Genomic DNA, 63864 nt, shown 5'->3' on the forward strand with positions numbered 1-63864 from the left:
CAAGTCAATGCCCACTAATATAAATTCAAAACAGTTCATTTTTTGTTCACAGATTCCTCAGAAACATACTATAGATGCCATGGAAATAAAATATATTTGCATGTTAGTGAACTTATACTAGTGCTTCCATTTGGTGCTCAAAAATAAATCAGCAAATTCATTTTGATGAACATGTTTTTAGGTATTTAGTTTGGAGAGTGTGTTTCAAACAGCACAAATTGTATTGAAATAACTGTTTGTATCATTTTTCCAGATGTTTGAGTTACAGCCAGCATCTTGGTCCACCCATAGAGTAAGATTTAACATTTGCTTTTGAGCCACTTTTGGCTGAATTGTTCACAAATGCTTGGTGCTGGAGACAAAGTTTACATTTTTATTTGTAGCATGATTGTGTAGTTTGATTTTAAAACAAATATTAAACTTGCTTAAATAACTGAAAAAATATTTAGCTAAAAACAAAGTGTGTTGTGCTTCACTGTACTCACTGTTTTAAAAACAGGCTGCAGCACATCCTATTAGCTGTTATAGATTTTTGCATATGTCTTTTGCAATTTTAGTAAGAATGTCAGCACAACTTTCAAATGTGATAATTGCCACATCGGTTTGGTGGATGAATCTTTACCATTAATAGCTTCTGGTTACATACCCACATATAAAAGGGGCTAGTTACATGTTGCAGTTTGTTGCTTTAGCCCCCAGAGCTGTCTTTTATTTGCACACATGGATTCAGAGTCTACTGTCCAGTGAACTTCCGGTGGGATTAGCTCTTAGAGAACTTGGTTCTGTCTTAAAGTTGTTACTCACATGGAATTTTCTGTTGACCATTTCCGCAGTAATAAGCAGCCTTCTATGAACTGATACATCTTTGGCCACTAGACATCACATTGGTATCAAAAGTGGGACGGCTTACCTCCCCATAACCCATTGAAGGGGAAGAGGAGACTGGTTTGTGAACTTAACAAGCTGCTGCGTGCATGTCTTAAGTTCCTTTCCTCCATGAAAACTTGAGGTACATCTACAGGTGTCAGTTCAACAGCTGGTTGGACAACATGACTGAGATCCAGTTGAGGCTGCCATAAGCAGGAACGATGCTGGAGACATTCTTCAAGGTGTAGCTAGAGGCATGGGGGTAGCTTTTAGCACTGAAGACAGCACTATGGTGTTCAGCCAGGAATGTCCAGCAGTATATCAGCATCTGACCCTTCTACACCACTGCCTGAGGCCTTTCCACCGCCGTAGGTATTTCTTCCTCTTCTCTCCTCAGAAGCTTCATCAAAGATTCAAGAGTTTATTGCCATATGAACAGAGAAACAGACACTACACACACTACAGTGAAATTCCTACTCTGCACTACCTCTTGGAAAGATCGATTCCTGGAGCCAGTCATAAGACATAAAGTTGCTTACTCAGTGAGGGGAATGCTGCCCTCAGACCCTACCTGAGAAAGTCCAGAAGTGAGCCTCCCAGTGGGCCGCCTGGGCCAACTTTGCCAGGGTCAAGGCTAGAAATCCTGGGCACCTTGAGAAGAGCTCACACTGAAGTTTATGCAAGGTGACTCCTGTCTCATGTGAGATTTCACTGCAGTTTGAAACAGGCAGGAACCATGGCCTGAGAAGATCAATGGATCACCAGAAGGAGTGAATTTCCAGAAAGAGCACAGGTTTCATTGGTGGAGAGCAAGAAGGAAAGTCACAGTTCTCAAGTAACAAAGCATGCCTATTAGATCTTGGCCTTCATTTCAGTCTGTGACTCTCTAAACATGGTCAAAAACAGGGAAAAAAACATATCAGTGATGAGGCTTGGATTCTGTCCCTTTGTGATTATACTAGTACAATAACACTAAGTTAAGAGCAAATCACTTTAACATATTCTGGATGTTCTAGACCTCTGAAGCTTTCTAAGCCACTAATACTCAGATTCACAGACATTGATATATCTTGGACTTCCTGAAAGCTTCTCATAAAATTGGTCTCACCCATTGGAAATCTGAACGAAATTGTTTGATTCCACTGTCACTTACTAATTATATAGGTCAATCATTAGGCCTTCTCTTCAGCTCCAGAAGTCCTTACCAATGGGTGAGCTAGCTTGGCTGCACCTATCTTAAAAAAAAAAATCCTGATTGTAAAATTTTCTGTTGGGAATTTCCAACACATAACAATTACATAAGAGCATTACTACAAAACCTGGAAAGTTTAAATATGACATGCATGAAGATTATATATTTAATAAAAATGAACAAAAAATGATATGATTGCATTTTTTTTCATTTCACAGAAGTTATTTGGCCTTCTCTGAAGACCTGCACTGTACTTTTTAACATTTTCCTTGTTTCCAACGTACTCGACTCAACTCATCTCCTCTAAGCAACAGCCCATCATGAGTTTTCCATGCATGTGTTAGAGCAGGGGATGAGAGAAAAAGTGCAGTGTAGACTCCATGGCCAGCACTAGAGAACACTATGCTAGATGCAGTGGTAGTATGAGCTTTTCTCAGTGATCATAACATCCCCAACTCATGTGCCCACCATGCAAGAAGTCCACGTGAGTCATCATGTGCTTGTGTTATGCAATCAAGACTGCTGGATTCTGGGAGTTGTGGTTCCTTCATACATACCATCTACTCCTAGTACCATACTATTTAAGGTAAAAACACAACTGAATTATTGAAAAGTCTGGAATGTGAGCAGGAACTGTGCACACATCATTACCCTGAGTGTTGTAGTATTGTTACACTGAAAAACAGATAAAGCACAGCAGAATGTAAAGACGGACTATGTGGTTTTGACCTAATTTACTGTATAAGAATGTTACACATTGCATCATCCCACATATCTCTATGCAAACAATGCTTTGCCTCCAGTCTACACTCACATCTATGTATGTGTGCTGGATTAGGAAAGCTTAGGACAGATTAGTTAATTATAGACACCTGTCTGCTAAGCGTGGCGGCTTGAGTCAGGTGGATGTGCGCGAGGAGTGTCCGCTGGAAAGGGAACAGCTTGGTGCAAGATGGGGGGTGGGGGGCGCAGACGTGAATCCATGTGTCCTAGCATTGCAGCATGCACCTACTCTCATCCCACCAAAGAGCTCTTTCAGAAACTTAACGCTTAGTGGTGTGCAGGGGTGCCTACTCAGTGGCTTCAATAAAGATAGGCCTATGGAGTTCATGACTACCTGGGTATGCAGGTGTTTGAAGGACGGCTCAACATTCGTTCATGTCAAACTCTTTATGAGCAACAGCCACTGTGTTAAATGCCTTCATTAGAAATGCAATACATAGGGCATGCTATTCACTCTGTATTGATGTAGTGTTATGGAATGGTGACCCTGTGTTGTGTGGGTAAAACAAAGTCAGCCTGAATGAATCAGAAGCCAACAAAGTCCTCTGGACTCAGAAATGATCAATGAGTGGTCAAGTGCATTGAGACCCTGCTGGCCTCTGCAGGCATTTGTTTATCAATGCAGAAGAAATGTCAGTAAGGAAATAAAAAAATGCCTGAAACGCATGCAAGGCACTTGGGACTCGGCTTTGAACAGTGCAGCATGATACGCCTTAATGCGACGGTGGAGATTACTGAGGCTGGAAGATAATTATAATCTTCAATGTTATCCAGAGATAACCAAATGTCAAATGGACAGAAGAGGTTAGAGAATTTGATGCGCTGTTTATGCCATAATACTTTGTACCAACTTGTCTTGCGTGCATTTTTGGACCTGTGTAAAACTCAGAGACCATTCTGAGTTTTACATGTTTACACTTTACCTTTATTACAGCTTCCCTCCTTTTAGTGAGGAGGATTTCAGTTTTCAAAGAAATCTGCTCATTTTTCTACACCTCTGAAGTTCAGTCTTAGAAGTTGGGGTAGGGTGCTGTTCATAAGGCTACATGACACCTACATGAGCTTGTCATGACAACTGACATAACTCTATAGAAATGTTTATAAATCCTTATTCCATGAGGCAGTATCTGTCATAAAAGCTACTTCAGCTGGTTAAAATGGGTAAATGTAACCTTAATTGCAAATGACGCCAATTGGAATAAGCATTTGTAAACATTTATGTAGAGTTATGTCAGTCATCATGACAAGCTTATGTAGGTGTCATGTAACCTTATGAATAGTGCCCTACAGTAAGGTGTTACCAAAGTTGGTTGCAGTTTTTGCTTCTCATAAGCCAAGCAATCCTATATACATTCAGTAATGTTGACGTCTGGACCCTGTGGTGGACAATCCATTGTTCTAAGAACACCAGGAGCTTCTTAAAATTTGCAAATGTCGTTCTGTTTTTTATTCTTTTATTTCCTTTTCTCAGTGACAACTTCGTGACAGCACATCCTTTCAGATCCACAGCGCTGCGTTTTCTCCTCACAGTGTCAGGATGGGCACAAACACTTCTTATAAAGTTGGATCTGTGGTCAGTTATTGTAGGGTTAGTCCCCAGTTAAGTCCCCATCTCTATACATTTTATTAGTTTTTTTTAATTCTGTTTTTTTTTCCACACAACTGGATTATCTGATATGTAAACTCTTCAGAAATATCTCTTGAAAATGAATGACTTGATCCTTTAATTGACCTTTTTCTGGTCTTTGACTTTCTACATAGTACTGTTGTCTGCCCAAACTCGAGCAAATCTACTGTTATTCACAATGTTTGCACCTCTGCATTATTCGCAATGTCTGCACCACACCTGCATGTCACATTAGTCCTTATTTCTGTTCAAAAGTTTAAGAGACAGGGAGAGCAGTCTGGAGGATTTTACTTGCTACTTACTCTTAATCTGGGTGCTTGACTCCTCCCTTCCCCTCCCGCTTCCCCTTGGGGGAACTCTAAGCAGAAGCTGCCTGGCCATTTTACCTGCACCTATGGTTGGACCAGACTGCTTGACTGGCACTGGATGGTCATTTGAACCTTCGATCCGTGAATGTGAATCTTTGCATATTGATCCGTGAAGGTTCTGTCTTGCTGGTTGCAGGCCTCAATTCACTGGCTGTTTGGATATCACATTTGGGTTTCTGATGATCTGGCTTGGATCACCCGATGGATAAACTGTGATCTTGTCATCCTTTCTTCTATAGTCGTTGTTACAGCCTATGGCTGCATAGTTGTCTACTGCAGAGACTCTTCACCCTGAAAACAACTGCACTACAGCAGGTAATGTGCAAAATGGAACCATGCATTTGTTGCATTTGCAAAACTTTTGTGAGATGAATTTTTATTCACAGCTAGATAGCTGTTGCCTATCTGGACAGGGCTGTGCATCATTGCAAGGGCTGTAAAATGCAAATGACACTTAACTTAAAAAAAAAAAAAAAATCCAAAATGCAGAGTTATAAACAAATCTACTCTGAGTTGTTTGCAATGATTGCACTGTAACTTTAGGGCTAGATTTGATTGCTTATGATAGACAGTGATTATTGATTGACAAATGTCCAGAAAGTCACTTTTTTTGACCTTTGGTGAGTAGACAGATTGTCCCTGGCTAAAAATAGCCTGCAGACAAGCTCAAGCGTGAGCTTTGCATCCTAACTCATGCAGAGGACTTTGACAACAGATGCATCCAGCAATAGGTCCAGATTTAAATTAGCTTTATTAGAACATTTTCCTACTTGCAAACTTTAATTTGAATTCATTTGAATACCTAGTACATCTATGTGGCACAACAGAGGCAAGCCTGGATGCATTTGAAATGCATTATTACAAGGTCATGTGCAGTCATTTGCATATTTACATCAATAAGACAGCCATTCAGTAGCTCATGCTTAGCATAAGATGACACCTTGACTTTCTTTGGCGGTCCAAACTGTTGTGTAACACAATTACTGTTGTGCTTGAATGGCTAAAATTAACCTTTTAACAGGCTTATATCTCATTAGGGCTGGAGCAGTGAGTATCAAACAGCCTCTGGTTTCCTTGCCACCACTCAACCCTGGCAAATCCTAAGTGCTGATTACTCCTACCTCACAACATATTCAGACAAAACCTGAACATGAACAATAATCAATTACGTACTTCAGGTAATTATGCAGAATCAAATGGCCATTGTTTTTCACAATGAGTACTTGTACTTGAGAACAACCATCTGAAGATGAGTTTTGTTCTATATTGGCTCCTGTGCAGGAACGATTCCAAAACTAATCACAAAGTTCTGGTCATTTTTGCATTAAATCACCATTTACCCTTAATCGACTTGGTGGATGCGCTGTACCCTTTTGCACTCAAACTTGATAATCAAAGGCTTGATGTACCTGGGCACTACAAATTGTCCTGCTATGCTTTGCCATCCATGTGCTTAATTACTGATCGTCCTGGAGTTACATAAGCAAGCAAGGTTATACTCTATTAAGGGAGGAGGAGTGACTTCGAAGTTTAAGAGCTTTAAAGCCAGACCACAACAAAGCCAAAAGACTGGTGTGCTGTTGTGTCATGTGACATGACTGCCATTAATGATCAGTGGGCAGTTTGCAGAGACATGACCTGAAAGTTAGGGGCACTGAGGAGTTAGCATGCCTTGTCCTGCCCCTTGCTCAGAGGGCAAGGGATCACAGAGGATGTTCCTCAGGTCATCATATTAGCATACAAAAACATTCAACAATATTGCCTGACTGTTAGAAAATATTTTTTTCGCCATATATGTATATATGTATATATATATATATATATATATATATATTTTTTTTTTTTTTTTTTTTTTTTGCCATAGTTCAATCATTGCTATGCAAAAAAACTCATTCAGAGTGGTTGGGCATGAAATTGTTCATTGTAGAGAAATTTACAGACTCTTTACAGTGGTGCTGATAGGAACCAGGGGTCATACTCTCTCCAGTGCAAATGGCCATTTTCTTTACTATCCAAAATGACCACTGGACCTACGTGTGTCTTTTTGCACTTTCATATGTAATGTTTATAAAGGTGAAATAGTGGTAAATCTCTATTTTGCCTTACAACGCACTCCATGTGCTTCTCCATCATTAACAAATTATTTAAAATTATGTTTTAAAATTTTAATACGATTGTAAAACAGACTATCACGCATCAAGCAGTGTATTCTTAACTATTCAAAGAAATAGCTTACTGTGGAATGGCTTTAAGAGGTATTAAACTCTTTGGATATCTAGTTCCTATCATCACAACTGTGAACAATTCTTACACTGTAATTTTCTCTGGAATGGTGCATTTCACATCAAACCAACATTTTAATGATTTAAATATATAGAAATGTAAAAAATCACCTGCATCCCCCTTTAAATATTTGATATGGGATCAAATATACAATCAGCCACCATAAGCTCAAACTTGTGATCATCTCATGCAAACCATATATCAAAACACGAGATGTCATGATAACAACAGGTCATTAGGCAAAAAACCCTGGATTGAATGCATTACTCAAAGTGAAAGCATTTGTAGGAACAGAGATTAAACACATTTTCAAAAATGTTGTTGAAGTCTATGAATATTGGTGTACAGACCGACCTGCGCTGAGTCAAGAGTTCAGCATGAGTGATTTGTATGCTGAAGTCATACTTGAACCGTGCACATTTGAAACAGGCCTCATTTTCATCCCACATTGACTAAATGCAGACATTCTAGAAGTCTCTAAAGCTCAGCACAAAACTGTAGAACAGGCCGTGCTTGTGAAACCGACAACAAAATAGTTCTACCAATTTAATGTCATTTATTATTTTCTACACCAGTGCCAACAATATGCAGAAACAAGTGGAGGTCCGGATGCACGAGAGTGACCTTGAACCTCCAGTTCCTCCACCTGAGCCAGCATGTGGAGGCCTCTGCGACAAAATCATGAAGAACTTGCTTCTGACACTCACAGTTCTTGGTAAGTTCTCTTCATTCGGGTCCACATACGGTGCTGAGCAAAAATCGGAGACCCACGTTTATTTTTTCAATATCCATTCACAAGGCCTTTAAGTGCAAGACATTTATTTTCTAGTTTTTCCTTTATTACAGCTTGAAATCATTTCAGGAGAATTGATGTTTTTGAAAGAAATCTGCAGGGATCTTTGTTCACACCTCCAAAGTTCAGTCTTACATTCTTTGTTCTGAGAACATCAACACCTTCCTTGGGTGAACTGCAAGTTCTTTGCATGTTTTTGTCTATTTCCTTTTCTTAGTGAGCTTTTCTTGACATCTACACATCCTTTCACACATATAGCGCTAAGTTGAGGATGAATAGAAACACCTGTGGAGCATTCTTGCACAGTTGTAAGGAGTCCCATTTTTTGAACAAGTGAAATATTTACATTTAATATACATTTAATCTCCTCAGAAATATGCCCTGATAAATGAATAACATAAAATAGCAATTTTGCCAGGGAATTAAATCAGTGAATGGTGGTCTCTGACTTTGACACATCACTACAGTTCTGCAGCTGGCTTTGCATATATAAGAACAATGTTGCTCTTAATACGTTCATGTTTAAGTGAATGACGTGGGAGTGAAATCGTACTGTCACTGAAATAGTTAATAATTGCTTAGGTTTATGGAAGTGCTTGATTATAAGGCATGCAAAAGAACATGCCACCACTGTAATGCACTAACTTGTGGTTTATTGCGGTGCAGGTCTACATTATCATAAGTCATGCTGGTGAAGCATGCATGTGTACTGCTTATCAACCTAGCAGCATCTATTTTCAAAGAGCTTCAGTGTGTTCTGTCCAGGAACTGCACTAGCTTTTGGTAGAAGTTTTTCTTCTACTGTCCAAGCACATGCAAATTTATATTTTAATAGATTAATGAAACATTGTCAATGTTTACCTATGAAAAGTGTATATGTGCATGCAGGAATGCGAAAGGGTGACTTTATAGCTTTTGCCTGCAGATGTTCTAATGGGAAATGAGGAAACATTCCTTTGGTTTGTATGGAAACTGTGTACCTAGCTTCTCTGCTAGGTCATGCTAGGTGACGATCAATCAGGACTTATTAAATTACAGGCTACAGGAATTGGGTTAATGTGTTTATGTTGTGCCTTGTGCCCACATGACAGTTGCTAATCTCTTGACTGATGGCTCAATGGGAGGTACGGAAAAATACATCCCTGAGTGCTATTACTTTGGTTCACGGGCCTTTATTTTCAGCCTTTGTTTTTAAACGTGTTCACTTTATGCTCATCAGTGGAGAAAAGATGCTACCAAGACAAATATGTGAGAGATACGAGTCAGACTAATCACTAGCAAGCATTTATGCATTCTCTGGCCGAAAGGTGGCCTTGGCTCACCTCAGCATTGATTGGGTCAGAATATGGTATTCCTTCTCATCCTGCTATAAAGGAGAGCTTTTCAAAAATGTACATTCTGAGTGTGAGTATGTGATCTGGGCAGAGCTATACTGGGCAATAGAAGCCCATCATGTAAGCACATAGACATTCATTGCCAGTGTTATGTGTACAGCGGCACTATGTTAAATATTAGAGAGAGTGTGGACCTAAATATTTGGTCATAGCTCAGGGAAACAGATGTTGGATATAGACACTGGACAAGAATTCTACTTCTTTTCAAAGACTTTTAATTGAATTTCAAAAGACTTCCTGAAGGTTTGTGTTCCAAAGGTATGATATAGCTTCACATGCACAAATAACAAAAATGTAATTTCTTCGAGTTTGATTTTTGGGTAACATTCCTCTGAGATGTCTGCCATCTCTTCAAACCATTTTAGAAAGCATCCCATGTTTTTCATCATACACAGACTGCGCTACTTAGGAGGACACCAGAGGGTCATATTAGTATGTCAATTGTATGTGAGCATTATTGCCTAACTGTCATGAAACAAGGGAGAGTTTTTTTACTTGTCAATGCCTTTAAAGCAATATATAACAAGCTTAAAATGCAGTGGCACTAGGTCTTCAGTTCAGGCCATAGATGCAAAGCTCAGTCAAAGGCCCCTATGGGATCCATCCACTGTTGCACATGAACGTTTTTTTTGTCTGTTCCAGATTACATGCAGTCATCTCAAGACTGTAAAAAACCTTCTACATGTTGTATATTTATTTTGTGTAACAAAAATGAACATATATTTTACCTTACAATGATTTTTTAAGTAAAGAGTCCTGATTTAGAGCTGCGGCTTTTTTCATTTCTAGCAACTAACTGAAATCTGGTTTCTTTGAGAAGGTCTAGAGTGATGCTTTTTTTCTAAGAATATTGCTCCTAAGCATTGAAAATTAATTGGATTGTTAACACTTCTATCATTTCCAAATTAAGTTGGTAGTTTAAGGCCTTTAGTCCAGCCCCTGGAATCCTACCCAACCAAATCCTTGACCCAATCTTGGGTATCTTTACTCTTGTATGTGATCATGGATGTGTGTCATGTGACTCTCGAATGCATAAAGTTGCGACGTCTCAGTAAGTGTGTGTAGTACATTGGAATAGACTACTATGGGCTACACGGGGACCTAAATATGGCACTGAACAGTAAACATTAAAGCTTTAAACTACAACTCGAATTGGATCATGTATATAAGACAAACCATATGCAAATTACCCTTCACTGTTAGAGTAGGGATGAGGCACAAAATCATAGAAACAGTTTAGATGTCTAAAAATAAAGCAGAAACAGTGCTTCTGTTTTGTATTTTCTAAAGGAGGAACATCTACAGTACTGTGCCACGACCATCATTCATTTGAGATGAGACCACCCATCATTCATTTAACTGAATCTAAAGTACATCGTTCACATTTCTGAGTTATTAAATATAAGATATTCAGCTTAAGAAAGATGAAAATAAATGAACATAAGTGTAAAGAGTTTCCAAAACCAAATTTTAAAATTATTTAGCCATTAAAGCTGCTACTGAGAAAAGGAGATGAGAAAAAAGACATGGCAAGTTTATTTACATAGCACCTTTCATACAGAGTTATCATTCCACGTGCTTTACAAATGAGAAAATGTAGAGTCATTTAAAAAGTAAAGTAAAAGATTACATTAAGATCAAATTAGAAACTGGGATAATTAAAAATCTAATAAAAAACTTAAAAGAAAAAGAAAAGAAAAAGAAAGTTTGCAAAACAAAGGAGCTGCTGGTGTTTCTCAGAACAATGGACTGATCGACCCAGAGTCCAGACCTCAACATCACTGAATGTGGATGATGAGAAGCAGAAACCCACTTCTAAGACTGAACTTTACAGGTTTCACTGAAAAAACTTAAAGCAAATCTCCTGAAAGGAATGGAAGCTGTAATAAAAGCAAAGACTGGACATGATAGGGGGTTAAAATTAAATATTGTGTTGTTGTGGCTTTTGTATAATTTTCTCTTAATATATAATCACTGCCCAAAGAAAACTCAACAACTTTTTTTTCAATTTTTATTTTTCTACCTCATTTGCACATGGCAGCTGTCCTTAACATTGAACATTTCTTGATGAATGGACCAATAGAAATGCTCCAAAATTGCTTCGAGTAAAATCCCTTTACATTAACTTACATTGAAAGTTAAAACGTTTTTGCTCTCTCTCCTGGAAAATTACTTCTTTGGAAATATTTGGCTTTCTTTGGACAGTGAGGATATGTTTTCTGCTTCATCCTGATGAAAACGGCTATTTTGACTAGAAGCTAGAGACAGTGTGTTTTTATGCTTTTTACAATACTGTAGGGTTTTTTGAGGTGAGGTTGTCTGATGTTGTCTGGTGTTTTGTTTTGTCTAGGTGTGATCATAGGTTCAGTAGCTGGTGTTCTTCTGCGATATGCATCTCCGCTCCCTGCTGATGTCATCATGATCATTGCCTTTCCTGGTGATATTCTCATGAGAATGCTGAAAATGCTGATTTTGCCTCTAATCATCTCCAGTTTAATCACAGGTACTTTATAGAATAGAACCATTAGTGATTCTTAAGTGACTGACACACACGCAGCTGCTCCTATAGATGGAGTCACTGTGTAGCATGACCAGACCTTATCCTCAGCTTAAGAATAGTCAGTAGTACTAGTAAGTAAAGCAAAGGCTTTAATGCTTCTCTCATATTTAGTTGACATATTTAATGAATCTTTTCATTACAGGGCTGGCTGGGTTAGACGCCAAATCTAGCGGTCGTCTCGGCACAAGAGCCATGGTGTACTACATGACTACAACCATCATCGCTGCTATCCTGGGCGTGATTTTGGTGCTGGCGATCCACCCTGGCAACCCCAAGCTGAAAGCAAACCTAGGAGAAGGGAAGAAGAATGATGAAGTTTCCAGTTTAGATGCCTTTTTTGATCTCATCAGAAACCTCTTTCCAGAGAATTTGGTGCAGGCTTGCTTCCAGCAGGTACGTCTCTGTTAACCAGGTAGAAGTTAAATGTCAGCATGTTTGAAATTGTAGTAGATCATGGAATCATAGATCATTTCTACCTCAAACATTTGTTCCCATAGATTTTATTTAACATTTATTACGCTGGCCTGGTAGCCAGTTTACTGTTCTTCAGTTTCTTCTTCTACTTCTTATTCTTGATATACTATGATCAAAAATTTGCAACGTAATTTCTCTTACAGCTTTTGAGCTAGAACTGCAAATCTTTGAATAGGTTGCTTGTATTTTTAACCAATTCAACATACAGTGTCCATACAGCATTTTTCCAAACATTTTTTTTTTTCGTGTAAAAACGACCAGCAGTGGTCTAGCAATGCCTTAGCAACCACCTGGGATACCACAGCAGTGGTCCTGCAACACTTTAACAAACAACTGGAATACCATAACAACAGCCTAGCAACCCCTTAGCAGGCACCTGAGATAACATACCAACGGTCGAGCAACTCCTTAGCACACATCTGGGATATCTGCAGCAGTGATCTAGCAACACCTGGAATAGCAAAGCAACAGCTTAGTAACAGCTTAGCAACCACCTAGGATAGCATAGCAATGGCCTGGCAACTCATTAGCAACTGCCTGGAATTGTAAAGCACCAGACTAGTGTTCTGCAAATGCTTTACCCTGTGAAGCATTATCACTGGCTTTGTCAAATCAACTTAATGTTTGTTCACAAACCTTGCCTTTATAGTTATTATTATTATTATTACTTTCCTCTCTCTCTACAGATCCAGACTGTTTCAAATAAAGTAGAAGTAGCTCCGCCTCCTCATCCAAATCGATTCGGACGAAATGCCACGAAGGGTGCAGCTAAATATGTCATCAAGAAATCTCTTCAGTTCAAGAGCGGCATGAATGTGTTAGGTGCCTATTCCGTTTTTATCACTGTGTACTGTAATGCATTTTATTCCCACCTTTTTTCCTACAAAGAGTCCATTGTGTTCTATCATATACTGTTATACTATTACCTTTAACCAGGATGTGAAGGATTTTAATGATGAGTAAAATCATTGATCTATATTTTAGATCTGTACACAATCACTAGTACTTCACATTCTCATATATGATTTATATGATTATACCTTTTCTTCTTTTTTCAAGGTCTTATTGGCTTCTTTGTGGCGTTTGGAATCTGCATGGGAAAAATGGGCGAGAGGGCCAGGCTGATGCTGGACTTCTTCAATGTCCTCAATGAAATTGTAATGAGGCTGGTCGGCATGATCATGTGGTCAGTATTTGTGCACTTTTTTGTTAAAATTGACCTTTTAACTTCGCACACACAGTTTCCAAAAGAAGGTCCAGCTCAGTATTTAGGTCTCTAATGCAAAATCAACATCATGCTGATGAAGATATGACGACAGTAGCAGTAATTTCCTTACATCCTCGCATGATATGTCACCAAGTTTTGACTGAGTTCTATTTGAATACTCCTTCAACGTGCTTGCAATCCTCAGATTCATCTGCTTGGGGAAGGCGTCCAAAGCACAACCCACGTTATAAAATATTCTTCTGTGTGTGGCTTGCAATTACACATTTCTACCAGAGAGGCCAAATCCAAATCCCCAAATCTTCCATTGTGTAGCTTTGACTTTGTATATAAATATGATCATTCTAATTTCATAATTGCTTTTCTGTAAACTTCATTGTGGACTTTTCAAATGCTGTTCTTGTTTCACTCCACAAAATCCCATTATCAACAGACATCAGCAATTTTATTCTGTGTACCCTACTACAATTAGGATTAAGTAAAAATGCAAAACAATTTGACAAAATATATGATACACATACTGAGCTTTTGTATATCTTACTGCTAACTGCAAAAGAACTATAATAACAGTTTTATTGCCAGAAAGGTAATTGGATTATCAATAGTTAATAATTTTTAATTATTTGTCAATGTCAATGTCAATTTTATTTCTAGAGCACATTTAAAAACAACGAAGTTGACCAAAGTGCTTTACAAGTTTAAACAGTAAATCCAAAAGTCAATAAAATAACAAGAATAAAACATAATATAAAGCAACAAATACAATAAATAGAATACACTAAAATGAGATCAGAGACAGAAACAAAGAACCTGAAAGCTCAGACTGAACTTGAATTAAAAGCAAAGGTAAATAGAGGATTTAAAAGACTGCGTAGACTCTGAAGTACGGATATGAAGTGGCAGTTTATTCCAGAGTCTAGGGGCAATAACTGCAAAGGCCCGATCCCCTTTGTGTTTTCCCCTTTATTTGAACAAATTGACACCATGCCAGGCCACATTATATCCATTGAATCAGTGGAAATGGCCTGACATAATATAAGGCCTTAAAGTGACCACCCTGTGTGTTGTGAGCTATATTTCACCAGTGCCCATAGTTGTTTACCTAAGATTAATACAACACATTCCACCAAACTTTGCCTTTCACAGCAAATTTCACTGTACATTTCACTGCACACTGCTAGTCTCTCCTATGTCTGTCAACTTCCACCACAAGTGAACAATCTGTGACTGTACTCTTAACCTTTAGAGGTGAAATATCTCATCTGTGAACTCTAAACACTCTGTAGCTTTTTCACAGCTTATGTGACCTACACCAATTCTAACTAAATAGCTTATCATTGCCTTAATAGACCAGCAATCCCAGTAAAAATTGAGAACCTTTATAAATTACCAAACTTCTCTACATTACCAAACAGAAACTTGCATTTTAATTTTAAATTTTAAAACTAAAATTTTGTTACTTTTCTCAACATAAAAGTGTTGCATGTTGCATGTAAAGTCCATACAGACTGCATATGGAGATGCAGACATTTGAATTCAATGGGTTTTTTTTCAGTGCATTCACAAATACCCACCTATTCTGCTTACAGCAGTTTAGCTCTGTCCATTCACGATGAAGTTATAAGGAGTGTTTCAACTGAACTGCTTTTTAAATAAGTCACAATACAGCCTATCACAATCAACAGAAGTCATTAACATATATCACTCTTAAGAGCTCAGCAATAAAATAGCCTGTTTAAAGGAAAAAAGAGGGTGAAAAAAATATCTTGACTGTTTTATGTATAGAAACTCCCATAAATATCATAAGTGGGCATCAGGGGGTGAAATCTGGGAAACATGTAGAATGTGGGCCCCTTACATGAGCTAAATCAGTTTATCTGCATCAATTTTTTTTTTCATGTAGAAAAAACTCAGATCAAGGTAGTGGCTACAAGGTCACTCCCTGTTGACCTAAGTGAAGTCACTGTCCAATCTAAGAAATCTAAGTAAAATTTGTCAAACTGTACTGACCCTTTGACCTTCCTGATCCACGGTGGGGTGTTCTTGCTCCTGGCTGGCTCGCCAAACTGTTAGATCGGGACCACTGAGAACTTGCTCATATGTTTATCAACTGTTCTTATTACTATATAGTGCGTAGCATTGTTTTCTTGCTTATAACTGCCTTAAAGAAAACATTGTGTGGTGTAAATGTGCCAGAAAGCCTAATGCATCTTCCCTGTCATAGGTATTCCCCTGTGGGCATTGCATGCCTGATCTGCGGAAAGATTATTTCCATTAATGATCTGGAGATGGTGGCCCGGCAACTGGGGATGTACATGATCACTGTCATCGTGGGCCTCATCATCCATGGAGGCATTTTCCTTCCATTGATTTATTTCATCATCGTCCGGAAAAACCCTTTCAAATTTTTTATGGGAGTATTCCAGGCCTGGGTCACTGCCTTAGGAACAGCCTCCAGGTAGACAATTTTCCTTTTTGTGCTTTATTGATAGGATTACACAAAACAAAACTCGTATATATGGATTTAAAGATCGAGGATCTTCAATCTAACATCTTTGCATGTCTCTGTCTTAGTGCTGGCACGTTGCCTGTTACCTTTCGTTGCCTGGAGGAAAATCTAGGCATTGATAAGAGAGTAACCCGGTTTGTCCTTCCTGTTGGTGCAACTATCAACATGGACGGTACAGCCCTTTATGAGGCAGTGGCAGCCATCTTCATTGCACAGATGAATGGAGTTCAGCTTGACCCTGGTCAGATTATTACAGTCAGGTAGGTCAATGTCTATTAAAATGGAAGTAAATTCATTGTTGAATTACTCCAAAAATCTAGATTAAAATTCTAGATTGATTGGATATTAATTTGATATGCATACTTGGACACTCGTACAAATGTTTGGTTGAAACATTCCTATTATTCCTACAGTCAAACTACTCTGACTTTCAGAGATTACTAATCAGGTTAATCTGTAATCAATTTATGACATTAATTTTTTACCCTTTAAGGACTGAACCTAGAAGTGGTCTCCTGTGAAATGTTACATGGTAAAATATTGAATGTTAAAGATGAAAATAGCATGCAGAGGTGAAAAATAAATACAAAAGCATATTTTTTTACATTTTTACTGCAACAAAGTGAATAGTGAAAGTTGTACTTTATACATAGTCCAATGGCAAGTTTGGCTGCTCCTAGTCAAATTATATTTTGTTGGATTTTGTTAGATTTTGTTGATGTGACACATACAAAGATTATGTCATATTTAAAATGAGGTAAATAATAAGTTAACGAGTTAGGAAATGAAGAAACTTGTAATTTGATAAGGAGTATTCAAACTTTTGTATACAGTTGTACTTCTGGGTCTGTGACTATTTCTCCTAGCTTGGTCAGTATGCATTTTCAGTTTATGCTCTTATTTATAATGTAATATTATCTCACTGTATAGATGCATTTCATATTCCTAAAAAGACAATGCAGGGTGGTCTCCAGCCCTGACCCTGAAGAGCTACCTTCCTGCAGACTTTAGTTCCAACTTGTTTCCAATGAGCTGCCCTGCCACTTACTTAACTCTAATGCATCTTATCCAGCCAATCATACACTTGGGAAGAGGTTGATTAACAGGAACAGGTGTGGCAAATTGTGTTTGGGACTAGGCTCTGCAGGAAGGTAGCTCTCCAGGACCCGTGTTGGGCACGCTCAGTCTCAGCAATCACGTTTTGAAATGCAGTGTGGGAGGAGCTCTAAAGCAAAAACAGCCTAAAAGTGGATTTGCTACCAAGCAAGGACAAAAAAAAAAAAAGTATGAAAAAATGGCAGATGACCATCGATCTGCATACACCAATCTAATGGACATATTTGTAATCAAACAGTTGTAAAGTTATTTAACCCCTTAACATTCCAGGTTGATTTTATACAAAGGCTTATTATTCAGTAACTACAGGGACTTCAGTGCAAACTAATGAAGCTACGTTTTGGGTTGTAGAAGTATGTAATAACACATGGCAGGTTAAGGGGTTAAGTGTGTTGTGAATGCATGCTACAGTAGTCCTTAAAGGGTTATAAAGAAAGTTGCAATTTTTCATTGTTTTATACATCACAAATATATACAAATTCCACAGATGTTCCCAAATGAAGTGAAATTAATTGTGCATTTCCTGCCATAGCCTGACAGCCACTCTAGCTAGTGTAGGAGCCGCCAGTATTCCCAGTGCTGGTTTGGTCACCATGCTTCTGATCTTGACTGCTGTGGGACTGCCAACCCAAGACATCAGTTTACTGGTGGCAGTCGACTGGCTATTGTGAGTAAATCTAAAGCAGTCTTATTCTGCATTTATGTTGTAGTCAATAACTAAGAATGCATTTGCCTTTTGTTTCACATCTCAATTTTTGGGGTACTAATTTACAATAAGACTACCTTTATAAGGGGCTTATGAATGGTTTAAAATTTATTCATCAATGGTCATTCACAAACACCTTAAAATCATGAATAAGCAGTTGTAACACATAAAGAAAAAGAGCAAAAGTGACCGGTACTTTCAAATAGTGAGCCTATCAACTCGCTTCATCAGATATTCATATTTAATGATATAACAGGTCACTGTAGTGCTTTATTTACATGTTCTTACTAGTTATCAGTGATTTATTAGTTCTTTTTATAGATGTGTTTAACCTAATTAACTAACATTAATAAAAGGGTAGTTGTCTTGTAATTGGTACCCCAAAAATTGGGTAATTTGTTAAGGATGACACATTAAAAACGTTAAAATTGAATAAATATTAGTAAACAAAGTAAATGCTACTGCCTCAAGAGATGTGGCACGTGTGTCTGTTTCTCCACCCAACCCAACAGGGATCGTTTCCGAACATCTGTCAATGTTGTTGGAGACTCGTATGGGGCAGGCATTGTGTACCACCTTTCCAAAGATGAGCTGGACATGTTTGATGCCCAGCAGAAGGCAGATGACTTTGAGATGACGAAGACACAATCCTTCTATGAGAATAACACTAACCATGGCGTATATGTGTCACGCAACTCCTGTCCACAAGTCCTGATAGATGACTGCAAGGTACATATCACTCTCACAGATATAGAAACGTGTATGTAGAGACATTTTTTTTTACTGCCCACCTCTGCATGTATCATTTTGATTTTCTTACTTTTTTGTATTTTGATCATTTCTGCCATGACTGGTTTGGAGGTACCTTTTTAGATGGTGTAGATGGAAAAATAAATAAATATGGACTTATTTATTTATTTGTTCTTGTACAGGGTGAAATAGCAGTTTTGTCTGAAAATTGTGACAAGTACATCCATTGCCGATTTTATTCGTGGTTGTGTAGATTCACATTCAGGCTTCATTCTTTTTTGATAACGGGCTAGATGTACAAGATGGTGTGGTAATAACGGCCCCCGGCATCTGAGTTGGTACACAACAACTTTCTGTGTGAGATCACAGTTAGACACTTAGACATTCAGACATTCTCATCAGCATTGACAAGTGAAAGAGGGAATGCTTCAGAGGCATGTTTTGAGTTACCTAGATAATTATGAAGGAAAGTTATAGAAATGACATTGGCCTGCTAGATCGCTGCTATCTAATAATATCAGTATTAAATGTAGCTAGTATAGAATATCCTGACACATCCGGAAAACCTTTGCCATTACTGTTCAGGCTTTGCGTATTTCAGACTTGCTGCCCTTACACGCTGTTGCGCTGGGATGCATGTGTTCAAATTTGCCATGAAAGTCCCATGAAAAAGGTTGCAAAGTGTTCAGCATGAATGGCCAACAGTTCCTTCACTTCTCAGTCATGTACAAAATACATTTGTGTTTCTTTCGCAAGGGCTGAGAACTCCTGAAAAAACTAAACTGCCACAGAAGAGATGTGCTTTACTGGCAGTGCTGCACCACTTTTGCACAGTAGCAGCATGCACGCACATATGTCAGATTTTTCCACTTTTGGAGTAGTTTCCCATAACATTTGGGAACCCTTACATTTGGGAAAACTCATTTGGGAAGAAAGGTGCAGCAGAAACGTTACACTTTGCCAGCCATAGTAAAGGTGTCATTGTTTTTCTTGGTCATGCCCTGGCTTCTGTAATGAGATCTTCATGACTTTTATTTTTATAGTTAAGTTTAAACTTTCACATTGTGAAATATCACAAAAGTGTACTTTGTGCTTGGTTCTAGTAGCACACCAGTAGAGAGAAGCAGCAAAGCCTGGTGCACTGCACAAAAGCATTAGTGAAGATGAATATGATGGTAAAATACTGCAAGTTTGATTTGCTACATTTTATGTTGACTTTACTAGATAGCAGGGATCCAAAAGCTAAATGTCATCAATAGTACTTTCCTTTGTAATGTAAATCATCACACACCTTTTTAAGTTGATTCTTTTGCTCGTCGGTGCTGATGAGTATGTCTGAATGCTGTGATATTCATAACTGAGCGTGATCTTTGGCTAATCTTGCTTAAATCTCATGTAGAATCTCACTGTTGACCAACTGAGACACCAGATGCACACACTGCTTATACCAAAAGTGTACTGTGCCATCTGGTGCAACTACCTAGTTGAAAGGGATGGAATCGGATGTTTTTAAAAAGGCTATTATGCATGGACTCGGCTGCTGGATTTATACTGAAAGGCCAAGCTGGCTTTGGTCTTTTAACTGAAATATGATAGCTACTGTAAATATCATTTGAGAGGAGAAGGAGAGGTGTATATCAGCAAATACAAAACTTTTGCACTTATCGTTCTGTTGAGTGTTGATGACAAAGGCTGCTATTTCATCTCATTCTATATTCTTTTGTGGAGTTCTTGGCAAAAGAGGTAGACGTTTTTGGAAATGTGAAGAAATCACATAAAAAAATGTTTGTACTGTTTTTCTTTTATGCTTCTTCTCAATCTCTTTTCTGTTGCAGTTGAGCAGATTTCAGTGACTCTTGTCCCTTAAAAGTATAGGCCAATGCTCAGTTCAGTCCACCATACAATAGCGAGCATGGCACTTTTCCTCAGCATCTTTAGATCACTTACTTTGGGCAGAGATTCCATACCATAAGCAGAAAATCGGTACCATTTACATGTTCTTTAGAAACCCACAAGTATCAGTCAGCTCTTCAGTGGGTTTCATATATTGGTAAGAACCAATTATTGATGCAATTGAGTTATAAGAACGTGAAGGCCGATAGTCGAGGTCGTATCCACTGTAAATGGTTTCTCTGCTCCAAGTTGTAGACGGTGTAGTGTTACCAGCTGCGGTAAATGCATTTTGATTGTGCCTTGGTCCAACAGTTAGATGTCCCTGATAATTGCTTTCAGGTAACCTTGGCCCCAAATGGTTCCCCTGCGGAGTTCTCTCTTGTTGAGGAGGAACCTTGGATACAAGAGTAACACAGCACACAGATCCAGCTCCGCCTTATCCCGAGTCCCGCAAGCTTATTCATCCTGGTGAAAACAAACGAACAAATGCAAACTTTTACACGTACAGTACTAACCAAAGACATCAAAGAACTATTTTCTCATGCACAAGAATGGACAATCGCAGTCGTTTCCACATGGCAGAGAATGTAGCTTGGAGCCCTTTATGCGCTCAGTGGCTTAGCCGGGTAAGGGAAGGGCTAACACTTGGGCTACATTTTGAGCCTTACCTGTGGGTGAAAGCCCTCTCAGAGCGAAAGCACACACGACCTTCCAATTCCAGGTTGATAAAAGAGCTTTGTATGACTATAATGGACAGGTGAGCGTAGCAGTGAATGTGTGCTGTGGTCAGGTGGCCTTGCATGTTCTTTTATTTTTTTATTTCTTGTAAGGGGTTACCGTAATGGTAAAAGTGGGTTCTAACCATAGCTCCACACATTGCTCATGATACACTCAGTGGTAAACATTTAAGGCCTTTGGGTTACAGTTTGTCTCTCTGAAGCCTGCTGCTTTCCAATAACGCACCAATTCAAAGAGGTTTCCCAAAGTTCCTTCTATAGTCCATCTTGTAGTAAACGCAGTCACTATAGATTTCGCATCCACCATAGCTGTAGATCAGCTTGACCAAACTTCAGTGCACCAACCTTCATTTCTGGTGGGAGGTCAAGGGAAGCGCAGCTTGTTTGCAGGAGCTCCCTTTGACTGGCTTGGCTTAGGTGGATTAACCCTTGGTGGCAGCACTCAAGATCAGCCTCTTACCATAAGAGCTTCCCAACATGCTTAGAGGCTCTGAAATGGCGTCAAGTTTTGCTTCCAAGTGCTGGTGCTTATTTTTAGCTGCTGGCCGACGCAAATGCCACCTAAGCCATTAAATAGTCAGAACAAACAGGCTGACATTGAGATGAGTGGTGTGGTCCATGAGGGCAGCTTTGTGATTATTCAGAGGCTCTGGAACATGGAGCGGAGCAAAACAGAACAAAACAACATTGATCACAGTTTGCTTTATAACACATAACCACACCAATAACACGTCATTGCAGATGTCATATGCCGTTATAATGGATTTCTTTCAGTAATTTATCAGTGTCATGTTACCATTAGGTAACGGTAGTCTTGACAGATGTCATGTTTGATATTATGACAGCTAAGTGATAGCATCATGACCGTTACCAGTACTGATAACATAACAGCTATCTGGTAACACTTTAAGGGTGTCGATATAATACCTTTATAATATCTTACATAAACGCTTCATAACATGTTCATGAATGTTCAAATCAATATTCATAAAGTATACATGTTTTACATGATATTAAAATGGACTACTGGGTCATTTTACTGAGACACTTCTTTCCAAATAAAAGTTTCTTAATTCTGGACAGCCAAAATAAAAATGACCTCGCTTTGGTTTGGTCATTAAGTGCTTTGACACTTACTTAATGGCACATTTTGTCCATAGTTTCAATTTATTTCATTACTTGCTTTTTCTTAAGCATTTGTTTTTTACATGCTACTTTACTATATGGACAGTAATTCTTAGTATGGTGCTAGAGTCATTGCATGAAAAAATTAAAAAGGCCATAATATTAATCTATTCCCTGTAGATGCTGGATAGCCACATGAATATAAATAGACTGCTTTCCATTGCAATTTAAAGATCCACATAACATACACTTCAGTCAGGTTAACGTCCATCACTTTTAACCTCTTATTCTCCAGGGTAAATTTTGGTTTATCCATTTGGCTTTACATGACCAAATCTTAAGGCAAATTATTTAGTAACTGCATGAAATAAACGTAAATTGTTATTATACATATATATATATATATATATATATATTGTAAAAGCTATATGCATACAATTTACTGCTGAAAGCCAATAATCTCAGATGCTCTTTGTATTACTTTATAAAAATAATTTTTACAGAGCAGATCACTGAAGAGATGCCGTCTGTTTATAGTTTATAGCCCAGATTTGTGGAGAAATGGGTCGACTTTCAGTAGAAAAACAAAATGTGAGTTCAGCTTATTTTATTATAAGGGTTTAAAATGACATCACCATCTATTTGAATGGAAAAAAGACAGTAACAGCCTCATACGATGCCCACCTTTTGAATGTAGCTTATGAAATATGAAAGTTATGAAGAGTATAACAGTGCGTTTTGGAACCACCGGTGGTTCCACAGAGTCTAGGATGTTACGGTAAAGGCAAAACAGAATTTATTATTCCTGGGATAACACTGCAACATTTAATCTCAAAAAGTGTGAATTAAATGGGATATGATTGCACAATTATACTTCTGCCTTCCTCAATAACATAAGCGAGGAAGAACATCACTGAAAAAAATAAAACCTCCTAGGAATGAAAGTGCTAGTATTAATCCCCAAGAGAGGTACACTTAGTATGAATAACATTTTCTTCAACAATGTGTAAACTGTTAAATGAGCCCTTTGGCAACATACATTTTTTAAGAATTAATTCAAACATTTATGAAAATATCATGAAGTGTTCATACAAGAAGTTATAAATGTGTTATGTAGACACCGTTAAAGTGTTCCCGTTATTTTACTGAGCATAACATGTCATCTGACTAACTCATATGACACCTGCCATGGCATATTAATGGCCTGGTTACATCAGTGCTATGAAGTGGGGCTCAAATAACATGTTATTCATCCATCCTTTAACATCAACGTGCATCAATGCATGATTATAGTGGGCATAATAGTGACCGAGGGAAGGGGTCATTCAGTGGGTTTGCATGCATGCTCACCTAAATCGACTGTTCAAATGTGTTTTCCGTGTGCTTTGTTCATTGTTTTGTTTATTTTATTTGCTAAACAAAAGCCTTGCCTTGAAAACATCGACTGCAACCTGTGCAGAAAGCAGAGAATTGTGACAATGCTCAATCCAAACCCTCTATCTTCTTACTAGGATATTGATTCTGGAGGAAGTCCTCTTGAATACTCAGACGAGCATCAGGCAACATTTGTAGCAAGCTCAAGCGAACAGTGTTTGTGGTGAAATTCAGTTGAATGGATTTCCCAATATTGCCACATAGATGTTACATAAGGCGCTCACATCTTCAAGTGCTGCTGATGATGTATTTAAATGAAATGGAAAAAAAAAAGAGATACTTATTCACAGAGAATCTGGAGCAGCCCTCCAATAGCTGACACTCTTTTGCACCAGAATCTTACTTTTCATATTAAAGTGCCTCCTAGCACTTTGTGTATATATCATTCGCTAGATTGATCTAGGGTTTCTGTGAGCTAGAGGATATTATTGACTTTCTCTGTCTATTTTTGTAACCTGGTAGCCAGCTTTTTGGGTACCACGTTACTAAAAGGCAGCGTTCTTAAGGCTACTCAACACCTTTTAATGAGAACTGGCACGAACCTATATTCACGTTCATAAAGGCAGCAGTTGTCTTTATACTTTCTGAGGTGAAGTGACATCAGAATTGATTAAAGCAGCCTTTATGACAATTACTGCTTGTCAGAAGCCTTTATGAATGTGTATGTAGGGTTATGTCAACTGTCATTAAGGGCTTATGTAGCCTTACGAATGCTGCACTTCAGTAAAGTGGCACCACTTTTTGCATATGGTTTTATAAAACATAGGCAAATCATGTATTCAGGAGTTTTCTCGTCATTTTATTTCAGGTTAGAGATTTGCAGGTTTTCTTGTGTAGCTGCACACATATATTCAATATGCATCCAGTTATTTTGTTCATTTCAGAACAATTGATATTGTCTGCAATATTTATGCAGACAACTCCGGTGAACTTGGTTGGGAAGAAAAATGATTAAAAAAAAGCACTATATATAAATATGATCATATTTTTCACTTGTCTCTTTGAACCATAATGGTGAATGACTGTGTTTTATTTCTGTGAATTGTCATATGTTTTTGGTAGGGTTAATGGCATTAGGGGAAAAAGTCAAATTTATTTATATTACAAACATAAATCTGTCCTCTGCTGAGTTCAAGGTCAGGAACATGTAGATTTCTATAACTGCATAAAGGTCTGTATTACTGGGGCTATGAGTGTTCAGGCGGGGCCTGACAGTAACTGAGTTTTATGTGTGTTGCGAATTTTATTGAGATGTTTGTGAATGTATGTATAGTGTTTTTAATGTGGCCGTCACGGTCTCTTTTTGTGCTACCCCATTTTATTTATTTATCAGAGTCATGAACATACTTGCATACAAATATAAACTTTTTGAATTTGTCTTTTTCCTCTATTTTTTCTATGGATGCTTATGAGAAATTGTAAATAAAGGCAACACAATGTCTCTTGTTTCTCTCTTCTTTATACATGATGAAGCAGCTGGTGCATAATTTTTGTTCTTTTGTAATACCATTTAAAAGTTGGAATCACAGTTCAAAAGTTTGGCATCAATGAAGAATAATAAGTGAAGAATCAATCAGTGTAACCAACATAGAATCAGTCAAAGTCATTTGTAAAGTCACAACTGTGTGTATATATATATATATATATATATACATACATAATGTAGTATAATAGTAAATGCCTTAGAGCTCTACATCCTAAAATGAGTGTATTAATGTATCCATAATGTCCATAATACTTGGATTTCAAGTATAACTTCCCAATAATAATTAAATACATATTTACACTATATTACTTAATCTTTAACAACTTTTTTGGTTGCCAAAATATGTGAAATATTAAACAGAACATCCAAAATATCTTTGATGTCTTGCTCAGAGTATATCTGAATTGTATTTGGTATTGATATTACTGTACATAAAACAACAACAAGCTTTATTTAATACATAAAAGTGATTCCAAACATTTGAATAATGTTTGTGCATCCATTCATGTGTGTGTGTGTGTGTGTGTGTGTGTGTGTGTGTGTGTGTGTGTTTAATATTAATAGACACAGTCCCTTTTACCATTTAACCTTGTCTTCAATTCCCAAAACAAAATAGGCACAATTTAAACATACAATTATATGTAAAAGTTTGAGCATCCCTGGTCAAATGACATGTTTTGTTGATTAATAAGTTAGAATATCCTCTACAGGCAAGCTAAAATATGGCAATGTTTTAAATATTTAATGTACAGGAAAAAACAAAACATGAAGTATAAATTGTGCCATTTCTTTAGCATCTTTGGCCTCAAATGAGTTAACCTGAAATTTGACCAGAAGCGTGCAAACTTTTGTGTATTATTCACGTCAAGTGACATTAGCATTGAATCATTCTGTTGTTGGCTGCATTTCTTGATCATCTGAAAGGCATCATATATCACACAGTACATAGTACTTACAGATAGATATTTACAACAGCTTTAAATAACAGTGAACTAATGCTTAAGTTGTAGTTTTGAAATTAGATTAAACTTTCTGTAACACTTTACTATAAAGTGCTGTTCATAAGGCCACATGACACCTACACAAGCTAGTCATGTCAACATATATGAATGTTTATAAATGCTCTTTCATACAGAGGTCATCTGCCATAAAGGCTAACTTTGATCAAAATTGGCAAATATAGCCTTTCTCCCAAATGACACTTATTGGAAAACACCTGATTAAATATTTATGTAGAGTTGTGTTAGTTGTCATGACAAGCTTGTGTAGGCGTCATGTAGCCTACAGTAAAGTGTTACCAAAGTGTTTCTTTGAGTTTGATCGAAAAAGCAAAAAAGAAGTAAAACTTCAAGCTTGTGATTAAAACAAAGGCTGCAAATGAAAATGTGAACATTTCATTACTGTGTTCTGTCTGTAAAGTGAGGAGTAAAGATCACTATCAGACACGTGCATTGACACTAACTGTTGTGCTGTATCAGAGGCCTGAACACTGCACAGAATATGACGAAACAAAGGTCAGTTGAACTCTTTGGCTTTGTTTTTGGGATATTCTACATGTCAGTTAAGACCCAACGCTTTCGTTTCAGTCTCATCAGCACTACATTAGATATTCCTTCTCAGGAGCTTCTTCCAGAGAGATGACTGTAAAGTCTTTATCATTTTTCTGTCCCTTTTCTGGGTTCATGAGTGTCACCAGCTCCTGCTCCTTCTCTGACAGTGGAAGAGTTGCTGATTTGCCGTATTCCTCATTGCTGTCCTGTGTTGTCATGTTCAGGCTCGGCCTACTTGGCCCATACCACCTTAAAACAAAAAAGAAAGCAGGTAAAATAAATTCCAAATAAAAGCACTTTATTCTCAGTATATTGACTATATAATGCAAAGTGTATATATATATATATGACTTTGGATCATTTTTGATAGATTCATTACATACATACATACATACAATATAATAAACATTTTATAGACAACAACTGTAAATTGTCATTTAGCAAAATGCTGAGTAATGTATATTATAGACCTTGAGCAACTCAGAAATAATATTTAAGTTTTGTAATGGTATGGCTTAAAACACTTACATGTCTTTGGTAGCGATCCCAGCAAACACACAGAGAATGGCGCCGAGAGTCAGGCAGAATGCAAAGATAATCAACCAGGCTAGACAAGAGGAATTCAGCCCGGCATGAGTTAAACATGAGCATTTACAGTATTTAAAAAGAATGACATAAATGGTTAACAGTGGAGTCTGAGATACTGCAACATCAACTCACCAGGTGTGCCCTCTTCTGCCCGGGCAGATGTTGTGGGTCCTGGATTTTTAGGTAAATTATCAAATTTTTGGCTATTGTGGTGGGAAGGTGCTGCAGAGAGAATGTGTGACCAAAGATTTGATTTCAGATCAAAATTACTTTTTAGTTTAGTCTCATATCACATAATATAGCGTGTAATCACTGTCATATCAATATTTATATGGTAGATTTTGGTGGGGGCCTTTTTGTTTTCTTTACCCCATTTGGAAACTTGGAAGCTTTCCATCGTGTGATGATTTCATGACGAATGGACCAATAGAAAAGGCCCAAATCTATTTACATTCATGTACGTTTCAGTTACGAACATGTTTTTCTTTCTCTTATAAAGTTACCAGTTAGTTGTGACAGTGATGACAAGCTATTACTACAAATATACACCAAATATAAGGTGGATTTTCTACTTCTTTATGTATCTAAAGTTGAAATAGCAATTATTCAAGAGCTTATTTGTGGCAAAGTATGGTGAGAGGATGAAGAAATACCTTTAGCATGTAAATGTGTCTCTGAAACTTTCTCTTCAATAATTTCAAGTATAATGGTTGTCTTAGGGGTTGTAGTGAGCCCATCTGAGGTGGTACCTTGAGATTCCATCCCAGACCCATCCTCCGATTCAGTGGGCCAGATCAAACGAGTACTGGTGGGCAAGCCCCCCACACGAGTGCCGATACTGTTTGAAGGGGGGGAATTCTCATGCAGCTTTTCAGGGAGAAACTCTAAAAGCATGCCTGAACCTTCTATGTTCATATTCTCATTGATGGTTTCTTCAGTTGTGAGTTTTATCTCAGTGACCCCGAGCTCAGGGGAGGCCGTCTGTGCAGTGGTGCCTTCATTGTTCTCATTGGTGGGGAGCTTTGTTGTGCCTTGGTTAAAGATCATAGAGAGTGAAGTCTCAGGTTTCTCAATCTTTGAAACTTCTTCGGTAGGTCTTGCACTGACCTCAAGGCCTACTGTTGTCACTTCAGGCACCTTTACTCTTGTCACACTGTCCTCCTGTGGGGACTGGGATGTTTTTCCTTCTGGGTTTAGGCTGTTAGGGGTAGTGGCTGCCACGAGTAATTGTTTATTTTTGACCGACAACGTTGTCCCTTTGACATTCACTATAAAACCATCAGCTATTGCTTCTCCAAGAACGTCTTCATCTGGGTCAGGTTTTGCAACTATGAGAGAAGAAGGTCACATGGTAAATGGTTAAGAAACTGAATGGTTAATCAACTTTTTGGATGTTTTGTAACATTGAGCTGACCCAAACATATTTCACTCTTAAACACCTGTATAAGTTGATTGGATTTTATTATTTGTTTTATTTGAAGCCTAGTGACATAAAGACTTCATAACACATGCAAAAGCAAATAATTACATATTTATAAAGCAATTCTTGATTTTTTTTAACAGCATATGACATATAATTGCTATCTAAATTAAGTAAATGGCATTATATTGACATAAAGGACCTTCAGTTTAAGCAACATTATATTAACATTGCATAACATTATTAATCTATAACATGGTTATGAAGCATCATTTCTAAATAATAGAACTTTAAAGTTCCATGGAGAATTCTGATGCTCTTGAACCTAAGTCCCTATGAAGGTAGCTTACAAATAAAGCATTACAGACAACAGATTACAGCAGCACAAAGTACAGTAAAGCGCAAGAAGAGCAAACATTTTGCTGTCTGCTATCATACAGATGCATAAAAAGAAGAAGTAAAGGTATATAATAAAATTCTAAAACAACCATAAAATAAAACCATAAAACCAGGAATCTACTATTTACCTTTTACTCAGTTTATTGTTCACACTGAGGTTCTCATTACATTTTTGGGTTTGATTTCATTGTTATTGCTCACACCTGTCATGTTTGAGCTTAAGCACCAAAATTCTCTAAAAAAGTGAATGAAAGCGCCTAACAAACTTCAGTTTCTACGCTGATGAATGCTGGATGTACTGAAAAGTTCCGCTGCAGTTCTATAGTGAATGTGGTACATTTTCAATCTCATAGTTTTTATTCCTGCTTTTATTCCTGTTTAGGCTCCCCCACAGAACCCCCCCCCCTCCCCCCACCACCACCCCACCCCACTCTTGGGAAATAAAAGGGAAATAATTTTCCAAAGCGAAGACAATTCAAGACAACTCAAAATGTCACGAAAGGAGTCCTGTTCGAACTTGCATCACTTTGCGGTTTGTCAGTTCACATGTCAGGGTGCCAACAAATACAGCATTTCAGGAATAGAAGTCGTTTGAAGATGTGACTAAGCATCTATTCTACATTAACCAGGTGTGTTCGAATCATTGCAATTGAAACGCATATGTGGTTGATATCAAGCTTTTCCCCAAAGCACAGTTTTCCCCAGGACCAAGTTTGCTTTCTAAAGTCCAGTCTGTATACTTCACTCACTTTTTCTGTCGTCCTGCGCATGCTCAGGAAAAAGGTATGAAACTGTCACTGGGGTGGTCCCCTAATGGGGTACATCTCAGTTCTTTTAATTAGGGAGCATAATTGTACCATAATCCTAAAATGTACTGGCTCCACACATCCCATTTCCATACAAGTATGTACTTTTCACCTGGAAAAACCTATTTAAGGTTCACAATTGGACCTTTAAACCATTGTTGTACCTTTGAGGGTACATTTACATTGTTTGCAGCTTGATGATGACCAGACCATTTTCCAACCTCTCCTTATACGTTTAAGAGTGATTTGTGTACATGATGTCTGTTCTGATTGCTTGTCCTCTATTATGCCTCATTCAAAACAATGTTCATGACTAAAACATTCATTATAATGTAACACAAATGAACGGGGCTTCACTGCCACAGGCTGAACATATGCATATGCATATCTAAATTTGTTGGTGTTTGCGATGTCACAGAAACAGTGCATTCAAAACGATGTTTTTTGTGGGACTGTGTGGACTGGACAGTGAATGGTACAAGTCATTCAAAAAGCGAGGAAAATGAGTTTTTCCATGATGTGGGCCCTTAAAGGAGTGAGCGATTTCCCTATGGATGTGTAACTTTAGGGCACCTTCTACCTGCTTAAGCCTCTCCCTTTCTTGCGTGTCATGAACACCTGCTTTATCTGTATTCTCCAGAGTATTTAGCACTCACACAAAAGGCTACTGTGTGTGCACACCAGGAAGCAGTTGGGGTTTGATGCACAGTGACTAGACTAGATTCATTAGAGCTGAGCTGAAACATGAGCCGGGTTGTGCCAGGCTCAATCCATTTAAGTGCTACGCTCAAAATTGCAAGTAGCAGGGGCTTCTACAGTACACTACAGTGACAGTTAAGGTTTTTAACCTTTATATTTTCCTTGTATTTTATCCACATAAATTCATAAATCGCAGAAGGAATATTTTGGCCTTCAATCCAGCCACATCTAAACAAAGGTGTCATGTTAATACTGTTGTATTTAAAGGGAAGTTCCACCTACTTTGCAAAATGTTTGCCTAACTAAATTGCTAAGATACAAACACAATCATTCAAAGTGTTTTGGTGTGAAAATGCTTAGCAAGAAACTTACCCAGTCAGAATTGGGAACCGTTCACAGTGGTGTTGATAGGAACCAGACGTGTTTAATACCTCTAAAATCTCCCTCATATAAAGCTATTACATAAAATGGTTATGAATTTTCTGCCTGATTCCTGAGACTTTCTATGTATTTACGGTCAGGAGGTGTAAGGCGTCGTAAGGCAAAATAGTCCCAAAAGAGACATTTATTTATTTATTATTTATATGGAATTACTGCAATTTTACCATCATCACCTTTACATATTGAAACTCAGAAGACACGTGTAGGTTCACTAGTCATTTTGAATGGTGAATAAAGTGGCTATACTTGCATCATCAGCCCTGGTTCCTGTCACCACCACTGTAAAGCAAATCCAAGTATGTCTCTCTACAATGAACCATTTTTTACATCAAACTGCTCTACAATACTTTACATTGATTTGATCCTGCAGAAATTTTGAAAACTTGGTGGAATTCTCCTTTATAGAACCAGTGTTACTGAGCATAACAGTACAGTTGCTAATCGTATGGCAACAGTGCTGTAAGACTATTAGAAATATTCAATATAAATGTTATACTAAGCATAAAGGTCCTGTAGGAGTTGTGGAGGATGTCAAGCAGAGGTGGGAAGAAAAGTTGAAACTAGCACTCAGTCTAAAATACTAAGATAGACCTCAAACATCGGAGCTGTGACCAATCACAAAGTAGTACAGATGCTGTTAGTAATATCAGAGAATGAAATGAAGCACAAAAAGGGGACGTAACCAAATGTCAATGAAATGTCAATAGGATATAACTGAAGGTAACAGATTGCTTTCCTCATGAAACTAGACGTGCTGTTATTGGAAAATACAAATACAAATCCGTTAAAATTCTATTTGCTTACACGTAACTGAATCAAGACAATGACGCACCTTTACCTACAAGTCATAATAGAGCAGTAATACATTCACTCACCTTCACCCTGAGTGAACTGAAGCACCACTAATCCCAATGTAACCAGCACAGGTAGGAAAGTCTGCATGGTTACTGCTGCGTTCTGTACAGGACGAGTTGAAGCCAAGTTGTGTGTCAGCGTGTGTTCAACGCTGAGATTTCGAGTTTGAGAGAATAAGTAACATGCCTTACCTCTTTTATAAACTTGAGTCATCACCTTGATGACACACTCTGAGGTGAGTGATGGGTGGTGCTAGTGCAAACACACCCAGCCTATTGAGTCACTCTTCCTTTCTCACCGGTCATTAGTCTACCTCACAGACCGAGCCAGACACTTAACCTCCTTCACGCGGATCAACTTCATCTTCTTGGACGTCACTGGAGCTCACCTTAAGAAATATCGCATTGCTTAAAAGCAGTTTTCTGTAAACATGCTTAATTATAGTCATAAAACAAATATTTACTGGCGGATTATGTGAGATTTACACTCTAACGTAGACATTTGGCTCTGATTTGTGCTCACGTGTTTCAAACCACGCTGGATTTCTGTGTTCATGTTAAAGCATGTGTGTGTTTTGGATACATTCACTGGCCACTTTATTGGAAACCCCTACCCTGTAGCTCCCTCTTGCCAGTATACAGTTAGCCCATCAGTTGAAGTGGTTTAGTCCGTTTCTGACCACAAGCTGCTTTTGGCTAGGTATATTTGGGTGGTGGTCCACTCTCAACCAGTAATGACAATGAATCCAGCAACCTCAGCTGTTCTAGATACACTGTTCCTGATCCACTGCACAAATAGCCTGATCAACAGTGCTCCTGTGGTCAGACACTGACCAACAATGAATAAGGCAGAGGGTGGCTTGTCAGTTGTGCATAGGGCTGGCCTGAATAATTTGTATATGTAATCGTATCTTCATCTTCTCAAGCCACAAAAAGTCCATTGAAATAAATAAATAAATAAATAAATAAAAAGTTATTGTTAATGACTTAATAAGACTGATACCGTTTTATGCAAAACTTTGAAATCACATTTTATTGATTTTCTAAGTGAAAAAAAGAATCTGCAATATAAGGCTGGTGAACCACAGATGCACAATATGTCCGATTAAAATATATATTTGATCTAAAATGTTTAAGTATAGTAATCTAACACTAGTCTCTAGAGAGGGTGACACTATAACTGGTGAACTCAGAGTCTCAAACCTCTTTGCTGTGGTGAGTTCAGACAGTGAACTTTGTTGAAAAGACCGGTGCTGCTGGTCATTCCACAGCACAGGGGTCTGGCTTGTAGATGGAGTTCGCTCTAGCCAGTGTATCTTTTAGCTGCGGATATTGTGTGGAATGGAAGTGATCACAGTTTCAGTGCTCCTGTTGCCATGTAACGTGTCCAAGAGGGCAGGCTGCACCGGCTGAGCAGGATAGCAGCCAAGCTGCTTCTAGATTGGACCTTATCACATTCTCTGGAGCTCCAAAAGCTCCTCATTCCTCCGTTCCTCTCAGCTATGACTGAGCTCAACTTGTCCTACAGGTTGCCCTCACTGCTGCTTTCCAGGATGCAAAACAGCAAAATAGCCAAACAAAACAGACAAAATAATTAAAATAATTAAATCCCAGGCTTATGACATACTAAGGCTTATTGTTAACTAACTACAGGGACTTAAATACAAACTGGTTGAACCGTCTTAGGTTGTAGAAGTGTGTAATAAAACTTTAGGCCTTAGCCATTTAAGAGGTTAAAACAAACTCAATCTGTAACCGTAATGGTAATAAATAAAATAATCATTCTAATTAGTTGCAGCCTTAGCATGATAAAAGCTGTATTTGAGTGAGAGGGCTACAATCCTGGCTTCTAAAAACACATAAGAACGCGTGAGCAGCTGGACTGACCATTAATACGGTTATTTTTTGAACTACATTAACGTGGATGTTTAAAATTATGATTAACTATGACACATAAATATCTTCTTAATGTCTTCTTAAAATCCACTTAGGCAGTTTTTATGAAAGTTCTGACATTCACCCAGGTTTTTTCTGCGATTTAAAAACACATGATGGATCAGAGATAGACTTTTTTAGGACTTTTCTCAAAAACTAATTTAAGAAAAGTTTAAGAAAAGATATTGGTGAATGAGGCCCAGTGTTTTTATCAGTGATTTTGAGAGCGAGTGTTTGAGTGCTCATTCAGAACTACCAATGTGTTTGGGTAACGACTTGTAAACTGTAATGTAGTTCTTTAAATTGCTTCATAAAAATGGTATTTGTTTCAGAGAAAAAGACATTTAGGACAGCATCAGACTGTTACTAGACTCTTTGGCTCAATCCCAAGGGGTGGTGGTTGAAATCTTCCCTTTGAAATGGGACCCTCAAATAAAGGAGAACAGCACTTCTTTAACAGCTATTAGTGCAGCTCTGTAGGCAACCCTGCCACTCTGCAGTGACAGCAGAGGACTCACTGCTGGGCTTTAGTTACATTTAGGCATCCTATGCTTTCAAAGGGGCTATTATTTATTATCACCCACCCCTAATTCTTTGGTGAAGTCAGCTATTCTGCCGCTTCTGGTTTGAATTTTCCTGTTCCACCTTAAATGGAGCAGCAGTTACACTCTAGCACTTCAGGTATCAGGATTGCTGGACTATTTAAGGTGGAATGGGAAAGTTAGCTAGCTAGCTAAGTATACATTAGCATACTACTAGTGATTTTTTATGCTTGTTATGAAGAAAATGAGCATAATACGTTGAAACAACATTAAAACTAAGATAATGCAATGGTTACTCTAATTTTAATGGAGAAAATATTCACATTTGTGGGTTTCCTTGGTCGCTTTTTATGTTTTCTCATAACAGTCCGTTTGGAGTGTGCCTTTGAAAAATCTCCATTTTGAGGCCCATGTAGCCCAACACTTCACCCTACCCCTCCATCTCAACAATTGGGACACCCTACCCTCTAGGCATGAACATGCAAAACAGAGGGCTAAGGGCTGAGTGGTAGGGGTGAGGGGTGGAATTGGATTAGGCCTCTGTGTGGCGAAGGGTTCTGTTGAGCACAGAGGTAGAAACGCCAAAGTCTGGAGCTGCTTTTCTTACAGTGGTGTTGGTGAACTTGAAGGAATCATATCCTGAGATGTGTAGGGGACATTTTGGGTGCAAACCTCAGGTTGACATTTCAACAAAATGAACTTTTAGACTTATAGACATATAGACTGTTTACATGGCTTATAAAGTGGTCAGTGAGTGGACGTACAAGGTAGGTGTTTCTAATAAGGCACATGGTGAGTGTAAGTTTGACTTGATTTAAGAGGTCATGATACGGAAGTCTGTGGGTGAAAATCATATCAATGGAAGTTTTGGGGAAAATAAGCATTGTCTGGGAGGCAGCCTTGAGGCATTGTGAGTCAGTTAAACAACCCATCTGGCAGGCTGACTCAGGAGAGTGAACCAATTCCTCACTCAAGTTTGTGTCAATACACGCTCACTTCCTCCTTGCAGGTTCCCCTGCAATCGAGAGATAAAGTGCCAAGCCTTTAGGCTGGTAAGACCCAAACAGATGCCAAACACAGGACAGAACCTGATTTGAGTCCTTCTGTAGAACTGCTAAACACACAGGGGTGAAAAGCCAACGATAATTCTACAGAATTGACCTCAATCTTAATTCAAAAGAAACAGTGTTTGGTTTAAGATTAACGGAACAGGTATTTCATCAGCAGAGTGAATCTGTATCAGTTACACAGCACTCAGTTTGCCCTTTCACTAACACCCATAGACCCAAGGCTTAGAATGATTCTCCAGGTTTGCTGACTTAGCAGAAACAGAAGAACAAGATTATATTTATGTGGTCAGTTTTACTCCTTAACTGTCGACACATTTCTCTGTGGCTCTCCTTACATCACCATCATTTTCTCTAGCCTGTAAGAAATAAATGTTAACATATAATCATGTTAAATAGGCCTATCAGAGCTCTCAGACTGTGTGGCCGTAAGTGTAAAATGGCTCTGTCTGGGGTTTTTCAACCAAAAAACAGGATTTGGCTCCTATAATTTAGAATTACACAGAAGCTGTGCGTTAAAAAAATGAACTGTGATGATATAAATGCTCGCTTTGATAAATATAAAGTAGACAGTGATCTTCATATGAACTTTATTGTTATAAAACGACTAAATGCCTGTATTTATTTGTTTGTTTGTTTTGTCTGTTTCTTTCAATAAACAAGTTTTGTCTCGTATTTGAAGCTGATTAAAGGATCCAGTGGTTTTGTTTTTACATTTCTTCATAATTCAGTGGTTGAGATGTGAACAAAGCCATTCAGAGCGGTTTGATGTGAAACGACTCATTTGTAGAGAGACTTACTGAATCAGCTGTCTTTACGGTGGTGGTGACACCCTTTATGTACCCCCCCCCCCCCCCGCCCCCCCCCCATGGATGGGTTAAATTAATTTGATTAAAATACACTTCAGTGCAAAACTTTCATGTAATAACTGAGGCAGCTTTTAGGGGCATCAAACACTTCAGACATCAACAGAGTCTGTTTCTCTAGAACTAAGCATGAATTTCACACCACTCTGACTCATTCTGTTGACATTTCAACCATTTTATTATGCACAAATTTTTAAATATCGGCGGAGTCGTCCTTTAAGTACGAATACAAAGGCGCAATAGCACCATCTATCGTCTGTTTGTCGCAGTGCAGCGTGTCCATAGAGGCACAGACACACGTAACAGAGCTTACCTAACGTTAAATTTCCCTCTGCGGTGCTATCTCGCCAGTTTTCACAGGACTGGCCTTATAGTGTAAATAAAGAACTAATGACAAACACCATTTTATATTTATTTTCTCAGCAACATTTTTAACGACTTCGTCTGTTTAGTGTTTTTTTATTCAGGCGATTTGCTACTAGGACTCAGGGGTCTTTCTGTCTTCCACCACAGGGAAAATGCAGTCCTGCCAAACAAGCTGGAAGTTGTGTTCGTGGTGGTTCGTTTAATGACGTGTTTAGTCCGAAAACAAAGAAATTAATCCGTTTAAAACGAACATGTCTGTTCATAGTGCAGCTAACGGGGACTGCGGCGACACGGCAGCGCTGGTAAGGGAATAGCTTCTTGTTCGAGTTTTCCGTTCCACCTTAAGTGCTGCAGTAGGTATTTTAACCTCTGAGGAGCCAAAATGCAACTTCTGCCCTATTTAAGGTGGAACGGGCGAATTCGGACAAGAAGTGAGCAAATGAACTGACCTAGATTCGGGCGAGCGTTTTGTAGTAGCCAAAACATTTATAGCGTTTCTGTGAACCTTTTCATGCTTCGGTGTTTGAGAAGTTTGAGTCCAGGAAAAATTCAGAGAAGAAACATTTCTAAATGTTAAACGAACATTTAACGGCTCATTTGGTCAGTAACGTTCGTTGGTACAGCGATGGGCGATATGGGAACAAGTCTAATATCACGATAACCTACTTAAAGACATTTTCACGATACGCATCACAATATTTGAGGTTAGTTTTTGAAAATTTTATTACGTTGCAACACAAAAAAAGAGGAAATAGTGCTAAAAAACACTTTTACATTTCTAATACACGTTTTTAAAAGCATTTCACCCAAACTAGGATGGACCAAATCCATTTAAACTGTGTGTTCAGTGCAATTGAAGTACTCAGTGTCTAAGTGTCCTCAGTAGAGCACATTGTGACTGAATGTGAAGTAATTTATCAGGATAATGTTAAATATCCCTGTATTACCTCTAGATAGCAGTAACATTACCTTGCAGCATATGTTATGTTCATTTTCCCTTTTCTTAAAGGATGCTTAATATGAGTACATACCCATAACTAAATGCATACTGTAGGTTCATGATATTCAGTTCTGAGGTAAAGAATTGATTTTGATGTATTAATAAAGCTCTTGAGTCTGGTGAGCTGTAATTATGGGATTATGTGGGAAAGGGTTAAAAAAGCTTAGTATTTTCTCTCCTGATTAAATGATAGGGCCAAGCTTAATCACAAGGTTTAATAATAGCCCTGGTCTTGGAGTATTATTAATACTACTGGTAATACTAATACTACTACTACTACTAATAATAATAGTATTGTTGTTATTTAAAAAATAGTAAATTGGTTTGGCTCAGATAAGTAGCCTATATGTTTTATTTTGAAACAAAGTGGAAATGCATGTTTTTGTGCTGCACAGTGAGCTTATAAAAAAAGCTATAAATTTAAAGCGCTATAAACAGTATAAAAACGGGGCAGTCGTGGGCTGGAGGTTAGGGAACCAGCCTCGTGACCGGAAGGTCACCGGTTCGATCCCCAGAGCTGACAGCACATGACTGAGGTGTCCTTGAGCAAGACACCTAACCCCCAACTGCTCCCCAGGCGCTGCGTATTGGGCTGCCCACCGCTCCGGGCAAGTGTGCTCACTGCCCCCTAGTGTGTATGTGCTCAGTAGAGTGTGTGTGTTTGGTGATTCATTGCCCAGATGGGTTAAATGAGGAGGTGAAATTTCCCCGTTTGTGGGACTAATAAGGGTCTCTTAATCTTAGTCTCTTAATCTTAATCTTAAAAACTGCCTGTTAAAGTGTCCATATAGTGTCCATTTTCAGTTCTTCAAACTGAAATCTCAACATGTCACAGAAGCAGAGCTGAAATATGTGCAGAGACGTTGCTGAGGTGGACATGAAACATCCTTTTTGAGGCTAAATAGATGGATTTAGGTAAATCTGTTGGTTTTTATGACATCACTAAAATGGCATATACAACACAGGCTGATTTTGTAGCCTGTTTTTCTATATATGGACTGTATGGATTGAGGGAACGGTATGTTTTCAGACTTGTTTACACATAGCAGCAAAAAAGGCAGTTTTCCGTAATATGGGCCCTTTAATAAACGTGACTTTATCAGGTGGTATATGCTGTTTGATTTTTCTTGGCTTGTGGATGATTATCGAACTGCGTGTTTGTGGTTTCCAGGATAAAGAACATCCGAGGTTGCTCATCCCTGAGCTCTGCAGACTCTTCTATCAGCTCGGCTGGGTGACGGGAACGGGAGGTGGCATAAGCCTCAGACATGGGTTGGTACACTTATTAATATGTTTGGTAGCATTTTACTTTACAGATCAGTAAGAAGTGGGTGATAAACATGGTAGTAGTATGGCAATATGTTGTATTTACCTAAAAATAGTAAGTTAGTAATTGTAATGGTAACAAAGCCAGTAATAATTTGATAAAATACTAATAACAATTTTACCATCCTAAAAGTTACAAGCTAATATAAACAAAATCTTGCCTGCTTTTGTTGAATTTTACTGTTCCAATGCCATTTAGTTTCACTGTAACTGTCACTGTAATTTTATGGCATTATTACCACATAATTTTAGCAGAACTACTTCATTATTTTTGAGGCAATGACCCTAATGTTGTAAAACCCTTTAAGAAAAGATTTGGGGTGATATGTTGACAGATTTTGTGTTGCAGGAGCTGGGCACATTATTCCTATAAATGAAAACAACAATAATAAGCTGGAATGAAGGAATAATTATTTAGTGTTACTCACTTTTACTGTAATAGTTCCTAATGAAATTATTTTGTCAACTGGAAAATGTAACATTTTCTCATTGTATTACCAACTAGTTACCACTGTAGTTACTAGCATATTATTTAGTTAAAAACCTTAAAATTAGCATGTGTTTTTAGATAAGTAAAATGTTATATTACCATTACATTATTATTATTATTACCAACTTATTACTGATCTGTGCTACCAATACTTTTAGCCTGTTTAAAGCATATAGGTTAGTAATTGCAGTCATAGATCTGCTGCCTGCTGTTTTTGGTAACAGAGACCACATTTACATCGCCCCATCAGGAGTTCAGAAGGAACGAATACAGGCAAGTGACTTTCTTTCCCTTCATTTTTTAATGCTTCACTGTACAAGTGTCATCATTATTATCCTGTGTGGGAATTGAGCCATCAGTAGCTGTAACTTGATAATGTAAACATGTGGGGCCTTTCAGGGCACAGCTTTGATCACTTTGACTCTGTTCACACTTGGTATTGAAGTGTCTCGATGACCCGTTGTACCTCATTCACACCTGTGCTTAGTGCTGTCCACTTGTGATCGGGTCACTCAAGATGTTTGCTGTTGCTTAGTGTGAACGGGGGCCTTTGACAGTAGATTTGGATCATAGTCAAATGTGAACCATGAGGGCAGAAAGAATGGATGTAAGTAATAAGCTCTGTTCAGGTTGAATTAGTTTTACCTGGGGAGGTGCAGTAATTTGAGTGATTACAGACAAGATCCCTGATTTTAATCCAGTACAAATCTCTACTGTAATTTTTATGAGTCTACTAAGGAATAATTCCAGATTGAATTACCTTCTGTAATTCGCTGAGCTCCCCCAGTAATAAGTCCTGTTCAAATCGATCGGTTGGATAGTGTAGTGGTTAACACTTCTGCCTTCTATGCTGTAGGCTGGGGTTCAAGCCCCCACCCTCAAATTGTCAGTCGCTCTGGATAAGAGCATCTGCCAAATGCGGTAAATGTAATAAAGAATGGCACTTGCGTTTTTTTTCTTTTTTTGCAACCTGAAGGCAAGGCTAACAGTTAAATAGAGCTTAATTGACTCAGTTTCTTAATCCTGAGGTTTATGACACAACACCACTGTCTGATGTACTATATGTTTCAGAACATATATTATGATTATGGCCCATCATTTGGAACTGCCCTTGATTACAGGTGTTGATTCACAATGAAATGAGATGTAAAGTCTCCACCTTCGTCCAGCGTTGCCTTTTTTGGCACCATATTTAACATTTGGCTGCACAGCATGTTGTTATTGTTCACCCGTCATGCTTACATAAATGTTAGCACAATGATGTTTTGATCCAAGCTATTTGGTATAATTTTGGGTAATTACACAGATTCTTTATTCTGTACCGATCGGCCAGTCAAATTGCGTACAAATAACGTTACCGGACCACCTCTGGTAAAATAAGTCCAGCTCCAATAGGGCTTCAGCAATATTTTTATCCATTGTTTTCTTCTATTCTCACCGGCAGTTGCCATGACGTCACAACAGTTCCTCTAGAATGGGATAACGAGTAACGCTTTTCACCAAGAGTAATTACGATGCCATCGAATTGTCTCAAAAGCACAGCAACATTATGTGCTGTCAGGCGGTGGCACAACAGCTATTGAAAGCTTAAAAGGACATCAGAAAGTAAATGCTACAAGCACAAAGACAAGTGCAGATCAGAATGTCAGTGTCTGAGGAAGACGAGGCTGAAAGAGAATAGCTAGCAGCACTGAATTTAAAAATTCATGTTTGCTCCTTTCATTTTGTGATGAAACAAAATAAATGCATAAGAGATACATTCTGATGAACAAAACAAATGAAGAAGGCACACCTGATGCTATTTTAGTCAGCCTATGAAATACTTTGCTTCTGCAATGCTAATCAAATAAACCATCATGTCTATTTTGGCAAAATAACCAATTATAATGTTTCTCATAGGATATTACTTTCATTTAAAATCCCTAACCTACCTTCCACAAAACAGCAACAAAGTGGCTACAAGATCTGCCCGGACCAGTGATGCAAGACCATCCTGCAGTCTCTACTACGCCGCTGTTTTGAACCATAACCCATGCTGAGTAGCTAGGTTTCGCAACGGCTGTACAACGGCCTGGCTGTACTTCAGCTTTGATATGTGAACTGTTTGTAGTTTTAATACCAAACCATTCACATTTTATTGCTGTGTAGATAATTAAAACTTCTGTGCTTTTATCATTTCTGAGTTCTTAGACCAGAGGTCTTTACTCAAAATTCAGTAAGGTCTAGTTAAAGAAAATTTCCTCAAGCAAAGGTCCGGAACTTTTAACTCTGTGCCATACACTGTATACTGAAGTAGCCTGGTAGGTGTATCAACATCTTATGTAGTCAACAACTGAATGTCAAATCAAATAAAGTGCAGTTGTGATATTTCAACATCATTTATTGTGTTTTCTCGTTTTAGAGCATGGCATGTAAGGTTATCTGGCTCACTTTCTTCTTCAACTGCCTGTCTCGCCTCGTCCCTCCTCTGTGTGTGCGTCACTCCCTTGAGTCTCAGTGCTCATTGTAATGCACAGATCTGATTGGCTGAGTAGCGTCATGTGTGATATTTACAACACATGCAATTGGTCTGTGAGTTTCCCAGGCCGCTAAATCAGGAACCATAAAGGCTAGAAAAGTTACGCCGATTAAAATAGGACCACCCCATCAAAATTACATAATTCCCCATAGTTTATCGGTTGTAGACCCTGGTCCGCATAGGACTCGGACCACTGTCTTCTGCCTGTTAGTGACCTCTGGTATAGACCTTCAGAAAAATCAAGGTAGCTGATAATGTCAACGTACGTGACATCTGGACAGAGTTTCATGTCGTCAACCCAGACTTGGTATGGGTTCAGTGGACAAGGGTCAGACTGGGTGATACCATTTACAGTTCTTGTTAAACATTCTTGTCCATGATACCACCATGACACAACTGCCATCTGCTTGTATCCAAAAAGCAAAACCAGCTAGCTACACAGTTTAAAAACTGGCTAATGATAAATCATTTTAGCCTTGAAGCTAATCCGTACGCTATCGGATGTCAACAACAAACACATACCGGAAGTCGTGTCCAGATGTGCAAAGCTTAATGGTAAATGTTGTTGTCTAGGAAAACCGTGGATAGCAGTTGTGGGTAACAAGTGAAAATGACTATTTCTTGGCAGCCAGAAGACATGTTTGTATGTGACGTGAACGAGAAGGACATCAGTTGTCCACCTACATGGAAGAAGCTGAAGAAAAGCCAGTGCACCCCGCTTTTCATGAATGCCTATACTATGAGAGGTGAGAGTACACATACATTCTCTGTACAGAATTCGCCTTGCTCAACATGTTTTTGAAGCTTGTTCCTCCTCCACCTGCAGGAGCCCAAGCAGTAATTCATACGCACTCTAAGGCTGCTGTAATGGCCACTTTGCTGTTCCCTGGAAAAGAGTTTTGTATTACTCACCAGGAGATGATCAAGGGGATTCGCAGAGGAAACTCGGGCTCAAATTACAGGTTGGCAAAATCTGCTCACTGACATTATAGGTGCTGCTGGTATAAGTCTCATTAAAGTGATAGTCTGGCGAAAAAGCACATTTGCATAATTATCCTCTTATGTGCAGTGCAGTTCAAACGTGTAAGACCACCCCTCATTTATTTAATTTCTGGTTAAAATGTTGTTCATTTTTCAAGATACATTTCTGAGGATGTTGTGTAAAAGATTTGCATTAGGAAGTGTAAAAGTGTTGTATTAAGTGAAAAATAGGATTTTTTGTTGTTGAAACTGGAGTTCAAAGAATTATTAAGATGCAGAGAAAAGGGGAAGCAAGATCCATCCAAACTGTCACCATCAGATAATCCTATTCCTCAGAGCTTTCATCTTAGAGAGATGAGAGGTGTTTCTGCCCATCCTTCCACTGTGAGAAGACATCTCAATGCTATGGGTTAGAAAGGATGTGTAGCAGTAAGAAGCCCTTTCTGAGGGGGAAAAAAAACCCTGAAAATTTGCAAATCAAACAAAATCATTTGGATTTTGACTAGGATTGGGATTACTTAGATTGTGAGAAGCAGAAAAAAATAAATCTGTCAGAAGGGTAGAGGTTGTAATAAAATCAGAGGGTGTAAAAAAATTATATTGTATTCATTTCTAAAATTGAAAAATATTTAATACATAATGGCCGTTTTGACTAGGAGTTAAAAAACGAAGGGTGGTCTCTGACTTTTGCACATTGCTACAGTCATTCAACCAAGACATGTTTTGTGTAAATGTTGTTTCTTTAGTTTTGCACTATAAAGCTAATGTAGGTCATGAGTAGTGGAAGCTTATACCCCACCAGTTAGCATTGTACATATTGCATGCCAAAACTATGTAGTTATTAAATCAGTCATGTTCTGAAAATAACAATAACAGTGCAGATTGCAGCTACGTGTTCAAGCTTAATTCCTAAAACGGTTAGGACAGTACTTGAAATGCAGATAAAGACAGAAAGTAGTGATTTGTAAATCCACTTTGACCTTTATTTAAATGAAAGCAGATATCAAGATTCACTGTTTTATCATATCAACTGCGTAGTTTTGTAAACATAAGCTCATTTTGAAATTGATGCCTATAAAACGTTAAAAAAAGTAACATGATTAGTAACATTCGAAAAATGTTTTTAAACATTTAACAAATGGGGCGTATGCAGAGCAGAAGCCGTACATCACCGCTGTCCTGAAACGCTGCCCACTTCTCTGGGCTTGAGCTCATCTGAAATGGACTAATTCACAGTGGACACATGGTATTTTGCCAAATCAGCGATTCAGATTGTTTATGGAAATAGTGGACATCATGTTCTCTGGGCAAAGAAAAAGAAGCCTACCATTTGGATTGTTATGCTGCCTATTAGAACATTTATTTTTCAGGAACTTCTTGTGAACTGCTTGTTTCAACATGACGATGACAAGAAACCGCCTATGTGTGTTACAACAGTATGGCTGTGTAATCAGAGTGGATGTGCTAGACTGGTCTGCCAGTTTCCTGTTGAAAACAATATGAAGTGTAAAATATCACAGCCCCAAAAAATATCAAGGCAACATATGGTTGGGCTGCTGAAGATTTGCACAAAGAAGTGCCCATATTTTACCTTTCAAGACTGGATCCATTGGTGTCTTAGTATCCAAGTAATTATTCATTGTTGTTAAAAGGAAAGATAATGTAACAGAATGGTAAATGTGTCTTTTCCCAACTTTTTTGGAATATGCCAACATGTTTTTCAGTTTAATACAGGTCAAACAGAATTTACTAATGGCGGTGTTCATTTTTTTTTATTTGACATTTCACATACTGTCCCAACTTTTTTGGAATTGGGTTTGTATGACCGTGTAAGCCATGCTTGCTAATGCAAAGAAAACCAACAATAGATGCCAATTATAGTGAGAAATTTAAAGATGTAATATGGAGTATCAAACAGACTCTGACTAAATGCTGAAGTATTTTAATGACACCTCTTTAGTTTAGCTTCAGAAAAAAAGGAATGTAGTTGTAGTCAAATATTAGAATACAGGTTTAATTTTCTGCTGAATAAAGCGGAGAGAACCCATGACAAATGACATTAGGGAGACCTTCTGGCACATTTTTAAAACTTACTTAAAACATACTTAAAAAGTAGCAGGTCACTCTTTTGACTGTCTTGTGTTGGAATGGGCAACTGCATACTCCAGCAGTTAATGCAAATTACTGCCTGCACTCACAGAAGGGAGCCCCCTACCTGCTACCTCATTATAAAGTTTACTTCATAATGCTGAAAATGTCTCTCTCAAGACTGCATCAAATACAGCTACAATGAAACAAGCACACTTAAAATTAAACCTCTTAAAAAGCCAAATGGCTATTACACACTTCTGTAACTTGTGAACATATCCCTTTTTAAACTTTGTTGATATTGCGTAATAAGGCTCAGGATGTGCTACATTTGAGATTTTAAGAGGTTAGTGTGTGTGTGTGTGTGTATGTGTGTGTATTTTAAGATATGATGACACTCTGGTGGTACCCATCATTGAGAACACACCAGAAGAAAAGGACCTGAAAGAGCGCATGGCCAGAGCGATGGAGGAGTACCCAGATTCCTGTGCTGTCCTTGTCAGACGACACGGAGTCTACGTCTGGGGAGAGAGCTGGGAGAAAGCCAAGACCATGTGAGATACAGAAATCAAGATCTGTTATTATCAGTTATAGAATTAATGGACAGAATATTTTGCAAGTTAGAACATTGTGTTCACATCTGTCCAGGGAACAATAATATTAAATAAGAGTATAAAAACGGCACCACTATTAGAAGTGCCTTTATTAGTGTAGTAAGAAAAGTATAGATGGTTTGGGATGCAGCCAGAATTTTTTTTTATTACTGATTATGGTTCAAATTACGACTCATCAGATTAAAATAATGACTTATTTTAAGATTTAGGTTTCGTAGGTCAAAATGATGACTAATTACTAAAGACCAAGTTATTACTCTTTCAAAAAATGTAAACATAATACATCAACAAAATAATCAACATAATACATCAATGTTATGAGAAAACTATATACTGTTTAAACATTAAATAATAAAGTACTTATTTTGACTTTCTGGTTCATTTAGTGGAGTGGGATGGACTATGTGAAGGGGATAAATGAACTTGGAAGTTATTTAATATTATAAAATCTCTGTATAATATTAGAGCGCATCCTGCTCGCTTCCTACTCACTTTCTTATTCCCTACATCAAATGAATAATAAGACGACATGGCAAAGGTTCACAAAATTTGCATTATAACTCTGTTTTCTCTGTCTCTCACATTAGCACCATTGATTTTCATAGGCATTCAACGGCGCACAAACAATATTTACTATCCGTCTTCATAAATGGGAGTGGGTAATTTATTATAATAATATCCTTCCAGTATTTAGCTCTTTGAAAGAGAAAATCCTATAAGCGCACATGCAATGAGGCGAAAGAGCAGCGACCGCCTTTTTGATCTTATTACAGCCGCTAAAAAGCCGTTGCCCCTTTTCAGTAAAACATAGTAGTTGCTTGCCAAGACAAGGATTGCAACACCACAAAATTAGTAAACCACTCCAAAATCTAAAATGTGCCATAACCTTTGCACGGAGCACATTTTAGGTTTTTAAATGTTAAATTCATTAAAAACTCCAGGAGCACTGCTGTGTCTCATCCAATCATATCAGCACAACACACACTAACACATCACCATTACCTCAGTGTCACTACAGTGCTGAGAATGATCCACCACCCAGATAATACCTGCTCTGTGGTGGTCCTGTGTGGGTCTTGACCATTGTAGAACAGGGTAAAAGGGAACTAACAAATTATGCAGAGTCATAGATGGGCTACAGTCTTTCACATTGCATGGTTTTCATTTTGAGTAATTCAAGAAGTTTGAGAGAGAAAAAAAATAACACGGCGCTATAATATGTTTGGGGTTCAAGGTAATTAAAAGAGCACAGCAGGTGTAGGAGAAAGTAATTGCCTCTTTAACCAGTTCTGTCCACTTAGCTGGAATAATTAGGGTCATAATGTTGGATTACTGCAGTAATCTCACAGGTTTGATTAGGATGAGTAGTTCCCAGTATAAATTTACTTTCTTTAAATTGAACACAAGTTATTCTGGGAGCTCACAGCTTGTAAAAGCAAAAATCCTAGAAAATAGCTGGAAATCTTGCCTATAAAATTACTGAGTTAGCTATTCTGCAGCTAGAGATCTTTAGATCAGTTTTGATGACTGCAGTACCCAAAGGGTCTGTACCAAAATGGAATGCATAACAGAGTAGCAAGCCAGAAATTACTGTCTATTTCAGTAGCACCCAAAACATCACAGCAGTGGTTTTGATTCTGATAGATCAGATGGCACAAGACGGGACATTTCAATCTAGACATGGCATGGTTCCCACACATCCTGGAAAACCTAGAAAGTCATAGAAAATAACAGAAGAGACAAATAAAAAGGATTAAATGTCCTAGAAATATTTGTGAAGGAAATAAGTGTTGGGCTTTTAAACCACAGTCATTGCATATTGCAGCAAATTTGTTCTAGCAGATTTTTAGGGACTGATATCCAGTTTAGACCCGTTGTAGGCAGCTTTTCGAATGACATACAGGGCAGCCGCTCAGGACAGAGCTCATCCTTAAAAGAACAAATTAAAACAGCAGAATTTTAAGGGATGAAGAAAGGTTGGAAATTAGAAAGTGATTGACAACTTTCAATTAGTCCATGAATGATAATTTTATGCGTACCTCACAAAGCAAAAAATACATAAAAGATTCAATGTAAAAAATATCAGCAGTTATGCATCATTTTATGATGATGATCTTTTGGTGAGCAACTGCAGTTGTATCCATTTGCACCCAAGTGCATTTAAGTTATAAAGCTATAACTAATTATATATTACGTGCAGTTAGTTAAGCTTTTAAGTGCTTTTCTTCAAACAAAGGTTTAGGTATGGTTTAGTATATGTAGACATAACTGTTATTACACTTGGAATACATATAAATATTATTGGACATACTGATACACTTTAGTCCTACTTATGGTGTTATATTGCAACTAAAATGCACTTTTAAAATGTATTTTAAATTATAATTAAAGCACTGAAAATATTTAAACACACATGTTTTTTGAGTTAATTTGAATTATATTTGTGCCATTGAAATACATCTTCTGTGCCTACAAGTGCTTTTCTGTTCCGAAACAAGTTATGTTGCGATGGTGTTAATGTAAGGAATTGTCAGTTCTGCTGCACATTAAACATGTTTTAAATGTGTACTCTTAGGTGTACCGATAGCCATAACTGATTTCTAGTTACTTAGAAGTTTATTGCAATTAAAATGAAGCTAAATTGCAAAGGGTAATATACTTTTTGAAAATACAGAAGAATATAGTATTCTCTGTATGCTTAAAGTATACTATTAATGTACTTAAGTATGCAAGTATGTATTTTTTGCAAGGGTTTTTATGGAATATGGTTTCCTAAAAACCCAGATTTAATACCTTTTTGGTTTAATACAGTTCCCCAAGAGAGTGGAATAAGTTAAGCAATAACAGAAATGTGAAATAAACTTGTAGATGCCTTTACCAGATTTACTCAGTACATCCACTATGAGCCAGTATAAATTAGAGTTTAAATATCTAATTTGCAATTTTTTCATTAATTCTATCTCAGAGTTTCTAACTGAATGGTAAAAGTTTTCCCGCCACCAAGCAGGAAATAGTTGACTGCAATCAGAGGCACCTGTGGTGACACTTTTTGAGCAAAGTGGATAATTACTTTGTCTGCACAAAATTACACTGAGGTAAATTTCACCGAGGCATGCTTAAAAATAATAATAAATAAGGACTTCTCTTCGTATAATGCACTCAAATCAGGTACACATTGTTCCATTGTCAATGGAACAATCATGGATCATGATCATGGATTGGATAATGTAGTGTAAAAAAGTAGACTGAGCAACAGGCAGAGCAGCACTACTCCACAGGAGAGTATTCAACACGGACACCCTGATGAATGTATTATGCACTGATAGGTCCATTCATTAGACTATTAGGATCCATTAGAATAGCTCATAAGGTCATTTCTGCATTTTTTTTTTCTTCCAGGTGTGAATGTTACGACTACCTGTTCGACATCGCTGTTCAGATGAAGCAGTTTGGTTTAGACCCGTCTGCATTTCCCACTGAAGCCAAAGGCATTGTTTGACGTGAGGTCCATTACCGGCGTCAGGATAACATCAGCCTTTAGAAAAGCAGACAATGAAACACACATTTCTGTATCAACCTGGAAGAACTGTAAATGTGCTTCAATCAGACATCAGCTGTTATTATACATGTCCAGGTGCCTCTTTTTATGTAAATATCACCATTTCAATTATGGACAATAAAACTTTGATTGCTGTGATGAAAAAAATCTTTAATGCTTTCTAACTGCTGCTGACAAACCTTAAGAGTATTAAAACCTTTCACATGTTGTTTTTATTTTTTTGCAATTATGATTGGTATTCAATAATTATAGTATGTTTATCAGCTAATTGGTCCTTAAGCCAAGTAACTAACATTGTAAATTTTGTATATTCACTCCCTGTCATTAAAGGAAATGGCGACAAGTGGTTTTCCATGCATGAAATTGCATGTCTGCTTCTCAGAAAACCTTTCACCCTTTTGGAGCTTTTAATTCTCTCAATGGAAAGCTTCCTGAAATAAGCACATTTTTAAGCAGCTATTAATGCTGACTCACTACTCGGCTGCTTATTCTTGCATTTGAAGATTTATTGAAAAGTCATATTTTCCTCTCCAGGGCTCATAGCTGTTAAACCCAGGGCTGGTACAGTTTGATGCTCTTCCTTTCGTCCTCTGGCTGACGCCTCGTCAGGAATGGACAACATGTTCTAGTGAGACATGGTGCTGTTAGCAGATGATTTTTATGAATGTGGCTGGTTGTTAATTTAGATGGAGTGTGTACAGTATCAGGTAAAACAGTGATCTTTTCGGCCACAAGGTGGCAGTCTTGTCCTACAACTTGTGGCATCACCTATGACAATTTAAAATGCATGCTGCAAGTGAGCATTCATGTAATCCAGGTTTAATAAGTCTGCACCTTAACTATTGAGGATTTTGTTGAATTCTTGATAGATGTTGCGCGAGGCGTACAGGGAGTAAGGGAAAGGCTCTTTTTGTGATGGATTTGATGACGAGGGGCTCTGTGGAGCCAGCCTCTGTTCTATTGCCTCCTAGTTTTCACCGCCACCGCTCGCTCCCTCATCTGTTTGAATGAACATTATTCCCTGAGGTGCCATAACTCGCAGGCTGCCCACGTCTGCTGGAGGCTGCTGGGCTGGGCTAGGCTGATTCAACCCCTATGTGACTGCTCTCATCATTCCCTCCGTGAGTATGCCTCCACTGCAGTCATACCTGCTGAGCAACAGCAAGACATATCACAGCCAATTCTCGCTGGAGTTGTTTATTCTAGTCTAGTTAATTTGAGGAAAGTTGACTGATGCTGACACATTGGCGTTTAAGAAAAAGGCCTGACCAGCTGTTCAAAAGATTCAACACATCAATCACCTGAGGAGATCTGAACTGTAACACATGGTGTCACAGTGATGTTTCTTATTGGAAAAATAATATGTGGCATCCAAGTGACTATGGAATTCAGGTAATTACAGGTAGATAATTTCCTTGGTTGGTTGCGTTTTCTGCTTTTCTGGACTCTGGTGGTCACACCATTGTTCTGAGATCATTAGCAGCTTTTTTGACTGTTGCAGTTTTTGTCAATTTCTTTTCTCAGTAAGGGCTTTTTGACAGCTACACATCCTTTCAGACCCACAGTTGTCTTCTCACAGTGGAAGGATTGACAGAAACACATGTGGATACTTTCAGATCTGAAGCAAGAGTGAAGCTTGATCTGTCACAGATGAAAGCTTTAAGTACTGTTTATCTGATAGGGACAGTGTTGGTGTCTACCAGGTATTTCACAGTTGTTAGGAGTCCCATTTCCTTGGACAATAAGAGGTGGTCTCTCTCTTTTGCATAATGCTATAAGGCAGTCCAAAAACAGTTCTTCCTCCTTAAGAATGTACAAAAATTTAATTGTGACATATTTGTTTTGGCTAAAAGGGTGAAAAAATCACATTTGTTCAGATTTTTGGGCATTATGATGGCTTCCTTTACTGGCATTGACAATTCTTTGGTTTGCATGTTGAGAAGCAACAGCCTCCAGATGCACATGCCACCTCAAATCCAATCATCTTGTTAGCCCTCTTGTGCCGTAGCTGATGATGCAATGAAGCAGAGCCAGCCAAGAAACAACTGAGCAGCCAGTTGTCCAAATACTGGCTGGTGGGGGTAACTAGAAAAAATATTGTTTATTCTTCTCTCAAGATAGACATATATTGGCAGTGCTATGACAGATTTGAAATGAACTTGAAATTGTGACTATGAATAGTTGCAGTGAGCTGGAAAACATAGCTAAAGCAAAAACAGCAGAGTCACTGTCCAGTTATTTATGGCCTGCACTATACACATGCCCACCTACACATGAAACATCCTGCCAGCATGTCCGCCGGACATTGCCTTAGAATCAGCAGATCAGATGTTTGAGTGTGAGGTTTAATATAGACTTTCAGCAGGCAGTCCCACTAATTATCCAAATTAACCCAGCGACGTCATGAGCCTTTCTCGCCAAAGGAAGCTGCTATGTTAATGCGTGACTCACAGCAGGGGGCTGTGATCCTGCTGGGGGCGATTTCCTGCCACAGCTAAAATCATGGTCCCAGCTTTACATCTGCGACTGTAGAAACGTAGAAGCCCCGTGGGACTTGTGCCTTTAATATGCTTGCCATGTTTCATTCCATGAATCATGTGCAATTTGTTCTGTATCCTTGACACCACATCACTTTAAGATCTAAACATATACCATCCATTAGGGCTGCCCAATATGCTGTTTATTAATCATTATCTCAGTATCAGTCTTTGCTACATTGATATAGCAGAATGCTTCAATTTACAAGTGAGCCCTCTTCCCAGTCACAGTGTCTGGACTGTATGCTGTGAGCATCTCAGTTCCTGAGGAGGGTTTCTTTGGGCGTTTAGATAAACCAAGGTATTCATGTAGTCCAGTAGCGAACCATGACTGTTAGAGCTAGGCCTTCAGTTCAATATAAATTAAGTTGAAGATTATTTACATAGTACTGTATACAACAGCTGTTGGCCAAAGCAGATTGACAGAAAATTTACGTTTGAGCCCCAAGAGCAACTATGGCAAGGAAAACGAAAGGAATCCTAAATAGAAACCTTGACTCAAACCCTCCTCCTCTGGTGGACAAAGGATTGAAATCCTATAATATAGCAAGCGCTATATGAATAAAGTATAAAGATTAGACAATGAATGTCCAATAGTGAATATGGAAGAAAGATAAAACATGATGCTGTCATTTGACAGAAGGATTTAAATTAACCACTGATAACCGATGGCTGCTGTTACTGTATAGTCACACTAGCAGACAAAGTGACAGATGACCATTCATTTTTTTGGGAGTAGGTGATTTGCAGTTAGCTAGCAGCGGCAGGGTGACGAGTCAAATTTAAATTATTTTCAGCTATATGCAAATGAACTATGATAGGGTGAAATGATTGGCACAAACAAATTCCTTGGAGCAATCATAGACCCATGGGTCCAAGGTCCCCAGCCTCTTCCAAAATATGGAAGAGAAACTTACATGTTTTTAAGTTTATACTAACTTCATGTTTTTAACAAAACAGCAGATATAGTGCGTATTTTACATTTTATTGTTGGAGGCTTGACAGTATATATGACCACATACAATGAGTGACAAATTGAGGTGATAATAGTTTTTTGTCACCAAGTAATGTGAATGTGTGTTTAGAGGCTTATATAAGTAACAAATGAGAAATAAATCTATGAAAAGGAAAAAACAGTGTCTATTATGTGTATATGAAAATGCGAATTAAATCCCTGAGAACTGTTGACTACAATTAGAAACCCATCATGATAATATGAATACATAAAGAACTCAATATAGTGGGAGACAGGTAAACAATGTCTAGTTAGGTCCAGTTGGAGTCCTTGCAGGCACCAGTATCCTCCGGAACGGGAGAGAACATGGAGGAAGCTCAGTTTTGGTCAAACATGTCCAGAGGGCAGCTGAGCAGGGGCACCCGATCAAAGCAGATCTTGCAGTGGCAACAGACCGGAAAGAATGTGTAGTTGTTCAGCTTGGCAAAGAAACACAGACAGTTCTCTTTGGGATCACTGGGCACAATATATAGTGTTAATAGAGTGGACTAGCTATTTCAGCCTAAGTAAAAGAGGAGAGCCAGAAGGTACCAAACATGAGGGCTCCCTGAGATATTTGTTTGGGCCACAGATGTCCAAAAAAAAAAAAAAACAAGAAAGGAATGCCTCTACAATAATACTAATTTGCCCTGACACCCTATGGGTTTTTTAGTAGTATGTTAGCACTAAGCTATTTACACTTGAACATTTCCTGACCTTGTAACAGACATTAGCATATAATTTACCTTGTATGTAGTTTATAGTAAAGGTTCCTGGCATAGAGCTGCTTCGGTTTTCCATTTCTAATTGACTTCTACATGATTAGATTCCCTCAGAAGGCCTAAAGTGATCTTTTTTTTATGACGTTAGTCCCATCCATTGCAAATTCTAGCATGGCTGATTCCACTGTCAGGTTCTATTTTGGTAGTTAATTTAACGTGTTAAACGGCTCCTGAAGGAGAGAGCTTAATTTAACGTGTTAAACGGCTCCTAACCAATGAGAGAGCTTGCTTGGCTGTATTTACTTAGAAACACTGAAGAAAAAAACAGTCCTGATTGGGCGATTTTTGTTGGGCTTTTCAAAAGTTTAACCCCTGTTTCCAACCAATTCATGTTACGTAAATCATTAGGCCTACCCTGAAGTACTAGTATTTCTCCATATCATGCAGCTGTACCACTCTTGCATAAATGCATACATCATGCAGTATGAACAGAAAACCTGCTCTGGGGGAGATGAATACAGTGAGTCATTATTGTCAAAAAATGAAGGAAAATGTGGCCACTTGTTGAAAACAGTAGGGTTGTAAAGTAGCTAATGTGCAGTCAAAACTACTTTGCCATCTTTGTCCATGCACCATCTATTGGGATAGAAGAGTAAATCATGTCTGTCTGCCAACCTTCCTATTTCTCTCTCTCTCTCTCTCTCTCTCTCTCTCTCTCTCTCTCTCTCTCTCTCTCTCTCTCTCTCTCTCTCTCTCCTGCTGGGGAAAATTGCAGCACTGAATGGAGCTCAGCAAGACGAATATGGCTAATGGCCTGAATATGCTTGCAGGGAGGTTAGGGACCGTCATACCTGTTCATCAAAATGCTGGAGATGTATGTATTATCGCCCCACGCTCTGCCTGACAGGCTGGGATTTCGCATAGATATCTCTAGGGACAGGGTGGGGAAGAGATGACCCTGGGCAAGTCTGAGTGTCTCCTGAGTTTTTTCCCAGGCTCTGCATGTGGTCGTTGAGGAGAGTGTGTGCAGATGCATGCGTCACTCACATTGATCCCGGCAGCATTACTGTCCCTGACATTTTGAAGGGTTTTAGACCGGGTTATTCCAGGGTTGCACTATGTGAGCCATCACCAAACGTAGCACATTACCCTGCTTTTGTCATACAGATGTTGGCATGTATTCCTGTCAAATGAAGACAGTTTCTTGATGGTGAGTAATAATTTAGAGGTGGACCGATCAGTTTTTCAAGCAAATACTGATCGCCTTTTAGCATGATCAGCTGATTGCTGATACCGATCATAGGCGGACCTGGATGACACATTAAAGGTGCAATAAGCGATTTGGGAGAATGACTATTGCATTTTGAACTCAAAAGCAAAACAAATACACCCCTCCCTTAGGTGAACCTCCAGAAACCCTGCACCCCAAATTCATGGACGTGCATTGCCAAGACAAACAACACTTCTTTAGATTTTCGTGGCAATAAAAAAAATAAAAAAATTAAAATTAATATTATAATACAGAAACAGAGCAACCTCCTCCTTTTCATGCCTTTCAACTCTCGATGAAGCTAACAAGACCAACAAGTCCTCTTGGTTCATGTATGGGTTTAAAAAAATGCTGACTTACAGTATGATTGCTTTTGTAGTTCTATTTTTATTTTCAGCCCTTGCCAGAGCCTTGTAAACTAAGCTAAGATCAGCGGTTGGATGCAAATGTACTAACAGAAACTAATCCTCAAAGCTTTGACAACAAACTGCATTAATTTCATCTTTACATGTTCACACAGCAAGTTTACAGCTACAAGGAGCCAAGTATGTAATCCACTTCTGGAAAAAGGTTTTTCATTAGTGAAGTAGATCTAACGAGTCTGAAGTTGGCTTCGTATTCGCCAGCTCCTTGTTTTTCCATTCCACCTAAAATGGTGCAGCACTTACATTCTGGCAACTCAGGCAAAATATGGCTCATGTGTTTTAGGTCACTGATCAGCTCTCAAGATCGGCAAATTCAGAGAAATATTGGCCGATGGCACGTTTAGGTTAAAAATATTGATACACAGCTGATCAATCCTTCAATCTCTAGTTATAATGGGCTTGGGTAGGAGACTCGTGAAGTTATAGTGGGAAGTGGGAAGTTATAACTGCTCACTGTTCTGCCTAGCAGGGTCATATTAAAGGAAGAGTTAAGTTAAAAACATTTTTTTTGCTTACTCTAAATGGAGTCAACCAGCCAAGATTAGAATTTTGGTGTCCAAATTAAGCTTTTTTAGTTTAGCACTAGAGCTACAAGGCTAACATTGCTAATAAAGACTAGAAGTCAATAGTCACCCAAATCCTTTCTATCAATATGTCCCTCAAGCTTCTCTGAACATGCTCACACCACATCCAGGTCTTCGGAATTCCAAAGCGTATCAAAAATATTGACACGTACTTCAGTCATGAAGGTGTCAGCAGAGTCATTCAGAGTGATTTGATATGAAATGCTCTGTTCCAGACCACCTAAGAATGATTTACAATAGTAGTGATAGGAACCAGATGTCTAAAGCATTGAATAGCTACTGTCTATAATCTCAAAACGCTTTTACATGGAATGATTATGACTACAGTGCCTGATGCCTGAGACATTGTTTTGAGATAAAATTTGGTCTAAACAAGGCATTGTAAGGCTAAATAGTGCCCAAAGAAAAGTAATTCTCTGGATTGTCCTTATGAAGATTACATACGAAACTGCATTTGATTACATTGGATGGGAAATAAAATGGCTGTATTTATGTTGTAGACATTGCTATCTCTGGTTTATATCATCACCACTGTAAAGAAATCCTGGTTAGTGTCTTCTTGTTTACACCAGCATCATATCAGGCCCCTCTTGAGCCTGAGCCTTGGAAAACCCATGCATTAATAAAAGCCTGCTAACAGCATTAATCAGCGTATGATAAATAACTAGGTTAATAATTGAGCAGTAATTGGATTTTCATCAATAATTAGATCACGTCTTGAATTGCTTTAGTGGAAACTTAAAATGCCCAGCACAGTCAGCTGGGTCAAAATGCAATGTTTAGAGATATGAGTCACAGTACAGGCCACAATGGAAGTTCTACAGCCACAGAAATGAAATTGACTCTGAATGTTCTCTCTGTACCCTTTTTTCTCTTAAAAGGTAATGAAGGTCTTTCTTTTGCTGGACTGTTTGGGTTTGGTGGAATGAGGCAAGACAATGCGATACATTTGGGGGGTAATCACGGCGCTCTTCCGGCTACGCTCCATCAATACCAAGCAGTGGAAAATCTGAGTATTCAGGCCGTGCTGGACAGCACCTCTCGAGGCATCGATCATCTCCAGGCTTCTACATAGCCTTTGCTTGTAGTGCACACATGCTCATTTGCAGATTGATTTGAGCTCAATCGATTCAAAGCCTCAAATCTACCAGCTATCTCCTTGCAATTACAAGGGTGACGTCTTTTATCCCCTCAACGAACCCTAGGTAAAACACTAGAGCCATTGACAGTGAAGTGCTGGCCCGAATTAAGACTTTAATATGCAATATCTGTTGTTTGTTTGGACGGGAATGTCTATTAAATGGGTAATATTTTATGGAGCTACCCATTTGCCTGACACAGATTAAACGTAGACTCGGACTAAATTACACTGCCAATAGGAGTTTAATTAAAATTTCTTTTCAGCCTACAAGTAGGCGTTTATCTTCGTCTGAAGAATAGGTCCAAAGAGCACCATGAAGCGCTTATGGTGAGAGGTGTGCCCGCCTTTCACGAGAGAAAATCTATTATCTCCATTTAAGGTTCAGTGAGAAGTAAAATTAACACTCAGTGGCGCCTCAAAGGAGTCTGAATTTTATCTTTCAATTTGTAGGGAGAGGAGTGATGTTCATTTCTAGAAACAGTTGTGGCAATTGCCAAGAGAGAGAGTACTCAGAAAGTTTAGAACTGTATATCACTGCTGTCAGAACACAAAACCTTGTATCTCCATTTTTGCTGTATTTCCATGGACAATTTTAAAATGGGACACTGCAAAAAGTAAATAAAAACAATGCAATGATGTGCAAATCATTTAAACTCTTTATTCAATTGAAAATAGTACAAAGACAACTGATTAAATGTTGAAACTGAGAAATTGTATTGTTTTTTGAAAAATATATGCCCATTTTGAATTTGATGCCAACAGCATGTTCCTGAAAAGTTGGGACGGGCCAACAAAAGACTGGTAGAGTTGTCTAATGCTAAAAAATTGGGTATAAAAAAGCATCGTGCCAGCAGTCCAGACCTGTCACCACTGTAAAGGTGGCGCATTATGAGATGAAAAATACCACAAAGGAGACCTCAAACTATTGAGCTGCTGAACTCCTGTATCAAACAAGAATGAGAAAACAATCCAACAGCAGTGATATACTCGGTACATATCTATGTATGTATTTAATTTCTGTTGAATGATCCATATATGGAAACTAGGCTGGGAAAAACAGCTTGTTTTGAAATCTTTGTTTTTGTGCTGTCACCAAATTCAACACATTTACATATTACATTTGCCTGTCCAGCTGACAGCAGTTTATCCCTGCCCATCTGCATTAAAGTTACAGTTGGGGCCGGAAGTTTTCAAGGTAAGAAAACATAAGGCAATACGAAGTGTATGTAAATTTTTGAACCACTGAAAATATGATTTAGTGAATAACACCTGAAATAAATCTGTCTCTTAACTATTATTTTGAAATCACCTTTTATGGAAATGAAGTACAAACCCTTAACATAGGAGATGGTGACATAAAATGTGTGGAGTTAGGCTATGTAGACTTTTGTCCTTAACTGTATAAGGAGTGTCTCATCCCTGGCTTCTTTCTGAATGAGGCACAGTACAAAAGAGCCAATCAGAACAGAGTCCATTTACATATATCCAGTCTTAAAGGCACAGTAACAAAATAGGCTGTTTCATTTTAACGGATAAGGTTGGAAAATTGTCATGTTAAATTAATCATGACTATATTTTGTACATAAACCCAGTGAAAGGTCAAAAAAGGGCCTTAAGAAAGAAAAACAAAACACAATTTAAGATGTTGTGCCTTATATATGAAATTGAGAGTTTCATCTATGTAGTCATGTCAATGGAATGAAGTGGGGTTTTGACTGGGCTACGTCAGGGGCAGAGGGAACGGTAAAGACACCGAACACAATCAGGGACTGATGTTCCAACACATTAGCTGACAAAAGAGGAGCTATGCCCTTTGCAGACCCACAAAAATAGCTTTCTTTTAGCCAAATCAGGCTCTTTTGTGGTTGGCAGGCAGCACGTCTAATGGAGTGTTTACTGTGGGGGGGAAATAACACTTTCACCAGCTGACAGAACGAACAAAACAAATACTGACATCTGAATCATTGTAATATTATTTTAAGCTTTTTGCAAATAGAAGCCAGGCCCCATAGTTCAAACTGCATCTATTCAGAAGAGAGTCTTGGGGAATAAAAAGGTACTTTATTTTTTCTGGACAACATCTTTTGTGTGCTTGAGGGCAGGGTCACTAAAAGCCAAAGCCCTGGCATGACATGCACTCTGTGACGAGGATGGCAGAGTAACTTTTTGGATCAGCTTCAGCCTGGCGCACTCGCAACTATAATCACTCACCAGAAACCATTTTTCAGCTGTCTAGATTGATATTTGAGGCCTATCGTGTGAGATTGCTAAGATTTGGTGCTGTGAAATCCACTGAAAATGTGTCATAAAAGTATGAGAACACTTTTAGCAAAGATCTGCTCCATGTATCATACTGCAATCAGCCCCACGCGGTCTCTCTCTCCCTCCCTCCATCTCTCCTCCTTTGCGCGTTTCTCTTGTCCACTTCTGCTGTCTCCTCTCTCTTTGTATTTCTCAGAAATTGCTGGCTATTGCTGGGAGATTCCTATCAGAACAGGTTTTGAACTGAGCGGGGACACAGAGTGTGTCTGGAATGACAATGAGGCCTCGGCTCTGGCTCTAATATTAACTTATTGAAAGAGTCCCCAGGAATTGTCTGGCCACGCTTTCTTTGGCGTGTCAGTGTGGCTATTGTTCTTTTGATGCCACAGCTATTAATAAAGGCCACCTAGAAAGGTTACTCCATCAGGGAGGCCGAAATGAACGGAATTCAAGAAGCTCTGATGTTTAAATTCCTCATTTTATGGTGAGGAACATTACGACTTTGCTTATAATGGCTTTATTTGATGTGCATTTTTCCTAAAGAGTCACATATATGAGGAGAATCCTTATTTCCCACATTCAGTTCAGCTTATTCCTTATCTTTAATATACTATATGATGATTTAGTCATTTTTTTTGCATTAGCCCATCTGACTTGTGCTGATTTATCTTATTAAAGTAACTGATTTTATAGATAGAATGTGGGCATATGGACCACTGTATTTGCAGGTGGATGCCCCCTCCACCTTCAAAGGTTGCCCTTCTCACTTTTATTGGTACTATTTGTTCAAATGTGGCATCTGTATTCAGTGTGGTCACATTAGATATGATATAATGAAAATGGTCTATAATGAATGTTGTTCCTAGTGTAAAGACTGGAAATGCTTCAGACCACTCTGCAAAACTGGAAACTGGAGCACCAGAACAAATCATTAAATGCTGCAGAGAGAAAAATGAGAAAGCTAAAGATTTTTTTATCTAGAAGAAGAGGGTGGAAAAGGCCTGTTTCACCCATAAGTGGAGCCTCTAATATTTGTATATTATAAGATTGTATATTAATATTAATATTAAAATATTGTATATTAATATTAACTGCACATGTTGGCTTGTTTGATGAGCTCCTATATATTTTAGGTGGTCCTGGAGTTTTTACAATATCACAGCAGGTTACAGGACAGCTGCAGTGTACCACAACCTGTGCAACATACACTGTATTGCCAGGACTATTCACTCATCTGCCTTCGCATGTATATGAAATTGAGCGAGATCCCATTCTTAATCCATTGGGTTTAATATGATGTCGGCCTACCCTTTACAGCTATAACAGCTTCAACTCTTCTGGGAAGGCTTTCCACAAGGGTTAGGAGTGTATTTATGGGAATGTTTGACCGTTCTTCTAGAAGCGCAGTTATGAGGTCAGACACTGATGTTGGATGAGAAGGCCAGGCTCGCAGTCTCCACTCTAATTCATCCCAAAGGTGTTCTATCGGGTTGAGATCAGGACTCTGTGCAGGCCAGTTGAGTTCTTCCCCACCAAACTCGCTCATCCGTGTCTTTATGGACCTGCTTTGCGCAGTCATGTTGGAACAGGAAGGGTCCATCCCCAAACTGTTCCCATAAAGTTGGGAGCATGAAATTGTCCAGAATCTCTTGGTGCTGAAGCATTCAGAGTTCCTTTCACTGAAATTAAGGGTCTGAGCCCAAATCCTGAAAAACAACCCCACACCATAATCCCCCCTCCACCAAACTTTACAGTTGGCACAATGCAGTCAAACAAGTACCGTTCTCCTGGCAATCGCCAAACCCAGACTCGTCCATCGGATTGCCAGATGGAGAAGCGTGATTCATAACTCCAGAGAACACGTCTCCACTGCTCTAGAGTTCAGCGGCAGCGTTTTACACCACTGCATTCAATGCTTTGCATTGCGCTTGGTGATGTAAGGCTTGGATGCAGCTGTTTGGATGCAGCAGTTTTCGGCCATTGAAACCCATTCCATGAAGCTCCCTATGCTGTTATTGAGCTAATCTGAAGACCACATGAAGTTTGGAGGTCTGTAGCAATTGACTTTGCAGAACGTTGGTGACATTTAGTGGTGCTGTCATTTTACGTGGCCTACCACCTCGTGGCTGAGTTGCTGTAGTTTCCAATCACTTCCACTTTGTTATACCACTGAAATTTGACTGTGGAATATTTAGTAGCAACAAACTTGCAGACACACAAATGTTTGTAGAAGCTTGGTTTTATACACCTGTGGCCATGGAAGTTATTGGAACACCTGAATTCAATGATTTGGATGGCTGACTGAATACTTTTGGAAATATAGTGTATCCCTATGAAGCATGTGTCCACCTTTGACAAGTGAAACATTTGTCCCTGTGAAGATAATAATTTTAACCAGACAGCTGAAATGTAGCTTATATAATAAAACGGGAAAAAAGCAGCAAACCTAAAAACCCAAACCATCACCTAAGCCAGGGGTCGGCAACATGTGGCTCTTTTACCACCATGTTGTGGCCCAACAGAAGAATTAGATGTTTAGATATAAGAAGAATAAAATTATCCTCCTTTACAATAGAATAAAGCTCTGCTGATTGTTCAACACAGTTTTAACACTAAATGGTCATAAACAATGGAGTTAATCTAGCCTATATCTGCTAATTCACCAATCTTTAACCCTGAAGGTTGGCGCACAGACTGCTGGTCACCATAGCAGTGCAGATAACAATCTCACCTCGCTAGTAGCAACGAAAAGGCAAAGAGAAAAATTTAAGACAAACATCGATAATTTGAAGACGAATGGACTTTATAATCACTCCAGCTGGTTTCCTGATAAGTTTAATCTGCAACGGGAAACTGACAAATACTAAAAGGTCGCAAAGCTAAGTCAAGTTTCTTATTTGAATTTTCCTGCTCCATCTTAAATGGTGCAGCAGTTACACTCTGGTGCTTCAGGCACCATTTAAGATGGAACGGGGAAATTCAAACAAGAAGCTGACTATTCCACTTTTGAATTGAGAGACATTTTACGAGAAACTGTTCCACTTTTATGGAAAAGTTTCCTGCCTGAGATGCGAGAAAAGCGGCTGTAGCTGAGCTAAAGCTTAAACAGAGCAAAGCAAGTCTGCGATTTTATTTATATTAAACTCTTTATCCTATACTAGTACATCAGCACATATTGAGACATATAAACAACCAAGATGGTAAAGTGGACATAAAATGTTGTGGCTCCTAAGGTGGTTTAATTTTTGTTGAAAGGACAAAATGGCTCATCTTAACATTTGGGTTTGCCGACCCCTGACCTGTGCTAACACATGCAGCCACAGCAAGCATGGAAAATATTTGTTATTTTTCGTTTAATATTGTATTTTATCTCTGAGAACTGGAAGCAGGCAATTGGCAGATCATTACCGACAAGGACAATGCAACTTTTTTTTCAGATTGATGTATTTGGCTTTGGAAAAGGACATTCTCTAACTTCTGGATGTATCAGGTCTAGCTTTTCCAGGTCCTCCAAGCACAACGTTTGGATATATGGTGTACATTCAAAAGAACACTAGTTCACTGCTAAAAAGTTCCTGAAAACTTTACCGAAGTGATGACGCATACCCAGTACCATGATGGAAGATGTGTTTTTGGGCCCTCAGGTTTAAGTTTTAGGGATGATGGTAATCAAACTAATCCAATATGCACTTTTATGAATATTTCGTATATTCATTTGGGAAAAGCCTGTGCAGTGTAAATGCTGTATATGAGTTTTCAATGTGTGCGAGCTGTTTAGGTCACACAGCTGTCAAAGAGGTAGTATTTATTGGAGTAGCTGCCTAATTTTTCATATTACAAAAACCTGTGCTTCAGATAAATCTGTGCTGTGATTGATGCACAACTTAAATTTCCCTAACGTGTCAGATTTCATTTCTTTCTTTTAGAGTAAAGCCCAGACCCCCCAATATTAAAGTGTCCACCTTTTTTCCAAATCACTCCTACAGCCTTGAGCACAGGCACATTTTTTTTTTTTTATTTCCAAATGTCAAATCAACAAGAAGAAAATGAGAAACATAGTCAATTTAGAAGTCGGAGCTAAAAAGCTGTCAGGCGGAGCCACAGGGAGTCATAACTTGAAAACATTTTCCGGTGTGTAGCAAAAGGCACCAGGGCTCTTCAGATGCACCACTTTCATTTTGTATGGACTTTTTTTTTCTCCCCCCAGATGCAAAAATAAACTGGGATTGAAATAAACCCTGTGTTGCATAACATCAGACAAATAACTCCTGCGGTTCCTCTCTCCCCTCGCCTGCCTCCCTGCCTCGCACTACCAATTTGTTGTTCATGATGTTCTGTTAGTTTAGCTATTCATTTCTTAACAGGGACGCAGGTGCCCTTACTGAGATTCAATTTTATGTCACTGATGAAAAGAATCCCTCAACAACAAGCAAACAAAAAGGATTAAATAGAATATTGCTGTCCTTAGGGGATTTTTTATTGAGCTAATGTAGTACGA

At 38.4% G+C, this 63864-nt stretch overlaps 3 protein-coding genes across 3 annotated transcripts; 2 read left to right on the top strand and 1 right to left on the bottom strand.

The window, feature by feature from the left end:
- Positions 1 to 4871: 4871 nt before the first annotated feature.
- slc1a2a (solute carrier family 1 member 2a) lies at positions 4872 to 22769 on the top strand. The gene is made up of 11 exons (XM_017722785.1): positions 4872 to 5152; positions 7696 to 7835; positions 11658 to 11810; positions 12010 to 12260; positions 13028 to 13163; positions 13401 to 13527; positions 15791 to 16024; positions 16141 to 16335; positions 17724 to 17858; positions 18410 to 18626; positions 20880 to 22769. Exons 2-11 carry the CDS (start codon positions 7706 to 7708, stop codon positions 20949 to 20951), a joined length of 1650 nt encoding a protein of 549 aa, XP_017578274.1. The 5' UTR covers positions 4872 to 5152; positions 7696 to 7705; the 3' UTR covers positions 20952 to 22769.
- A 2928-nt stretch (positions 22770 to 25697) lies between these two features.
- On the bottom strand, positions 25698 to 32234 carry cd44a (CD44 molecule (Indian blood group) a). Its single transcript, XM_017722786.1, has 5 exons — positions 32101 to 32234; positions 28114 to 28788; positions 27593 to 27682; positions 27401 to 27479; positions 25698 to 27121 (listed from the first exon to the last, which is right to left on the bottom strand). Exons 1-5 carry the CDS (start codon positions 32165 to 32167, stop codon positions 26920 to 26922), a joined length of 1113 nt encoding a protein of 370 aa, XP_017578275.1. The 5' UTR covers positions 32168 to 32234; the 3' UTR covers positions 25698 to 26919.
- A 4739-nt stretch (positions 32235 to 36973) lies between these two features.
- On the top strand, positions 36974 to 49646 carry LOC108442647 (APAF1 interacting protein). The gene is made up of 7 exons (XM_017722787.2): positions 36974 to 37157; positions 39027 to 39127; positions 39896 to 39944; positions 42818 to 42935; positions 43016 to 43151; positions 45645 to 45812; positions 49272 to 49646. The coding sequence occupies exons 1-7, from the start codon at positions 37107 to 37109 to the stop codon at positions 49369 to 49371; spliced, it is 723 nt and encodes a 240-aa protein (XP_017578276.1). The 5' UTR covers positions 36974 to 37106; the 3' UTR covers positions 49372 to 49646.
- Positions 49647 to 63864: the final 14218 nt, after the last annotated feature.

The sequence above is a fragment of the Pygocentrus nattereri genome, chromosome 25, assembly GCF_015220715.1.
Source record: "Pygocentrus nattereri isolate fPygNat1 chromosome 25, fPygNat1.pri, whole genome shotgun sequence".
Taxonomy (NCBI): domain Eukaryota; kingdom Metazoa; phylum Chordata; class Actinopteri; order Characiformes; family Serrasalmidae; genus Pygocentrus; species Pygocentrus nattereri.

Bases quoted from the DNA above. Each gene is read 5' to 3' on its own strand.
- slc1a2a (XM_017722785.1), top strand. From the start codon at position 7,706: ATGCAGAAACAAGTGGAGGTCCGGATGCACGAGAGTGACCTTGAACCT. The intron at 11,811-12,009 runs GTACTTTATAGA...TTTTCATTACAG, and splicing joins CATCTCCAGTTTAATCACAG to GGCTGGCTGGGTTAGACGCC. The intron at 13,164-13,400 runs GTGCCTATTCCG...TCTTTTTTCAAG, and splicing joins GAGCGGCATGAATGTGTTAG to GTCTTATTGGCTTCTTTGTG.
- cd44a (XM_017722786.1), bottom strand. From the start codon at position 32,167: ATGCAGACTTTCCTACCTGTGCTGGTTACATTGGGATTAGTGGTGCTT. The intron at 28,789-32,100 runs GTGAGTGAATGT...CTTCTCTCATAG, and splicing joins TCAGTTCACTCAGGGTGAAG to TTGCAAAACCTGACCCAGAT. The intron at 27,683-28,113 runs GTATTTCTTCAT...TTCTCTCTGCAG, and splicing joins GACACATTTACATGCTAAAG to CACCTTCCCACCACAATAGC.
- LOC108442647 (XM_017722787.2), top strand. From the start codon at position 37,107: ATGTCTGTTCATAGTGCAGCTAACGGGGACTGCGGCGACACGGCAGCG. The intron at 42,936-43,015 runs GTGAGAGTACAC...CTCCACCTGCAG, and splicing joins GAATGCCTATACTATGAGAG to GAGCCCAAGCAGTAATTCAT. The intron at 45,813-49,271 runs GTGAGATACAGA...TTTTTCTTCCAG, and splicing joins TGGGAGAAAGCCAAGACCAT to GTGTGAATGTTACGACTACC.